Source organism: Glandiceps talaboti, chromosome 9 (assembly GCF_964340395.1).
Source record: "Glandiceps talaboti chromosome 9, keGlaTala1.1, whole genome shotgun sequence".
Lineage (NCBI taxonomy): Eukaryota > Metazoa > Hemichordata > Enteropneusta > Spengelidae > Glandiceps > Glandiceps talaboti.
The window spans coordinates 10923664-10995752 of record NC_135557.1 but is presented as its reverse complement, the minus strand read 5'-3'; positions in this window follow the sequence as shown (position 1 = coordinate 10995752).

Here is a 72089-nt window from a genome sequence, read left to right as displayed (position 1 = left end):
TAGTAATTTACAGGTTTGAAGGGGTTGAAAATAATTAAAGGAATATTAAATATGCGACCTTTAGTACGTAGGTATCATTACAAACAATTCACTTCTAAATATTTGTTTAAAAAATAATACTCAAAGGAAAAAAAAATACTCACTAATTGAAGGCTGGCTGTCTTCAGAAAAGTTTTCAGTCTGAGCCTTACCGGGTGCAGGTAGAGCTGCAAATTCGCCATGACTCCTTGTCACAGTTTCATCTATCCAACAATCTTCCTTTAAATTGTTAGCAAAGTCATAAGCCATGGCAAGGGAGACTAATATGTCAGTCATTGTTTTAGACCAAGACTCTGCCCTCTGCTGTTGTACAACACAATTTCTTGCATGCCCCCGAAAAAAATGTTCAATAAATTTCGCTATATGCGATTCCTCGCCAGTAACTAGGGGCACACCTATGGCAACAGCCTCCAATCCGTCAAAGCTGTAATCTTCATAACATGAAGTTACCAAATACAAATGAGATTGTAGAAGCTGTCTTGCTATTGTTTCCTGGGAACTATTGGCATTAAGACGTTTTCCCTTGACAATCTTCTTTAAAAAATTATCCAAGTCAGTTGCAACCATATCAATGGCATGGGTAATGTGACTATCATATTTTTCGAGTATTTCATTATTATATACCTTTCCATACGATATTTGTCTTTGTTTTGTACTCTCTTTAAAGAAAGGTTTCTTCTCAAAAAAATATTTCTCGGGTCGCGGTAAATATAAGATATGTGGCTTTTCATACAATTCATCTGCTCTGTACTCGTTCTCAAAATGATCAAACATGTAAGGACCAATTGAAAATATGACATCGGCATCTCCAGCTCGAAAAAACATTTCATCCTTTAATGTTTCAGTTTGTGTAGGAGACGAGTTACAAATCTCTTCTGGAATAATATGGTTGATAAGTACAAGTTTTGCGTCAGGAAATAATTCATCTCGAATATTAGCAGTTGCGATAGCTGTTTTTGGAATGTACCCAACTACATGTGTTATGTGCGATAGTTTTGACAAATGTGGATAGAATGTTCGATGATACTTCAACCACTCAATTCTCGGTTGTTCTTCCCTCTCTCCACGTCGCAACTTTTGCTTTGGTAAAATCAAATTTACTCCAAACATATTTGCATCCTTCTCGTCACTGAGTTTTGGGTCTATAATCGTTGTATAAACGTTAACTTCATTTCTCTTTCGTGTAATAAAGTCTTTGACTAGACTTCGGTGAAATTCCGGAAGGCCTCCCCTTTTGACAGTCCACGATTCAAATACAAATAGTATACCAGGCAAATTACCGGATTCCTGGGAATTTATGATCATCACACTGCTGCACAGTAATGCAACATGCATCAAAGTCCTGCCATCCATATTGTCTCTGAATTAATGTTCTACAGGTCACAACTCTATCTTCATTTTTAGAGCAGACGTCTTTCCTTTAAGTAAGTTTTGCAAGTAACTGTTTAACAAAACAAAAGTGGTTATGGTTAAATGACATGCGTTTTAACATGATCGCTGGAAATACATTACTTATAATACACATATAACGTAATCAGTAAAACAGATTTTTCTGACGAAACACGCCAGATAATTCATATTTTAAGGATATCAAAAAGAAATGAACGCATAAGTTTACCATTATTAATGATGATACCATTTCTTATCTTAAAACCACTTTCCATAGAAAATACATATACTTTGCTGAACATTCTTAATAGTATTAATTCATTACAACAGCGGCTTGATCTGACATATTCCATTGCCATCGATGAGCGTAATTTCGTCATGTGCACTAATATGTGCCATAGCCCATGACAACCAAACAATTTGTCTTATTAGCTCTTCACTGTGTATTGAATGCCAGGACCTTGACCTTACCATCGCTTCTCGTACTGTAACATAATATTTGGTTACAAACACTGAAAATATCATGAAATACTGGTCATGGGATAGGTAGAATATATGTGATTACTATCTCGAGGGATAGTGAGGTTGAATCTTATTATAAATCGACATATACCTACTTGATCAAGAAGTCTCTATTGCTACGTACTTTTATTGATTCAGTTCATATTTGTTCATTTTGCCCGCTTCACCTTTGTCATTGTGGGGTGCCTGTAAATGACGATTACTTGAAAATGCCTTCCAAGCTAAGAAATGTCCAGTCTTGGACAGTTACAACATATTTAGTGCCACAGTGTAAACATTGACCAGGCAAGTTTGAAATAAATATAAAAATAATAAAAAAATAAACGGATAGAATTAGGATGTATTTGTTGCTCCACTGGATTTCAAAGAAAATGATTTCCTTATTATCATAAGTTATTGTTGTGATTATTATTATCAGAAATTGACAGTCTGAGAGTTATTTACAGTAATAATCTGCAAAATAACTACTATTTGCGGTAAACTGAAACGAGTGTCTCTTTTTTCAAGTCTAATTTGTATTTCTTCTTTTCACTTTGCAATGTTCGAGATAGAAATATAATTTAGAAATGGTATGGTACGTTGCAGTAGAGTTACGTTGTCGTGCGAAGTGTATGATTAATTGATGGCTACTGTTATTTCAGAAAATGTTTGTTTTTTAGTTTTGTGGTTATAACGGTCATCAAGACGAAAACGTTTAATGCTGAGATGCTGAAACTGTTTTTGTTGTCTTCCCCAGTTTGCCTACATCTCTATACTACACATACATCAACGAATTACACACCGTGTAGGTCAGGATATGGCGTTAATGCCTGCCAATATTCGAAAATATAATACTGCAATGACTATATGCAATACTGCAATGACTATATGTAATACTGCAATGACTATATGCAATACTGCAATGACTATATGCAATACTGCAATGACTATATACGATATGACTACATGATCTGAGATGACTACATGCGATATGACTACATGAGGTGACTACATGCGAAATGATTACATGAGGTGACTACATGCGATATGACTACATGAGATGACTACATGCGATGTGACTACATGAGGTGACTACATGCGATATGACTACATGAGATGACTACATGCGATGTGACTACATGAGATGACTAAATGCGATATGACTACATGCGATGACTACATGCGATGTGACTACATGAGATGACTACATGCGATATGACTACATTAGATGACTACATGCGATATGACTACATTAGATGACTACATGCAATACTGCGATGCGAGATGATGACATGATATGCGGCGATTTTGTAATGACGTTATGCCATTCGTAGATTATTCAATATGCATAAGAGGTAGACCATTCGATATCCTGGGGGGCTTGGAAGATTGGTGGAGAGTCATTATTTTTTTTCCACCTGCTTGCCTGAGAATTTTTTTTTTCTCCTTCGCCTATGCTGGCAACTTTTTTTTTCTTTGCTTTTTTGAGATATCTTTTTTTTACGTGAATGTTGAACACCTACATTTGTTGCCACAATTTTCTGTTTGGTTTTGGCACACGGTAATAGAGAGAGTAAAAAGATTCTGTTCTATCACACACACATATTATATTTAAAAAAACTACATATTTCATACATGTTTGATTTTCAATTAAATAAACATCGTTGACAGTTTTTATGCCATGGTATGATGACACACTGAAAATACAAATCGGAAACTTGATTGGTGAGCTCAAACATTCAGATAGACCGGTCAGTTTCTCCAGCTTGGGGGATGGGGGGGGGGGGTCACTGACCCCCTGAATAAAGTTTCATAGCATCTGGCAGTAAGTTGTAGAGGGAAGAGCTTTGAGACTGGGATACGTCCACCTCTTGTGTGAGTGTGTGTGAATGGGGGGGGGGGTTCTAGGGGTCTCCCACTAGAAAACGGCCTGGAGGATTTTTAATCTAAAGGCAATGTTTAAGCTATTCACAGACACTTTCAGACAATAATTTGCAAGCTTTACAAGACAGCTCTAACATGTAAAAAGCAACTACATAAGGTTGAAACATGTTTGAAATAAAGTTCCATAGCATCTTGACAGTAAGAGGTGAAGGAAAGAACTTTGATTTCAAACCAGAACATGTCTACCTCTTATGGGGGAGGGGGGTTCTAGGGGTATCCCCCTAGAAGCCCTAGATGATTTTTACTCTTAAAGCCAATTTTCAGGCTATTAACAGACACTTTCAAACAATAATTTGCAAGCTTTACAAGACAGCTCTAACAATTGTAAAAAGCAACTACACATGGTTGAAACATTTTTGAAATAAAATTTCATAGCATCTTGACAGTAAGAGGTGGAGGGAAGAACTTTGATTTGAGGCTTGGACATGTCTACCTCTTATGGGGGGGGGGTCCTAGGGGATCTCCCCTAGAAGCTTTTCAATTTTTTTAAAACCAATTTTGGTGAATGTTATTGTTGGTTTAACGAATGAGTGGCCTCTGGGGTGATGGGGTCAAAGCCCCCCCCCCTGCCAGATCTGCAGTTTTTGTTTCTATTTAGGCAATTTTAAAGTTATTCATAGCCTCTGAGATATATAATGCCAAGCATCGAAAAGCTAAAGTAAATATAACTTTTTACATAAGTTTTCCATGTTATAAAAGTGGGCCTGTAACATTGGTATAGGGGCATTGATAGTGCATGTATAGTAAAGTTACTGATGTGTTAGAGCACTTTAGGAGGTCATACCTAGTGTACAATAGAAACTTGAATTTGAGTTGTGGTGTCGATACATGTAGTGTCTGAAATAGAAAGTATATCATCCCTTTTGACAAATTCATACTGAAGAGACTAGAACAATTTAGATTAAGTTCTTTTATAAACTATCCAATAGTATGAAGGTTACCATTACAAAACCTTCAAGTTCACTTTTGCCCCAAAGTGTAAGATAAGTGAAGCACTGATTGTGAAACAGCCAAACACTTACATGGCATGTTCTGTAACTAGTGTTGTAGCTAAGTAATACATGTATTATATGTATAATTTTATGTATAGTTATGTTTGAACCCTTACATGACGTAATATTTAAACCATTTATGAAAGAAGCAGAGACAAGAACAAATATATATATGTACCACAGGCTAACGGAACTGACTGGTCCCTGACATGTGTTTGAAACTGTTTGTCATGATTTGACAAGTGTCCTGGTTGGAGAGGTACGAGCAAGTTGAACAGTATACTTGAACCTGTGCATCATTTCCCTGCCAAGACATTTTTTTTCTAGCAGCAGTGGTCCATCTTTTTTTTCCATCACCCTCTCATATCCGGATTTTTTTTCAAGCAAATCCATTTGGCATCTTTTTTACCCCGAAATCTTCCAAGCCCCCCCCCCCCCAGGATATCAAATGGTCCACCTCTTACCACGTGCAACATGCTGAGGAGTACTCCCTAGCCTGTTTCATATTAATACTCGTATTATGCGTATTGAATAAAATACGAATGGCATAACGGCATTACAAAATCGCCGCATATCATGTCATCACCTTCAAGTTCACTTTTGCCCCAAAGTGTAAGATAAGTGAAGCACTGATTGTGAAACAGCCAAACACTTACATGGCATGTTCTGTAACTAGTGTTGTAGCTAAGTAATACATGTATTATATGTATAATTTTATGTATAGTTATGTTTGAACCCTTACATGACGTAATATTTAAACCATTTATGAAAGAAGCAGAGACAAGAACAAATATATATATGTACCACAGGCTAACGGAACTGACTGGTCCCTGACATGTGTTTGAAACTGTTTGTCATGATTTGACAAGTGTCCTGGTTGGAGAGGTACGAGCAAGTTGAACAGTATACTTGAACCTGTGCATCATTTCCCTGCCAAGACATTTTTTTTCTAGCAGCAGTGGTCCATCTTTTTTTTCCATCACCCTCTCATATCCGGATTTTTTTTCAAGCAAATCCATTTGGCATCTTTTTTACCCCGAAATCTTCCAAGCCCCCCCCCCCCCCAGGATATCAAATGGTCCACCTCTTACCACGTGCAACATGCTGAGGAGTACTCCCTAGCCTGTTTCATATTAATACTCGTATTATGCGTATTGAATAAAATACGAATGGCATAACGGCATTACAAAATCGCCGCATATCATGTCATCATCTCGCATCGCAGTATTGCATATAGTCATCTCATGTAGTCATGTCGCATGTAGTCATCTCATGTAGTCATATCGCATGTAGTCATCTCATGTACTCATCTCATGTAGTCACATCGCATGTAGTCATATCGCATGTAGTCACCTCATGTAGTCATATCGCATGTAGTCATCTCATGTAGTCATATCGCATGTAGTCATCTCATGTAGTCATATCGCATATAGTCATTGCAGTATTGCATATAGTCATTGCAGTCACTGCAGTATTGTATTTTCGAATATTGGCAGGCATTCTACGCTATAGTCAGGACGCTTTATTGTTTGATACATCGTATTCTATCGGTCAAACAAGTGACCTCTCATATCGTAAAATGATATAGATTGCTTCGTTGTACTGATATAAATAAGCGACGTGTGATTGTTATGTGATACCATTGAAGATACAATTTTTTTGTCAATATTAAACTCGTTATTCGTGAATTTTCTGTCATGGCGATGCAACGTTGAATCATAACGTACTTTAGATCTGATGGTTCATTTAGGACATATAGTGGAATTATGAATATTATATTTCAGTGATCGCCACATCTGACGCCGGAAAACCATGCAAAACGTGTGAGGTTGTCGTAGTATACGTAGCAATGGTAACTACGGTGGGCGTGGCGGCGATCGTGTCTGCCAGTAATGTAAATAATTATCAAACATGATACAACTGCCGACATCAGACCATGGACGAACGGAACCTGTTACAAACAGGGAAAGTAAATAACTGAATTGGATTAGTTACACTTGGCATAACATGTTGGAACTGCTAAGACTTGTGTTACACACCATTGTTTGATAAAAACTGGTTTATGGCCTCTTTAATACTAGGGGAATTTGTGAGCAGGAACTACTATGTAAATTGGCCATTAAACTTGTCTTATCAAATGATGAAATGTAAGGATTACATGATCGCATGTAGTCTGTACTTCGAACATGCTATGCCAAGTGTTATTAATCCTATTCAGTTATTTACTTTCCCTGTTTATAACAAGATCAGTTCGTCCATGGTCTGATGTCTGAAGTTGTAGTTGCCCCATTTGTTTTGTTGGTATAATGATCAGCTGTTAAAGTCCAGTCCTTATAATGTATGCACTACGATCAGTACCAGCCTATGTAATAAGATGTAGTAGTAGTATATGTAGTAGTAGTAGTATATGTAGTAGTAGTATATGTAGTAGTATATGTAATAGTAGTAGTAGTAGTAGTAGTAGTAGTAGTAGTGGTGGTGGTGGTGGTGGTGGTGGTGGTGGTGGTGGTGGTGTTGGTAGTAGTAGTAGTAGTAGTAGTAGTAGTAGTAGTAGTAGTAGTGGTGGTGGTGGTAGTAGTAGTAGTAGTAGTAGTAGTAGTAGTAGTAGTAGTATATGTAGTAGTAGTATATGTAGTAGTAGTATATGTGGTGGTGGTGGTAGTAGTAGTAGTAGTAGTAGTAGTAGTAGTAGTAGTAGTAGTAGTAGTAGTAGGGGTGGTGGTGGTAGTAGTAGTAGTAGTAGCAGTAGTAGTAGTAGTAGTAGTAGTAGTAGTAGTAGTAGTAGTAGTAGTAGTAGTAGTAGTAGTAGTAGTAAAATGTATTTAAGAACAGTAGCCAGGAACCAAGCTGATTTCCACCCGGACCCTGTTACCACTCACCAAAACATTACATACTACACAAAAGAAAGTACAAATAATGTAGAAGAAAAGTTTAACAAGATCAGAAAAACGGATTACATGATATTACATGACAACCGATTTAAAATCTCTAACATAGTAAACGATTGGGTCCTAGGCCCACACTGAAGGACTATCCTGACTGCTGTATTTTGGAGCCTCTGAAGTCTGCTCAGCAAAGTCGTACCACTGTTTGACCATACAACTGCAGTGTACTCGAACAGAGGCAGGACCATCGCATTATAAAGTAACTTTGTAGTATCAAATGTAAGATAAGGTCGATATTTTACTACATGTCTTAATTATGTGCATATCCCAATTGAAGTAGGAGTCAATCCAGACTCCAAGGTATTTGAAAGCCTGGACAAGTCAAGCATTTGCATATGCCTAGTAACACTTTTAGTTTTGCTTATAATTAAGGTACCGGTAAGTTTATTATCAGACAGCCATATATATACGCGTAGTACTTACTGTTGCAGTTGTATAAGGTTATCAGTTTCAGTCAAGTCTTAATGTTTTGGAGTGTTTCTCCAAAGACCCAGGACATGTGACGACCTTCAATTAATAGTTGTTAAGGCAGTGTGGTGACTTGTTTTCACATAAAAGCTGACGACATTGGTACAACTAACACTGATGACAACAAAGTATGAAGTCCGTAGATATGTCCAGTAGTAATGGCGGCAACTGTGAGAACAGTGACATACATATCGATCTTTATACCTCGACATTTGACCCCACTATGCCATACCTAGCCTGTTACGATCGTTAAAAAATAACACTATCTTATATTGTTGATGTAATGTGATGAACTGTAGCTATTTGACCAGGCCAAACTAATACGGTCTTTTTCCAACCTTAGTTTGAAAAAGAGGAAAGTGTGATTACATACGTATAAACGCCACGACGTAAACAACCTATTCTTCCAAGAACAAAGGTCAACTATCATTCGTTTTGATTTTTTTTGCCATAATATGGGGACACAGTATTGTTGTATTTATACCCACAGACACTGACAATTAATCAGATAGTGTGAGTAAATATCGGTAAATGTTGGTTAATAAGACATGTGGACTGTAGTTTTTGTTTACTGATGTCTATTACAACCACCAGCAATGTATTTTTTTCACAATGCTGTTGAGTTTTATTCACCTGTTGACTATGCTCGTCATAGCCTTAGTGCTAACGAGTATTCATTATGACGTCATAAAATCCCGTGGTCTAGGTGGACCAGAAATACTCGAAAACTCTCGAAGTAAATCCGAAGGGAACTGACTGAAAAAGGGTCATTTTAAGGTGTTTGCAGACACTTTTTTAAAGTTTTAAAACCAGCATACATTTCACAAACATGTTGTCTAGCAAAATACCAATAGTGAATGTGAACATTTTAAATCATCTTTAAACCCAAACCAAAATAACATTTTAGCTGAGGAGAACCGTTATATATTTGCCTTCACATGCAATGTAAACGGGTGGTAACATATTATCCATGCCTAGGTAGCCCCATCACTTGAATATCATCATGAATATTGCATGTGTTCATGTTTGCTTTTATTTGCAAAATGGCCGCCGTTGTCTTGATTCCGAAAACTAATAGTAATGGTGATGTGAGCACCACTTTTAAAATAGGTTTGCCGTAGAGGCTGTACTGAAAAAAGGATAAACATTCGACAAGTGAACACATGTGTGCCTAGCAACTAGCCCATGCCCATAGCATGTCTGTGGAATGTTTGTCAACAGCTAAATGACGAGTCAGTCACATAGACTACAGTCATGTTGTGCTCCGCTGACGCCATTTTTATCTTTAATTTACGTACACCACTGGGGGGGAGGGGTGGTATTGTAATTTACTGTTGGTTTGTGCGCCTTAATTATATAAGTAAATTACACGGAATACGGAGAACTAGTTTTTGGGCATGGTATGTAAACACGTCAATCGAAACATACCCTACGTTTTGACTAGACCAAATGTTAGATATTTGAATAGATAGTTTGTTAGCCTTGTATTGTGGACAGCGACAGCACAAAGCATGTGAGATAATAAGGGAAGCACAAAGAGACTTAACGTTATGAATGAATAACAAACAATGTTGAGAAATGAATATGGATTGTTCCTTTAAAACATGTTCAAAACTTTGTGTTATTTTCAAATTACATAGTTAAACGAAACGTGTGATCTTGGAAACAGTCCCAAGAACTTCAATGTATACATGTCATTGATTGGAAATACTTAATCCGCTGTTATAACTCTGTATAATTAGCCTGTGTGTGTCTACTATGTTTAGAGTATATATCCCTACCGTTACAAGCCTACGTACATACCATTCCATCACTGTCAGGCAAGCAAGAAAACATTCTAGTTGTAACAATTATATTATGTAGTGCCACCAACGACAGGTGTGTCCCTCTTCTTCCACAATGTCACTGCCCTACTAATGACTGTATCACCGTTCAACTGGGTTGTCTGATACCTGGAACTGGTGATATCATTTTAGTATGTTCTCAAGTGTTTTCATATCACATGTACCTGTCTGCGATCGGACAATATCGATTAGTTGACCTATTAGTTTTGGAACAATGCCAACTATTTGCTTTACCGTTTCGTTGTTATCTTTTGCAACCAGTACCTACGTGTTCATGTGCACGTAATACTGGTCTGCTAGTTTTGTACTTTGGTCAATTTCCAAAACTGTTTTGGATGACTAAGAATAACAATTACAAAGTGTACGTAATCAGGTCAACAAAAATCCATGGATTTTAATGAAAATACGATAGTCATGTGATAGAAAGACAGGCAGCGAGCCAGACTGACGGATGGACAGACAGACAGACAGACAAACATACATACATACATACATACATACATACATACATACATACATACATACATACATACATACATACATACATACAGTCAGACAGACAGACAGACAGACACACACACAGACAGACACACAGACAGACACACAGACAGACACACACACACATACATACATACATACATACATACATACATACATACATACATACATACATACATACATACATACATAAGTAGCTGAGATTTACATACATGTACGGAGATGGGAATGAGGAATACGAAACAGAAAGCAACAGCAGGCAGGGAGGTTGTGGTAGCAGACTAACAGTGGGAGCCAGAGCTCGCGTGGGGTGTAGGTAAAATAATACATATTGACTTGCAGGCAAGAAACTTAATTATGTCAGATTACTTAGAAATGAAGAATAAAATAAATAGAGAAATGGCTTCGACAACGAGTATCGCGTCGCCAAAATGCTATACTCCAATGAGTCTATTTTTGTGCAATCATTTTGTTTTTGGTTTAAATTTTGAGAATGGTCACATTAAAAGTGGTGAAATGTGAAATCCGGTGTCTTTTAAAGGTGGGTTTTTTTTTTCAATCATACCATTATTACTAAGTTTGATTTGGAATGTGATTGTATCTATTGTTTGATAACCATAGTGATTATCGATTACTTGTCTGATTTATTTGAAACACAGACTTTATCGACAGGGTAAAATAGTGAACCGTTTGATTACACTAAAATCATTTTGGACCTTTGCCAACAATTGTTTGAAAGATAGGGGTTACATACATGAAAACTCCACGAAGCAAACCAACAACTTTTTGGGAAACTTGGCATTTTAAACATTTTCAAACAACATAATCTACTGCTAGCAACTTTTGCACATGATGCTCTGCATTCTCGTCTACCGGATACTTTTCAAGATTTTTTCACGCCAATCACTCATTCCCACAGGACAAGACAGAGCGATCGGAAAGACTTGGTCATACCGATCGCCAGACACATCACAAGGCAGGACAGTTCATAGTTAAGTATGCTGCTACAAAAAGTATTGAATAGCATACCTTACAGCATAAGGATCATACAGTGTAGACACAATTATAAAAATATATACAAACACCACCTTCAGTCTATCGAATAAGTCATACGTCGTTATTTTCTGTTCCATGTGTTTTAATAGTTTTGTTTTCATAGGAGTTTAGTTGATGTGTATTTTTTTTGTTTTATTTGAGTTATTTCAGTTAATTTACATATGAACAGTTTGCCCAGAATGAGTTTAACGCAATATAATGTAAGAGTGAATGGAGTATGGACTCGACTAGTTGCTCGACAACTATTTTCCGTTTTCTCCTTTACCATATTGTTTTTGTCAATTCTTTACAATTCTGGAATAAATAAAAGTAAGGAAATAAATAAATAAACAATACTAAATAAATAAATAAATAAATAAATAAATAAATAAATAAATAAATAAATAAATAAATAAATAAATAAATAAATAAATAATACACAAATATATTATTTAATTTTCTCAAGAGATTGATATATCAATTTTCACTTGTAGCAACACAGTGGTGTGGCAAACACCTTCGAATTTGGGAATATGACATGTTTTAGCCATCATCGCTCTCACCTCCATAGCGTAAAATAACATTTCATCTTAGAAAATCTTATTAATCTAATAAATCTGTATGTTTGCCTGCATATGCAATGACCAGGGTATGTTAATAGGGGGTAACATGTTATCAGACCATGTGTGGGTAGCCCATCACTTGAATGCCATCATGGATATTGCAAATTTTCACGTTTGCTTTTTACTTCAACTGTGATCAGTAAGAGCATTTTTTGCTCGAACGAGTTCTACTTAAATATAATTGAACAGAAAAAAAAAATGTTTTATGTTGCGTAAGTAATTAGAAATCTAAAGCGTATTTGCAAAATGGCAGCCGCTGTCTTGATTTCGAAAAACTAATAGTAATACGTGATGTTATCACCACTTCTAAAATATGTTTGTCCTTAGGAGCTGATCTTAAAAATAGATACACACGCACACAAATGAACACATGTGTGTCTAGCAACTAGCCCATGTCCATAGCGTATCTGTGGAATATTTGCCAACATCCAATTTATGATTCAGTCACATAAACTACACAGTCATGTTGTACTACAATGCTGTTGACGCTATTTTAATCTTTAATTTACGTACATTTCTAGGGAGGGGGGGTGTTGTAATTAACTGTTGCTTGTCAGCCTTATTTTCAAGTAAATTACACGAAATACGGAGAACTAATTTTTGTCATATAAACTGCATTCAGCGAAACACACCATAGGCTTTAAAGGTTAGATATTTGCATAGATAGTTTATTAGCCTTGTATTGTGGACAGCGACAGCATAATGACAGTGAGACAAATAACAGGCGCACAAACAGACATATATAATTGGGAATAAAATTAACGAATAACAAACAACAATGTTGAGAAATGAATATGGATTGTTCCTTTAAAACATGCTAAAAACTTTGTGATATTTTCAAATTACATATTTAAACGAAATTTGTGATCTTGGAAACAGTATCAAGAACTTCAACGTATACATGCCATTGATTATAAATACTTGATCCTCTGTTATAACACTGTATAATTACCATAGGTGTATCTGTGTGTTTAGAGTATATATCCCTACGGTTACAAGCCTACGTATATACCATTCCATCACTGCCAGGCAAGCAAGAAAACATTCTAGTTGTAACAATTGTATTATTCAGTGCCACCAACGACAGGTGTGACCCTCTTTTTCCACAATGTCACTGCCCTACTGATGACTGTATCACCGTTCAACTGGGTTGTCTGATACCTGGAACTGGTGATATAATTTTAGTGTGTTCCCAAGTGTTTTCATATCGCATGTACCTGTCTGCGATCGGACAATATCGATTAGTTGACCTATTAGTTTTGGAACAATGACATCCATTTGTTTGTCCGAACAATACAGTACATCATACCATCTCGTTGTTAACTTTTGAAAACGGTACATACGTGCTCATGTGCACGTAATACTGGGCTGCTAATGTACTTTGGTCAATTTCCAACATTGTTATTAAATATATTTGGAGGATGGTCCCATCAAAAGTGGTGAAAATGTGATATCCGGTGTCTTTCAAGGTGAGGGATCAATCATACCATTGTTTATATTAAGTTTGATTTGGAATGTGATTTGATCTATTGTTTAATAACCATAGTGATTATCGATTACTTGTCTGATTTATTTTGAAACCATACTTTATTGACGGGCTAACTTGGTAAACTGTTTAGAATATCTAATTTGGTCCTTTGCCAACCATTGTTTGTACACGAGGGAAGTACGATAAATGGAAACTACACGAAGCAAACCACTAAGTGTCTTTACTAGAACAAAGGTAAAATATCACATGACGAGTAGGATTTACGTCATACCTATTTTAAAAAGAAATGTTCAGCTGAGCTATTCATGAAAGCTGTAACCAATATTCCCGGCATTTGAAAATGCAAACAACATCGCCATTTTATTTCCTTGAATCTAGTAGACGAAATCTCATTTTCGAGTCTGCGAAGACAGTACAGTGCATTCCACAATACCATGCAGCCTTTCTGTTTAATACTACCACGCAGAAACCATCTAGAAACTGCATAAGCCACACTTCAATTTCAAGATCGCATTTTTTGCTACATTTAGTGTAAACGAAATAAATAATTTGAAAGTAATGCAACTCTATACAGAAATTCTGGCAACAATATTTTGTTTTATCAAATACCCGATGAAGGGCTCGTGAGTGTCTTTTGCGGTGTTCGTTAAAAAACAGATGAAAAGAATTTGACAAACTGAATTTTGTCGGAATATTCCTGTTCATACAAAGCAGTCCGTAAAGTGAAATTTATGAATTTCTAATTACGGAAATTATTTCAATTAGTCGGTTGTCATGGTTGTAGCTCGTCCGCCAATTTATTAAGATTTATTTCTCGAAGTTTGCCTGTCAGATACGACCACTTTTTGTCAGTTATAATGTTTCTCTCCTGTAAAATATTAACAAGTTGGTAAGGCTCTTTAATCTTCTCCAAATCACCCTTACCGATCCTGTCACTGCAATGGTTCTTCAGTTAATCGAATTTAGCTGAATAAAAACAGAATGAAGAGAGTATTACATGTGTACACTCTAACAATGAATATTTGAATAATCAGAATACACGTGAATAAACTTAAGCCATTTGAATATTTTACTGCGTGGCCACTACTTAACTATCGTCGCATATATTTTAATGAACATCACAATTATATCAAAAGGGAAAAGAATGAATTTGGATAACAGGAGTCAGAAAATAGCAAGGCTAGTTGGGTATGACCCCTGGAAGGAATATATAATAGTAGATGTCTTGGATGCAAATTAGAGTCTAACAATTATAGTTCTCCCTTATTCTCCGATACCATCCCTCTCTCAGATACACTATCTTTGCAGAAACAAAGCAAAGCAATATATATATAGGTTTTGAAAATATGAACAAAATCACATGCTATTGACCCTACAGAACTGTTTTGTGAGGTGTGTATTCCTCACTCATCAGGGGTAGAATGGATTATAGTATCTGCGTTTCCTTACCGTTAAATTCTATTATTCTAATGTTCCTAACAGGGAATATCTACCTAGTAACATAGCGTATTTGCATAGTTAATTGTTCTGCAATAATGATTTATGTCTATGCCTACACGACGACAGAAGTTCACTCCGTTTGTTTAGAGTGCAGCGACGAGGTTGACAATTATAATGTACTTTTCAGTTATGCAGAGATTACATCTCTGACTGGAGCTGTTGTACGGTCGCCCGCGCGCGATAATTTTCCACGTGATGTCGTAATCAATTTCTTTATCCTTAAGAAACCATACATACTTACTTAGTTCTGTTGAGTTTCTTGACAAATTGTTGCGGAATGAAGCTGTGTGGTTCCTGTACCGTGTCTTGAACTCGTTTTCAGTAAATCCGACATACGTTTCGTGGATATTGGTGTCTTTGCGCTGAACTGTTACCTGGTATACCACGCTGTTTTGTGAACATTTCCTGTCCAGGTGACGTGTCCTTCACGAGACAGTTACATAATTTAGTATTCTCGTTTTTACAGCCGTTCTGGGTAGACAGTTGTGTTTTATTGTGCTTGATCTCTGACTTAGTGGGGTTAATCAATCTACAGGTTGGTTTGTTTGCAAAGTTTGGTTTGTGGTCTTTCAGGGTTATAAATGCTTCTTTCCTGGCCATTGTATTTACTCCATCAACGATATCTAATTGTGTTACAATTTTCTTTTCCTCTCGCTGTATATTTTGGACTGTAGACGCGGTTGCTTTCTTATAGCATTTTGTGATGTTTTTCTCCAATAACTTGTTGTATGCTTCTGGCTCAATCTTGTAAAAGTCCGTGGTTTTGTTAGCTGGAACGAGGAGCTTGTTATCGCCGTTAATACTTTTAATATCGTCTTTTAGAAAGTTGAGGAATTTATTACTAACCGGATTAAACTTCGTGGTTTGGATAATATATAACATTCCTTCTTCAAAATGCTTTAGTTCATCGATTGGTGGGGGGGTTCTTCGTAGAATTGAAACCGTGGGTCTGCTTACTCATTGACTTTTGTTCCGGATTGAGGTATAAATATGCCTTCCAGCACATACGCCGTAGGAAATGTTCAGTTTTCTCGATAAGTTTACGCAGATATTCCTTCTCTGGTGGTATAGAGATGTTCTTTGTTGAATAGCCAAGGTTTACTTTTTATGGAAGTTTTAACCATCCATAAACAAGGCTCTGGATTTCACTTCGGCGTACGATACAATTACTGTACAGAACTTTGTCGATTTACTTTCTTCTAACAATGTAGATACACTACAACGTCTCGCAGAATTCTTATTTCATGCCATGAAACTACATAAAGAAGTTAACAGTGTTATGTAAGGGTTTCATTGCCTTTTCAATACTGCTTTACTGTAATATTGGTATATTGTATCTTTGGGACGATGGCCTCTGAATACGGAATAAATAGACCACTTATATAGAAAAAAAAATTACTGATGAAGAAAGAAATAATGTTATACAATCGAAAAATTCCCCCTTACACATAATCAACATCAATGGCAAAATAAAAACCACCGTCTTTTCGACGTCGCTATAGGAAGCTACGACGGGGCAGAAACTTGCGAACTAGTCGGCTGCCTTTTACTATCCCAGCTTCAAACCGTGTACGGAATAAAGGTCGGACTATACAGAGACGACGGATTAGCCGTTATCGACACAACGCCTAAGGACACTGAGAGGATCAAGAAAGAGATTTGCTATATATTCAAGGAGTATGGGCTGAACATCACCATTGAAGCTAATAAGAACGTAGTCAACTTCCTCGACGTTACATTTAACCTCGCCGTGAAAACCTACAGCCCATATACAAATTAAACCGAACGCAACTTTGCATTATGTCCGTCGAGAGAGCAACCATCCCCCTAATATTATTAAAACATACCAGCGGGGGTAAATAGACGACTGTCATCTATATCATCAGACAAGTAGTCATTCGATCAAGCCACACCTCAGTACCAGAAAGCATTACACGAAAGCGGATATAAATACAAACTTGAATATAAGCCCCTCGCAACTATAGGTAGGAAGAATAGGCCACAGACTAATATTTAATGGTATAACCCACCCTTCAGCAAGAGTGTCTCCACTAATATTGGTAAAACATTCATCGCCCTGGTAAACAAGTGCTTTCCACAAGGGAACAACCTCTGGAAAATCTTCAATCGTAACACAATTAAAGTTAGTTACAGTTGTGTAACTAATACTAAACGTCTCATCGACAATCACATTAAAACACAACTGTCTACCCAGAACGGCTGTAAAAACGAGAATACTAAATTATGTAACTGTCGCGTGAAGGACACATGTCCCCTGGACAGGAAATGTTCACAAAACAGCGTGGTATACCAGGCAACAGTTCAGCGCAAAGACACCAATATCCGCGAAACGTATGTCGGACTTACTGAAAAAGAGTTCAAGACACGGTACAGGAACCACACAGCTTCATTCCGCAACAATTTGTCATGAAACTCAACAGAACTAAGTAAGTATGTATGGTTTCTTAAGGATAAAGAAATTGATTACGACATCACGTGGAAAATTATCGCGACCGTACAACAGCTCCAGTCAGAGATGTAATCTCTGCATAACTGAAAAGTACATTATAATTAAATTTAAATTGTCAACCTCATCGCTGGACTCTAAACAAACGGAGTGAACTTCTGTCGTCGTGTAGGCATAGACATAAATCATTATTGCAGAACAATTAACTATGCAAATACGTTATGTTACTAGGTAGATATTCCCTGTTAGGAACATTAGAATAATAGAATTTAACGGTAAGGAAACGCAGATACTATAATCCATTCTACCCCTGATGAGTGAGGAATACACACCTCACGAAACAGTTCTGTAGGGTCAATAGCATGTGGTTTTGTTCATATTTTCAAAACCTATATATATTGCTTTGCTTTGTTTCTGCAAAGATAGTGTATCTGAGAGAGGGATGGTATCGGAGAATAAGGGAGAACTATAATTGTTAGACTCTAATTTGCATCCAAGACATCTACTATTATATATTCCTTCCAGGGGTCATACCCAACTAGCCTTGCTATTTTCTGACTCCTGTTATCCAAATTCATTCTTTTCCCTTTTGATATAATTGTGATGTTCATTAATTTTTTTGAGATAGTAAATCAGTTTCAATTTCAATAGGCGTTATCAATTATGGTAGCATGGAATGGAGCAATTATATAACCTAAAGGCGGAAAGCGTCATTAGAAGTAAATGGTCCAAGTAGAAAATTAATAACACACACCAGGTTTCAATACCAAAGCAAATCATAGCAAAGCAAACCAAGTCAAACAAAACAAGACAAACCAAAATACAAACAAAACAAGAGAAAAAATAATGCTTCAAGCAGTATGATATAAGAGTTTTATATTTCAAATTGAAATGAATACAAACCATGGTAAAATATAATGAGTCGTGATAGAAAGAGAAAAGGGCAAATTGAGATTTTGCGGAAATAGTTTGGAACTAGTTAGTCTAGCCCGACCCACGACAAGAAACCTTTTGAATGGTAACAACAAAAAAGTTCGGTCAAAGTGAAGAAAAGACAAAATAGAGTAAGAGTTCAAGTAAAAGTATATTTAGTACATAAAGATGTTATGGGAGCACATGGAAAGTCAGAGTTCGTATTCAATCACTCACACTATAAAATGGTTTTCCTGCGATGATTTTTAAAAAAAAGTTGTGACAATGTTATCAATCAGCTATGGATATGTAATATGAATTCCGTATTATTCCACCACAAGTGAAATAAGAGACTGGCCATGATTCGTTCCCTTGTTTTGAATGAGGTTCCGGTGTCTTATTCATGACTCCCAACACCAACATAATATGTTTATCTCTCACAAAAACCCTGATGAACTTTCAAACTTTGACCCATACAACTTAATAGCTTGATGGTGCGAATACACTGCATCCCCGAATCATAACAGACAGACAGACAGACAGACACACACACACACACACACACACACACACACACACACATTTACACATAGTGTATACAGGAGCAGTTATCCCACCACTTTGTTGGGCGAGCAGAATCACCTAGAGACAAAATTGCTGATTAACAATTATGTAAACAACGATTGTGACATCATGCTATAAACAAAATACTTCGCGGTACATATCAAATTATAAATTTCAATAGTATAGAAGGGGGTAAGATCACTTAAGCGATTGCTTTCCCTTGAATGTAAAACGTTTAGGTTCACTCAATGTTTCTTATGGACAAACACCAAATAACTCCTTGCCCAAACTTTTAAATGTCTTGTGAAATCATTAACCATTTTAAATGACTTGCCAGAATACTTTGCTGTTCAATGTGATGGTGAATTCCTTTTTGAAATACCATTTGCTCTCATAAAAATCCATATTTCGTATTATTATTATTTGTTAATTTCATGAAGTAATGCGAATTTACTTCAAATTTGACCCATTATCTTGACTTTTTAAAGGCATTCGAATTTGAGAGAATTAGAAAAATAAATGTTTTTAGTCATCTCCTTAATATCGTTTTGAGCAATATGTATTCGATTTCCAGGGCACTAGAAACAAATCTAGCCAGATTCTTACTTTTTGGTAAGTAGTTCTGTCGTGAATTACATTTATTGATTGTTGTTTTGTGTTCTATGTTGTTTCCGTTACAAGTTTGAATGCGCGTGCATTCTTATGTGATGTAAGTTTTCCGTTACTAGTTGGAACACGCATTTATATAAAGTACAGAGTTCACAGAGTTCCCAGTGTATCCTACTACTTTCTTGTATCGTCATTACTATCACTGCTGTTTTCGAACCCCTTTCTATTGTGAGTCATTCTCAAGTTCAAACTCGCTTTAACCCCAGTTCAAACTGGTTCCAGATACCTTCATGACTTGTGTAGGTATTTAATCAAGACTGGTGTGACTCAGACTTAATTACCAAGCTCTGTTGAGAGGTATTTTAGGATCTGGGAACAGTTACACTCGAGGTTCAGTAAATCAAGTTAACATTGTTTATTTATGGAGAACAAAAGATGTACACATCAGCTGTCTGAAGTGGAGATATAAATCACTTTCTTTTCAGGGATCTCAATCTAATCTAACTAACATTAATTTCTCTTACTCCACACAGATGCATATATTAAAAAAGAAAAGCGTATGAACACCAGATTTAAACTGAATGCCTTCTGTAAGGGCAAACTTTTGAGATTGTCGTTCCTACAGACAATTGTTGGAATACAACGGAACATATGCAATAATTTATTTTTTCCCATTGATTGCTGTTTTTCCCTTGCTATAGCAAGCTCCTGGCCAACCCTAATATGTAATGTGAAGCTTTGCAGAATGATGCAGCATAGCACTTCCTATAGAAAGAGTCCCCCCCCAAAAAAAAATAAAATAAAATAAATAAATCAATAAGTAAAATAAAATAATAATAAAAAATCTGGTCAGCGCACATCACTTAAATACCCCAACATACATTTTGGTTTCATGCTTGTCCAGCCAGTTCAGTTTACAGATGAAAGGGAAAACACAAAACTAATTCTCCCTACATTAATTTATACTTCAGTGAAGACAACTGCAGAACTAATCATGAACAAGCCTATGACATCTGCCCCAAATACACACTTGGTGTAAAGTATTAAATGAACAGAACAGTAAAGTTCATTCATGTATGTTTACCAAAACCTAATCAGTTCTTGCCATCACCTTACAGAACACATCTACAAAATTTTGTTTGAATTGCGCCAGTTGCTTTTATAGAAAATTGTGACACACACACACATACACACATAGACAGGCACACAGACTTTTCAACCCCTAATACAAAACATTCCTTACAGAAGGTAAAACTGATACATTCCCAGATAATTATGTTGCTGCTTTAGGGGATACATTCCCATTGTCTATTGCAGTGCTCAGAACAACTCTCGTAATCTTTTTCACAGTAATTGACTTAGATACGGTTCCTAACCATAACATGCAATGAACTTATAATTTGAGATGACTCTGATCGATATGACCGTCTAATATAACAGGCACTATACGAAAAGTCATATTTGACCATGTCTTTCCACCGGGGTTAATATTGAGCAGAGGATATGTAAATGTTGCGAGAATGAGACAGCGTTTCAAATTTTACTTAATTTACCCCCTGTGATCTCTAACCCGGGGTTGTAGACAGTCAAAAGTGGTACTGCGTCTCTTACTACCCCTGGACAGAGATGGTGGTAAGATGGGTCACATGTAAAGGTTAGTAAATTGTACTTTTCGTGTTGTGAGGTGATTATAAACAATGGCAAAATAAACATTTCAATATATCCCCACTGATACTATATAACAGGTCACTCTTGCATGTCTATTACACGTATATACAATTTATCAAATATCAACGACATTCGTTTCTAACATTCCAGCTATCTATTATAAATGTCATCTACAAAGTTTATTCTTCGTCCACCATTATGTTACTAGCTATAACATGCCCACCCCTTATAAGAAATTTGTCCCACAGTGAGAATGGTATGTGTGAGATGTGAGAGACAACTTGAATTGTACATACTATGATGATGAAAGTGCTCGCTAACAGTTAACCAGATAAGCATTTGAACCCACTTAAACCTTTGTCACCCACCAGCGTAGTCATAAAACTTCAAATCATAAAAGTCAATTCACTATAAGAAGAAATCTAAATCAAAACAAAAAGTTGAGAACAAATAATGGATAGTCATTTGAACCCAGTTAAACCTTTATAACCCATCAGAGTATTGTTTTTTTAAATACATTTTGAATATATGGAAACAGTAATTTATGAAATCACCAAACAGTCAATTCATTAATAACAAGTAAACAGTTGAGGACAAATAATCATGATATCCAGGTAAACCTATGTGAACCTATAAAACCCATCGGAAAAATAGATGAACAGAGAATTGGTCAATTTCAAATTCATTTACCCAGAAAACAATTGTAAACCATAATGTTACAATTAAAAATTGAACTATGTAATAATACTACTACTAATAATAATGACTTTTATTATCAAAATGCTTTAAAATACACATCGACATACGATACTCATCCATACAGTTCATAGCTTTGAGTTGATATCTACGTTTACGAGCACCATGTGGTGTTAAAGAATACCAAGGAGGTTGATTTGTGTGACGAACTCATCTTTTTTTTACAGGTGCATGGTTGTTGATAATCTTGCAGTAAGTTTCATACCAATGCTTGAGGACATATTCAGGATCGTTTATATTTAAAATGGCATGCCAATTTGCTTGTTTTAGTTCTGTGATAAAGTTGTTTTCATTTGAATTGTGCATAAAATTAATTGATTACGGAAATGAAAAACAAATTGACAGAACTATATTTCATTAAGAACCATCATATTTCTGTATGATCAATATCTTTAGCAACTTTCATCAAATTTAGTGCATTCTTTCTTGGTATATTGCCAAAGTTCATTAATTGACAGTACTAAATTTCATTATTAACTATCATATCTCTGTATGATCAATATATGTGACAAGTTTCAAACATTCATTAATTATGCAAATTAGCCCATAATTAACTGTCACAAGTTAATGACTTTTAATGCTTTTAAATCTTTGTATTATCCATAGATGTAGCAAGTTTCATTGAATTGGTGCAGGCGATCTGCATGTATAGCCTCATTGATAAAATAATTATGTAAATTAGCGTTAATTATGTATGCCACTCTCAGCGCTAATCTAATCTAAAACTAATAAGCGCTACGCCCAAGCCTGACAATGCCACAACTTATTAAATTCAAACTGGAAACTTAACTCAAATGTATGTGTATACATACTTTGAAGATTTTGTGATAAAAGACTGAACCTAGCTGCATAGATGGAATTCTCAAGGACTGGTATTTACAATTTATTCAAACGAGTTTAGAGTTTTAGAATTGCTTGAGTTTGATACAGATAATTTCAAAAATCATGAAACTTTGTTACACCAGATATCATCACCTAGTACATGTCAACAGCAATGATGTTTTTTTTATCACAATTTGAATTTTTTTAAAGTTTTTTATGTGTAATGTTTTTCAAAAAATCACATAATATGGTTATTTTGGTTACCATGGCAACTAATGTTCATAAAATGACCACTTTTTGAACTCAGCATGACAAACTACCCTTGGTAGTGGGGTAAATGTGCAGATAAAAAGATATTTATCAGATTTATAATGTTATTTGTGAGATGTATGTGTATATAATGAAAACATAACTTTCACATCTACCATATGTTTCCATGGAAACAGCTATCCAATTTCAAACAATTTATCTTACACCAGGTAGCACTAACGCATGCATGTCTAACACAAGGACAATTTCTCACTGTATTATCTTTTTTTTCAATGTTTTATGTGCAGTTTTGGAAAAAAATGATTAACATATTATGGTGATTTTGGTTACAATGGCAACAGATGTTCATAAAGTGACCCCCTTTTTGGAACTTAGCATAACAAACTACCCCAGGTAGGGTGTTAATATTCAAATAAACATGATTATTATAACAAATATGATTTCTATATAATATTTGATTATTATATATTATTTAAATATCATTGTATGTTGTTTATAATTGTTACCTAAAATAAAAACAAAGTGAATGATTTTAACCAAAACATATATTTTAGCTCTTCATTTAATAAAGCTAATTGTATAATGATTTCAAATATGATATTTATTGAACCACTTGATATAAAGTCTGTTCGCTCAGTTTCATTTGCTAGCTAAGTTTTGCTATCACAGTGAGTGAAATAGTCATAGCCCACTCTGTCAGCCAATATTCTTCACTAGTGCAGCTAGCCATTCTCAGAGTAGTCCCTCATAAGTGTGCGTTGTTGGCAGTGTTTATTTACCAATATTGGAGTATTCGGAAGTCTTTCCAAGTCAATGTGTAGATAATATATGACAGATCTGACACGATATTAGCAGTTATATATTCAGTTATATTTTTCTTTGCACACATAAATGTATAATTCTATGAAAATCACAAATTTCTCTGACAAGTTTATACAATGCAATGCAATGAAGTACAAATGACAAAATGGCAGATTTTATAGTCTGCTGTAAATTTTAAAATAGCGCCAATGGTGCTGTAGCACAACTGTATTTGGCTGTTGCTATGGTAGTGGTCTTGTTGCTTGCTTAATTTTTTTAAAATGTTTCCTTGCTTGCCCATTTATCTTTACAATATACACCAACAAGTTTGTGTGGCTATGGTCATGACCTCGTTGCTAGGCATATTTGCATATATTTTTGGATTACCCATCCATGGAGTCATCTTTGTAATGAGCATCGTAATTTCAGTGTTGCTTAGGGCATTTCCATGTTTGCTATGTCCAATTTGGTCGAAATGGTTCGAACAATAACTGCAGAATAACCTTCAAGAAGCATCCCCACCAAGATTCAGCACTGTGCACCATGCATTTTTCATGATATATGGTTTTGACCAAAATTGAGATTTTAGCCCTAATTTGAATATCACCTATGGGATCACAATGTTGCGATTACACCTTCATATACACATCACCATACACATCCCCACTACATTTCAGCTCAATCTGCTCAGTAGTTTTGAAATTATAAATTTGTGACCAAAACACTAATTTTAAGCCATAATTTGCATATCACTGATGGGATCACCATGTCATGAATAGCTCCTATTCCAAACAACCCTAGCAACACACCCACCAAAGTTTAGCCCAATCTGCTCAGTAGTTTTGGAATTATATATTTTTGACTAAAAAGACACATTTTTTAGCCAATATTTGCATATAAGATTTGGGATCATCATGTCATTCTAACCAAATCTCAGACCGATCTGCCTATTAGTTTTAACCAGAAACAACATTTCTTGACCTAAATCACACAGTGTGGGAAGATCATTATAATTTGAACATTTTCCCAACTAGACACGGAAGGTAATATACCCACAAAATATTCCTAACTACCATCTCTGTAAAGGGGTAGTACGATACAAAAACCCCTTTGACTGCCTAAAACCCACAAGGGAGAGATCACTGGGGGTAAATTAAGTCAAAGTGTCACTTCATCTCATACTCATGACATTTACACATCCTCTGCTAAAGATTTACACCGGTGGAAAGACATGGTCAAATATGACTTTTCGTATATTGGTGGTTTTTTACCTAAGTAGTTTATACACACATAGACAGACAGACTGACAGGCAGGCAGGCAGGCAGGCAGGCAGGCAGACAGACACTTTGCCAGGCCTATAGCACTACTGAACCTTATCAGTTCAGTTGTGCTATACAATAATATCTTATGTTTGTCTACAAAAATGCAATGCAGCAGGGTCTACTCAGTTGGTTCATTCCAATATAACATCTGAATTCACCATTACATTTGAACTCAGTTACCCTATCACCACCACCACAATCACTGACGTATATAACATCACAGTGTGGGTGTAAAAAGATCCCTCCTGGCCTCTGTAGATGGTGCTCACCAAATGTGTACATGGTTGTGAGTTGTTTATCTAATACATGCACACATTTATTGTTACCGTCTATGACAAATATTTCATTCTTTGTATTAACAACTAGAGACTCCAGCCAACTATTTTTTGCCAATGACATGATATGATTGCCATTCACTCCATATTTCCTAACACAGTGTCCATTGTGGTCTGTTATGTACACAATTCCTTCACTAGTCAGGAATATACCAAATGCATTGATGTGTTGTTCTTTAACAAATATATTTATCAGTGGACTTTTCTTATTGTAGCCCATGACTTCATTGATATCATAACCTGTGATATAGTATAGATTTGAGTCACTGGACACTGCAACATTGCATGGTTTAAAATCCAATGTAATGATATATTTGCACTGATTATCCCAGCTGACTATTTGTAATCTATGGTTGAAAAGGTCACATGTTACAAGGTTATTGTCAGCACTGACAATAATTCCATGGGGGTAGTTATAGTTTGCTGGTTGGGAACCGTATTCAGCCATTGTTGTGGAAGTCACCTCCATAGGAATACCTGCCAACAAAACAAATGTCAAAGGTCAATCAGCAGACGACTCAATCACTTTTAATAATTTAAAAGAAAAGATTTCTGACAATTCAAAGAACTGTTGCCATAGAAAATTATGATATTCTAAGAGATCAATAAATGCGATGTGTGTAGCATATGAGACTATGATACCATGGCAATTGGTGTGAGAATTTAAAATAAGCATCAGATTACAGTGTAACAAGTATTTTTTCATAAATAATTAATTGCTAACAATGTAAACAACAAATCATTGTTATTTTGTATATGTTAAATTTCCCCATAGACAACAAACTAGAATATTTGTTGGTTTGCTGTATTCTTAGGCTTAACAAATAACTGTGTGGTTACATTTTATTGTATTCATTTTATATATAATTTTCATATGTGTGTCAAGTTCTGGTAGTTACAGCTATTCGCAAAATACTGTTAAGGTTTTTTAAACATGTCTGAAAACAGAGATATTCAAACAAATAACATCAACCAAAACAGAGATACTAGTAAGTATCATCCCTGATAGATGGTTGCAACCAGGCTCGTGTGTGTAAACATTGAGCGGGAAATTCAAACAACACAATTGTAATTTAGTCACAAAAAATCAGATTAAACTTTGATGCCTTAAATAATAATAATAATAATAATAATAATAATAATAATAATAATAATAATAATAATAATAATAATAATAATAATATATTTGATATTATCATAGAACTGTCCCAGAACTTTAAGTTTATACACATCATATGAAAAGATCGAAACTTGAGAAAATACAAAATGTTTACCATAAAAATCCTTTGGTAACTATACAACAAGAGAGCATTCCTTTAATGAAAACCATATGTGGAAAGTTGGACACATACAAATACTTTTTAAATTTATATTAAAGAATGGCTTGGAATCATCGCTGGGTTGCTACATGTTGTATTGACTATGGTCGATACAAAACATATGTACAGGTCAGGTACAGGCCATGCCAGGTCAGGTAAAGACAATATTTGTTTTGGGTTCACATTCACATTCAGACCCAAAGATTGGTTATATGCCTTTATTTGCAATATATTTTAGTTTTGATGTCAAAAATTAACATTCTTTTACAAAAATTCTACTTGAATATGTTCACATGCTGTTGAAATCATATATGATATATACTTCATACTGCTCAAACAATATCTCTCTTCACAACCATCAATTAGCAAATTTAATTACCTTTCACACGGAGATACACATCCACTGATGGAAATCCACAATTACAAAGCATATAATGTACCAATCACCTGACCTGATTGTTTGCTGCAATTTTCATTGACCTTTGGTGCACCATATATTTCAGTCTTGTACCTTGACTCAGCAGCAATAGTCTACGGGACTATGTTTATGTATCAATACATATTAAAGCGTAATTTTGAACATTCATATAAATTAGGAGGTACATTTTAACGATGTTTTCATCATTTTATGAAGGGGTAGTTTTTATTCAATGTGAGTAGTTTTTTTTAAACATGGGAGTAGTTTTATTACCCCAGGAGTAGTTTTTATTTCATGGTGGTAGGTTTTTTACCATGGGAGTAGTTTGTATTTCTTAGGAGTAATTTTTTACTATGGGATTAATTTTATTTTATGAGGTTAGTTTTTTTTTACCAAGGGAGTAGTTATTTTACCATGGGGTTAGTTTTTTTTACCAAGGGAGTAGTTATTTTACCATGGGATTATTTTTTTAGTTTTACCACGGGAGTAATTTTTTTTTACCATGGGAGTATGTTGTAAGCTTTTAATTGAAAAAAACAGCTCCAATGAAATAAAAACTACTTTCATGAATTGAATCCTACTCCCATGTAATAGAAACGACTCACATTGTAAAAAATACTCACATGGTTAAAAAAATACTCCTGTGTCCTTAGTAAACCAGATTTCCAGTCGTGAAACATAGTCACTTTCTAGAACATTATTTACATTTATCTTCAGGGATGACACATTAGACTAATGTCCCAAAACGTTTTGTTCTTGAACAAGCAATTGTCCCTTCATTATATTTAGATCCAAGCCATTTTCGTAAATTATTAGTCTAGTTCCTATACAGTATTGCTACCATTTAGACCTCCACTCACAGTATAGGTAAAGTCCTTACTCTGGAAGTCCTGAGATGCATGAGATGTAATTTAAAATTCACCCACACAGTCATTAACATCATGTCTTTGTTCATCAATCACAGCATTCTAACATCGTAACAATAGTGTTATTGGGGGCAGTTATGTAATTTCTCAATATGGTATACTTGTCAGATCAGGATGCTACTTATACACTTTTACAATATTATAACAGTTGGGGTTCATTGATTGGATGAATGACCTTTTCTGTTAATTGAAGGATTTTGACCATACATTGTTTAGTTAGAAACCACGTTGGCATCCAGAATAATACATTCTCAGTTTTCGCCATGATTTTGAAAAATAAAGGGGTCCCTAATTTGCATATTTATTTGCGTATCATTAGCACATTTCTATATTATAATATTAAGAAGTGATCAAAATCAAAAACTCCTATTTTATCCATTCAGCAAACTAAAATGCACTAAAGTATGTTGAGATCACCAATTTCCAAAATTTTAACATAATTCACAATGTAAAAATTTCAGAAAGGAAGTTGACAGTTACACAGGCACGTTTTACACACACAACACATTGTTGATGTATGTACCTCTAGGCTAGCTATCACTTAGTTTTGAGTTGTTGGTTTCACCTTGCCGTAAAGGTACATGTAATAATAATTGAAAACAATGCATTTCTCTTTATTTCTCTAAAATTTGATATCTTTTTAATTTTCATGAATGGAAAATGATTTTTCATCAAAATTTGCCGGAAATACATGCATTTTAATGTGACGAATTTGGGCTAAGAATAACCGAATACGTTCAGTGCAAATGTACGATAACAACCATGGATGCCACATTGGTGCTACCTCTCGGAACTACGATCGCGATTCACATCGAACATTTATATGCCTATGTTTGCTCTCATATCCTACCAGTACCCATTTATATACCTGGGTTTATAATCGCATCCTATCAGGTACCCATTTACATAAGTATGTTTACTATCAGATTTACATGAGAAAAAAATTGCAATGTCATCGTTCTAGGAAACTTCACAAAATTCAAACATCCAATCACAGACAAAATGCCCAATGGCGTTGCACTATTTGCCAAAGAAAGCAGTTTGGGGTGAATTAAGTGTAAATCAATAGCAAACTGCAAATGCTTCAATCTCAGGACTTTTAATAGTACCCCAAAATCTGAAAGATAGACTGTGTTATTAAATTACTCTTTACCTTTGATGTTATATTCATTAGACTCAATGTCTTCATCATACTTAAGTTTTGTATCCGTTCTAGTTCCTCCATCTCCTATACCAGGGTGTGAAAATAAAACATATCCCTTACTGGTATTTAGCAGGAATGGGATATAAACTCATAATTCAGCTATTTTCCCAATGTGTATTTAGTAGAAATGTTACAGCTGTTTTCCGTAGAAGGAGTCAGTTATATTGAATAAACTATGAAGATCAGTGAGCCTTAACACAACTAAGGTTTCATGTTGAGATAGACACCATAAAAATAGCACACGCATTACTTACAAGGTGATGTCCCTTTATTTTGTTAATGATATAAACAGTAACAGTGTGCACACTACTACACAAGGTATAATAAGTTGAAGCTCAAACAAAATCCATGGTCACCAGCCAGTGTTGGTAGAATATGTTAAAGTTTATACACGTACCCTTCCGATATTAAATACCTAAAAATGTAGTCAATATACTGAAACAGTTATCCTGTATGTACATTTTAAATGTATAGTTCTTTAGGGACTCTGCTGGAATGATGTCGAGACATTTATGTACTACATGGTTTATTAGATACACCAAAAGAAATATTCTGGGTTTCACTAGTGAGAATAGCTTTTTGTATATCTTATCTAACAAATTTCACCAACTTTCACTGGGAAGTTGCCTATGTAAAGCCCTGGAAATCGAAAATAAATATGCATAATAACTGTTTCAATATATAGACTGCATTTTAGGTGCACATGTAAATAGGGAATAGAGTATGCGTTTATGTCGATTCCACAAATAAAGAACGATAATGTTTACATTGTAGAAGTTGATAGATTACTAGTACTGGTTTCAAAGCTAGTCTCCAAGTTTGCTCCAGTTGTGTAAGTTTACAGTAAATTACTTGCAAATTTTAGGATGGTATCACAGTTGGATATTGACAAGCGGTCAATGGGTTTGCCTGAATGAATAGACAACTGTATACAACCAGTTGTCTGCTTTTCCTTGACTAAGTCTTGCTTTGTTTTCAGGGATATATACTCATCAATTTTGTGTTCATGTAGACACCGGCAAATTATAACTATCATTCAAAATGTATGAGACTAGTATTTCCAGACAAGGCGACTACTGTGAACCCTGGTGATATTACATTTAAGTTTTAGTGTAACTTCAACAATGCCTGTCACTGCTGTAGCAAATATTGAGACAAAGTTGGAAACCAATACTTTTAAACCTAACAATATGTATGTAATGGTTTTCATTCTCTATTTTGTCGAATCATCTGTAAACTTTAACAGCTTCTACCAACTTTCACTGACTGGTAACCATGGATTTTGTTTGAACTACAACTGTTTATACCTTATGTAGTTGAGTTCATGTCATTAACTGAATAAAGAGCCCACACGGTGTAAGCGATGCTTGTGTGTTATCATTTTGCTGTCTATCTCAACATGAAACGTTATTGTCAATCTCACTGATCTTGATTGATTATTTCAAAGTTTTGACTCGGTCTACGAAAAACAGCTGTAATGTTGACTTTTATTCGGCATATCGGAGTTAAAACCAGTTTTAGTTGACAACATTCAATGTGCTCAGCCATGATTTACACAGTGTCACACAAGCCGTTCAGACTTGTTTCCTTGAAAAGTTTGTGTGTCTGTGTGTGTCTGTATCACCATTTTATAACGCCTGGATCAATTCAAAGAGAAATTTGGTAGACCTGTTCCGTAGGGTAATGTCAAGAACTGTAGGTTTTCGTAAACATACCATGAATATGAATGAGCATGTTGTGTAATTAATGGTTTTTGGTGAATAAACTATATCTCAAGAATGCACACTTCAAATTCAACATAATTTGATACATGGATTTGCAATACCGACGCGCATCTGTTCTGAAAATATTATTGATGTAGCTTTTAGTTTTAATAAGATATTGGAATTTTTTGGTAATTAGACGTGTTGGCAACACAAAAGAAAGTTGTTGCTTCAGGTCAGGTAACATTGTCTAAAGTGGTGTGACAATGCAATTTTTTGTTAATTGTTCATGTTTAGCTCTGAAGTTGTCTTCCCTGAAGAAGGATTTAATGAAGGGAGAGTTATTTTGTTTTCCCTTGTATCTGCAGTCTGAATTAGCTGGTCAAATACAAGAAAAAAAATGAGGCTTGGTATTTAAGTGATGCAAACTCACCAGAAAGTGGTTCTTTTTTTTCTTATTGGCCTTAAACACGCCGACTGTGAGATCTATGCTACATCTTTCTATAAAAGCCCCACATTATTACATGTTGTTGGCCATAAGATCGCATCTGCAGGTAATCATGCTGAGATTTTGCCTATAACTTCATACGATCTTTTCACTATTTCAAAATTTAAAATCTTGTTTTTACTTTGTTTAATACACATGTGCGTTTGTTTCCACTACATACATAGATTGATATCACAAAATACTTTCAGATTTCTATAGTTTGGCACACCGTCTAGCCAAGTCAGGGGTATATCATGTACTAATAGCCTATTATAAGCAAGATTGTTGCATTCCAGCAATTATTATGTGTAGGAATCACAAACCTAATATTATCCTTACGGAAGGCATTCAGTCTACATCCGATTAGAATTGAGGTCTGTCTTGGTCGATGATACCATAGTTACAGCCCAGGGCCGTAGCTTGACCAAAATGACGGGGGGTGGGGGGCGCAGAAATTTGTCTTGGTGCAATCATGCATTTGAATTTTAGACAGGTAGCTAATTTACATAAATGTGCATGCAAGTTATATAATATCTATTTTAGCATACGCATAGTTTTGCCGGAAAAAATAACAAGCTGTTGAACGGGCATTCTAACCCATTACATTTGGTAGGTAGGTCGATTTCATTTTTTCACAATGCTTGACAGGGATGAAACTATATATAATGATAGCAAAATATTTCAAGTCGAGTTTGGATAGAACTTATTCAGTCATCTTGATACTATCTCTTGCAATTTGTCTACATCGCTACAGTTAATAATACACGGTTACACAAATTTTGTAGCTCCTCTCACCCTCTCCTCTCTAAAAATGTTAAGCCCCACCAAATGATACACAAGCATTATTTTAGCCACCCCTTCTGTGACCTACACTACAGTTGAGATTACTTTACACAGGATGTGGATTTCACATGGATAAGGAGATGTCTCTAATTAGCTCTAACCTCTACAGGGAGGTACTTAGCCAGCCACCTTCCATCTTGTTTTGGGAGATAGACAGTTATCATCTTAATTGCTACTGATTGGAAGGAGACAACTCCAAAGGTGAAAAAAAATTAAAATAAGACAGTGTAGGAGGCCATTTAGAGGCATAAAATATTAAACCATACACATAATTTAAAATATCAGATTTGAAAAAGTTATGCTATGCATTACATATTATCTGGAAGTGTATTTTGTTGTGGCAAAGCTGAAAGATATTTTGCGGATGTCCACTTGGTAAATGACTTCTCCTGAAGTTTAATTGGTTCCAAAATCCCAAATAAAGGGCAAAACATTTCAAGACTTTCAGACTTGTGATGACCCTATGACTGCTCAGCCCACTTCCATGGTCGTAAACTTTTGCTCAATTCTTTTTAATTAATTTTATCAATGCATGCTTGTATGCATCATCGGAGCCAAGTAAACCACTGTGTAAGATATCATATGATTTGGAATAGACTCAAATGCATATTGTTATATGTACTATTCAGAATATATAAAGAAATATCCTTAATTTTGAAACAAGGTGTGCTTTTTACTGATTTACCAAGGCCGCATGAGGATGTATTGCCCATCACCAAAAAATATGGGTAGGTTGTGCAGCTTTTTCATTTTTTCTGGCCTAATGTTGTATCTTTCAATGTAGTACTGAAAAGATTTAAAGTAAAACAAGAAACTGGGTGGTGTTTTCTCAAATAAGTAACACAACAAAATAATATGTTTCTTTACCTAACTCCCAAAACTTTTATGGCCCTTTAATGTCGGAACCCAAGGTAAACTCACTGAATTATCCTTGTCATTATCATTATAATGGGTACTGCAGTTTGTATTTTGATGTCGAAGGTACAGCTCTGTTTGCAAATTCAGGGCCATTCTTTCCATAGCAAATTGTTGCTTCAAAATGAATTGTGGAATAACTCTAGTGATAGTGCAATGAGATAAACGACATTTTAACCAAAGACAAGGTCGAAGACAACTGAAAGTGGATCTTCAAAGTGTGGATCCTAAATTGCCTACCTAGTTTAATAGTTTTTCAGGGCCATCAAATATTCCAAAAAGAGATCTACGTTTTATCAGTATGAAATGTTTTAAAATAAGGAACAAGATGTAAATGAGATTGAGCGCATATTCGGAGTCACTGCATGCAGCACGAGGCCTCATGTTGAACGACTTTTACCGTATTTTTTGGAGTTTCCCTCTCTGATACTATTGTGACTTGCTGTCTTTAAATAAAGGACACTTTCTAGACCCCCGCGGGAAATGCACAGTGCATGTGCGCACTTCTTTTGTACTTTCCCACACAAGAATTTGTAATTTGCTGCTCTGCAAAATGTTACAATTTTGAACTGGGCACATTTTTATTCAAAGTTAAACCAGTGTACAATAAAGATACATGATACATATTAGCAAGCAGTCAGTGTACAGTCATATTTGACTTTAGTGAGCCATCAATTTAAATCGCGCATGCTAGGAATGGTCAGGTAAAAAACGATTTTCACTTTCACAGAAGGAGGGCGCATTCTGCACCAACAGGCAGACTGTGGGAGGAACATAAACGCGCCAACATCGTAATCCGATCGTAATACGTTGGGTTAGTTGCTCATATCATATTTGTTAGTTGTTTCCTCAAGCCTATATTTACGGCTATGATAGAGGTCAAGCCTAACTGAGCATGCATGATCAATTTCTTGACAAACAACGCCATACTCGATAGTTTCACCGCTGTCATTTCAGTAGTTCCATATTCAATTTTGTTTCACCAAAAGGGAATTAACCATATTTAAAATGAATGCCTCCTGTAAGGATTTATACAAGAAATTCAGTTCTATATCTGTGATTCGTCAAGTCCCGATGAAAGTTAGTTGTCAAAATGTTGTTCAAATGCCCACCACGCCTCCTATTCTCAGCACAGGAAAGCTTGCCATCCTCGACTTCACTTGGCTTTTGTGATCCCCTACATACCTGGGATATGGCATGTGCGTGTTGAACTTCCTTCTGTCCCACCACGAGTTTACACATTCTCAAGCTTTTTGGAGTGGCACGCCCTCACTGTACACTAATTATATAGAGGTCAATGTATATGTCACCATTATTGATACATTGTCGCGAAATTTTCTCCGTATGCTAGGCGAGGCTTGGTCTATTTGCCATATTTTGACCACACACATTTGGGCATAAATTATAGATTATTACACTTGATAAATTTGTGAGAGTGTATTTATATCCTGAGATACAGAGCTAGATAAATGATTATGTACAATCCACACTCATTGTAAACCTATTTTAAGGCCAAGAAAAAAAATTGTTTTCTGGTGAGTTTGAATCATTTAAATACCCTGCCTCAGTCTTCTTTTTTTCTCGTGTTTGTGCAGCCAATGCAGAGTGCAGATCCAAGGCAAACACAAAATAAGATTGGCACAAAACCCCTGAAAACAGAGTCTTTCTCAATAGTGTAAAGCTGTACAAGTTGACATCAGATTCAGATTCGGATCTGAGACCATCTGACTGCCTCAGTCTTCTTTTTCTCGTGTTTGTGCAGCCAATGCAGAGTGCGGATCCAAGGGGAACACAAAATAAGGTTGGCATAGAACCCCTGAAAACAGAGTCTTTCTCAGTAGTGTAGAGCACGGATATAAAATTGGTGTCAGATTCAGATTCAGATCTGAGGCTATCTGACGCTCAATATAACGTTCATAAGATATCGCTACCTGAATCTGAATCTGAATCAGAATCTGATGCCAACTTTATACTTGTTCGTTCGATTAATTACTCAAATTGGTCATTAATATTCATTGGATCATTATCAAAACCTAATCAATTCTTGCCATTACCCTACGGAACATGTCTATACAATTTCGTTTGAATTGATGCAGCCGTTTTTTGGAAATGGTGATACAGACAGACAGACAGACAGACATGCACACACACACACACCCACACACACACACATGCACAGACTTCATCAGTATGTATAGCTATATATTTATAATTTATAATTAGTAGTAATAAATATACGGTTTTAAGACCACTTTTCGACAACCCCTATTTTTCACCTTATTAAAGTTAGATAAAGAGTTCAATTTATACTAAAATTTAAGGCAACAAAAAAAAGAGGTTCATTTTAAAGTTTAAAACGACAACCCCCATATTTCACCTTTTTATAGTTAAATAAAATGTTTAATAAGTACAATGAAATATTATACACGCAAGCTTAAATACTAATACAACTATATGCCCAATACTGTTGTCCAGTCGATTCAGACACTCCATTTGTCTTTCAATACGTGGAGGTAGATAATATTTAAATTTCTGGTTAACCTTATTTTCAATTTCACCTATATAACTTAAACCAAACCTACTATTTATTGGGTTTACACTAACTACTTTATATATTTCATTTGGTGGTAAATCTCTCTACTTTCTAATAGATTGTTCTTGTATGGCTTTGTTAAATTGTTCCTGAGCTGGAATACAACTTTGCTCATAACTTAGTTCCCTTTGTTCCTGTGGCATACTCTGTGAAACAGCCTGTGTTGGATAACTTTGGTATTTTGTTTGACTTTGCATTTTTTTATTCATTTGTGTATATACTATAGAAATATATATTTGTTTAAATAGACACACTCCAAGTATGACGTCAATATTAAAATACTTTAATATCTAAAAGAATCATACGTTTCAAAGTTATTGTTTTGATATCTAGAAACAATAACCCTTGTGTTATTGCATATAATACTTCATTTTCTTTTAACGCTTCTGCTAATTTAGATGACACTTTATTTTCTGTAAAAGTAACATTAATATTCTCATTATCAATATGAATTTTAATAGTTAATAATATACGTCGGTCACACTTTATTGAAAATCAATCCAAAAGAGTTCCATAATCACCCTCAGTATTTAATTTAATACATTTAATAATAATAATACCACTGGCTACTCTCTTGTACGTCATCGCATCACTAACAGCATCCAGTTTTAATTTAGCCTCATCAATAGGTTTCAAACCAAGTACATTAAACTGCGCATCATAAAATAACTGAATATTTAGTTCTTTAATGTCATAACTACAATACCATTCCCCTGAATTCATAATACTAAGAAAAGTATTGTTATCTTTTACTATTGTTTTTGAAGCATCCATTTTTAAATGCAGTTTTGGGTCTAGAAGATCTAACCTACGGTCTGGTACCGGTAAATAGTGTCTGATATCAGCTAAACTAAATATTTTAGTATTGCTATTATAAACCAACACATAAGGAACTCGGTCAGTTAAACCATGGTCAATAGTAGTTAATGGTTTTTCAATTAATTCAATGAAGTCTCGTGGTAAATCAAAAGTATAGAACTTGGCATCTCTGTTGCTATACGCAAAACCAAATGGTACATGATGTTTTGTTATTTTGTAATCTTTAATTGTCTCATCTATATCATTTAGGTCTACTAAATTATTGGTATGTTCATGTGATTGAACTGCCGCTTGTTCTAAATTAAATGATTTAGATTCATTTTTCCATCTAAAGACGAAATCTTTATTATTATGTCGTCCGGCTAAATTCGATATGTAAACATCTCTGAGATCATTAAGTGCATAGCCTTGTGGTCTTATCATACCTAATCTAAAATTTGATGGCATATTATGTATATAATATATATATATATAAATATATATAAACAAAAAACAATTAAGTTGTATATAAACAACAAATTTAATGATATTACTATCAGTTTTTTCAGAAACACTGACTTGTTACGAACAGATACAACTGTTGGAGTGTAAACTATATAATTCCTGGTATAATATTACAAAAGAAAACAATGAAATTGCTTTTACTGTTGATAAAAAAACATCAGTTAAAAATGTAGAACCAGGTAATTACAATGTAGAAACATTATCACAAGCAATTGGTAGAATGGAATTAATTAATTTTAAGAGAATTTTACCAACAGGAAAAACACAGATGGTACTTAATAATAATGTTAAAGTAGACTTTTCAAAACCCAAGAATTTAGCAAAGATACTTGGTTTTAAAGAGAAAGAATATGTTGCATCGAGTATTAGTCCAAACAAAGCAGATTTTCTTCCTGTGACTGAAGACGTAGTCTACTGCGATATTATAGATACACCTACTAATTACATCAATGGGAAAAGGTCTAATTATTTGCAAATTTTAACGATACAAGACCGGGGTGAAATAGGAGAAGCTGTCACGTATTCATTTCCTGTGAATGTTCCAGTACCAATAAAAAAATGAATATAACTAATCTTCGAATTTGGATAACTAATCAAAATAACGAAATAATAGATTTTAATGGTTGGCCAATTTCATTTCAACTCGAGCTTGCCTAAAGTTTACTTAAGGTAATGTGACCATATTCGGCCACACATTGAATATGCAGTGCAATTCTGGAACCCATATCTGAAAAAGGACATCGAACTCTTAGAAAAGGTGCAAAGGAGGGCTACCAAGCTGATACCTGAACTTCGACATCTCACTTACGTTGAAAGGCTAGAAGCACTCAGTTTAACAACATTAGAACAAAGACGGTTGCGAGGAGATTTGATACAAGTCTTTCGTTTTCTGAAAGGATTTGACAAAATTGATCAAAGCGTTTTATTCACCTACCATCCAACAAACAGGACAAGAGGACACTCACTCAAGATTTTTAAACCAACTGTCAGACTGAATATCCGGAAATACTTCTTTTCTCAACGTGTTGTACTCCACTGGAACAATTTGCCAGAACATGTTATTGGAGCAGAAACTGTTAAAGACTTTAAAATTGTCTTGGACCAGTACTGGAACACTACAGGGATTATATAGGCCTATAAGGCTTTTCTCCCTTACTTGCCATGGATGGATGTTACCATGGCAATCATATTAAATCATATTAAATCATATTAAATCAAATCATATGCTAACATGTTACGATGATCAAGAACATAACTTTTATCATTGAAGCAACTTAAAGAAGTTTTGTTGATTTTGTAACTACCAATCTGGTGATTTATAGTATAGTATTCATGGAATGTTTCATTTGTAAATTTTCAAAAAAGTACTTTCTTATATTCCTCGTGAGTAATATTCTTTTTTATAACTAACTTTTTTATACCTTTTGCTTTACGTGCGGAAGTGGAATCTGTTATGTAAGAGTACATTTTACTTCTCAACCCGATGAACTCGGTGATTGGTTTACCCGCACACTCGTCTTTGAATTTACCAATTACTTTTTTGTTATAATCAAAGAAATATGGACTTTCTGATGAATAATCACTATTATCAAAAAGGTCTTTATCTTTGTAGAAATCTTTATAAGAATCGTTAGCTTTAATGTCATACATTAATGAGTCTGTAACTGTGAATAATAATTTAGCTTGTGGTCCATATTTTTCTTTTATATAATTAAAATGAAAGTCATACATTTTTTTCAGTGTTAAATCAAATGTATTGTGACATCCATTTTGATTGATTAAATTCCATGGCTTTATGAATTTTAGTAACTTTTAAACCGAGTGATAAATGTACATAATTTTTTTTTTGGTCACAGAGTTTTAGTTAATTTCTTTATATTTCCACATTTAATATTAAAGTGGTCATGTATTATGTGGTGATAACATCTCTTCAGTAATACATAGTTTCTCAGGTGCTAAAGTATAATCATTGTGAAGATCATAAAGGTCATTAGGATATTCAAGATCAACTTCAATGATTAATCCATGTTCACTTTCATTGGTGTATTTACTTAAGTTAAGTGAATATATATCAATCCATTTAAATCCATGTGTTGGTAAAGATTGTGTCATGGCCCAACCATATAGATTATTAACATCTAAATACATCATGTACTTTGTTTCCTGGGTGGGGTCATAATTTTTCATATATGGATTGTTTGCAGATATATAAGAAATACCTCCACGAAGACCTTTTTCTATGAAGAGATGCATATCTATATCCGTTATATCAGTATTAAGATATAAGTCATGATAATCACCCATGGTTTGCATATTAAAATGCTTCCATATATCTTGCGCATGTTTATAATCTTCATCGGTAATACCAGTCTCATTTAGAATAGAATATAATTTTTCCTTTAGTGGAAGATTAACGTCCTGAATTTTTCGGTGGAATCCATATAGTCCTAGGGGTATACACCTTTCCGTGTTAATAATTTTAAGCTGCCAGGGAATTCTTGTTTTGTGTATTTGAAATCACTTGTGTTACCTACGAGTTTTTCTAATGAAGCATTTAAGAAATTTAAACTATCTATGAAGACTAAGTGTTTTCCCATCATTATAGCCATGAACTTTTCCATAGAATGTGGAATGTTAATTTTTTGTCTCTTAAAATTTTCAAGGGTTTGAACAATAAAATGAATGTCATATCCTTTTAAAATGTGGAATACGACAGGTATTTTTTTAGTAACTTAAAAATTGATATTACATTTTACATGTGCTGAACCACGGTATTTACCAGCAATATGACAATGATCATGAACTCGCATCTTATCTGTACCATATGATTTTTTACAAATGCGACATTGCGTTGCTTTTTGGAAACATATTTCATCGTTTTTAGTCATACACAAAGGTTTGTTAAAATGTTGTTCTTTTATATTATTACAATATTCGACTTCTGGTAACATCATTTCCATAAATATCTTAGATGCATTTGGTCCTCTGTAAATGGCACTTTTTTATTGAATGTGTCATTGTAACAACACACAAGTTTATATCCAAAACTACATACTTCATGCTTTTGATAATGATGTGTGAATATTGTGCTTTCATTAGGATGACATGTATTTACTTTTCGAGTTATAGATTCAAAATCTGAGTAAATAACAAATGGTGCATTTATTTGTTTTAAGTAATTTTTGAAATGATAACCACTTGTTCTCCTCAGTTGGTATTCGTATAGCTTGTTTACCATTTATTGCCCAAAAAAATGGGAATATGTTGCTCTAAAATCTCCGCAGTTGTAAAATATTGTAAACAATATTTACAAAAATGTTTTTGTTTTTGTTTTACCATGAATGAATCGATTAAAGTCTTTGATCCAAACATAATGTTTTTTATCACCATGAGTTATTAGTAGTAAATCAAGGTGATCTTCAACAGTTTGTTTACTAACATAAATTGGATATGCATTTTTTATTTTTGTAACCAAATACAGAAATAGATATATTTTTTTGTTTTTCAATTTTAGGTATTTGTTTTGTAGTAACCGGGAATGTTATTCCTTTATAATCTAAATCAACAATGTGTTGACTGTATCTGGATGGTCTTTTTTTATTAATTCCGACTGGAAACTTATATGCTAAATGACACCATCTAAAACATTGATTATCATTATTTTGTATGTCAATGAGACCTTTCATGTGTTGTTGTAATTCTTTTGGTAATTTAATATATGAGCTACCATGTAAAGGTTCATATCTTGCGATATTTACATAAAAATAAAGAATAGTTTTTATTCGCCAGCCATATCCTTCACGCAACCATTTGCCAATCGGATCCATAATTCTTTTGAAAGTTGCACTCATTTGTTCATCTATTTGGTCAGAATTTGTAATTACTAATGGTCTACTGTTAAAATAAGCATTACTTGTTGTTTCTTCCATATCTTTATTTAACTTTTCAAATTGTATTTTTAATGTTAATACCGCTTTTATTACGTGTTGATCTTCTAAATTTTGTTCTAAGATTTATTTTATTAAATATTTATTTACATTTAATTTCAATTGAGGTTCATTATATGTTACATCAATTTCATATGACTTCACATATCCTCTTAAAGTGCTCTGGAGTTCATGATATTTATGTAATATAACACCACCTACATGTCGATAACCTCTGTTAATAAGAGTTGGATATGTATCATTACCTATTTTAATCATACGTTTAGTAATATGATTCATTATATATTCTTCTGCTAATGGTCGAGGGAGACCACTAGGTACCGGCCAATCTAAAATATTATCTTCACTTTGTTCACTTCGTTCTATTATTGGTGTGGTATTAAGTTGTAGATCACAATTTTGTATAAGTTTATTGTATACACGACCACCAACTTTTATCAATCGGTTAGTGAGTGGGTTCCGAATCTTATTCATATTATATAAATAATATATATTTTTTTATTCATATTTTTTATATAAATTATTTATTCAATTTTTTTAGCAATTTTACAAGTTTACAAGTTTTCTGTTTATGTCTATACAATGAAAAATAACTACTTAATTCTAAACCACATTCACAGAAATATCTTTTGGGTTGTTTAATGCAAGGTGTACTACTGTTAAGATGTATCTTTAAATGACACTCATATTTATATGCAAATCCGCATTTATCACATGTTAACTCGGGAAAAACGCGATCACATGTTAGACAAGCATCAGAATATTCACGTTTATTATTCTCGCAAGAATGTTGTATGTTTTTATGTTTAATAAAATTATGTTTATGTCTAAAACGTTTATTGCATTTTTCACATTTGAATTCAGGTGCTGACTTACCGCAAGTATCACACTTGTTTCTCATATTTCTTATATTTCCTGTAGTATATATTAATAATAATATATTTTCAAATATTTATTTAAATGATTGTTTTATTTTTAAACAAAATTGTCGCCAACGTAAACACCTCCAACTATATATTATCTCTGGATATTCTACATTCCATTTATTCCAATACACTTCAAGAATTATATTCTGTTTAAGTGCCATTGTTTTCAACTCTGGTATTCTAACCGCTTCGTCATATTCTCCTAAGTAAAATCGAATTGCTTTTATGATCACACTAAAGTTAGGTAATCAAAATTGTATTGGCTCTGTATGAACTGTAGTAATTAATGAAAATATTCTAGTAACAGTTGATAAAAGATAAAAGTTGAGATCACACCTCTTAAAAACTATTTTATGTGATTTTTATGGTCGTATTTACTATTACTTATCATTTGGTAATACTCAAAGTTTTCATCTAAGGGTTTATTAAATGAAGTACAGCAGTTAAAACAGTGAAACCTTCCATAAATGTTACCACAAATGTTTTCACAAATATCCTCACGAGGTATATTGAATTTTCTACATATGTTACAATGAATAATATTATACCAGTTCATTTTGATCATCGAATCACAACAATCAGAGCAATGGTATTTTAGGCCAAACAGTGTACTGCAAATATTAGTACGATCACAGGTTACATCTGTTACACATTCCTGTTTACATAATTTACATACTTCCATTTATATATTTATTTCATTTCATTTTATTTCAAATATATTTTTTCGTTAAATAAACTAACAATATTCCACCACCAGCTACATAAATATATTGGTATGTCTTCATGTTGTTAGAAGGCTGATAATAGTCACTAAATTCAGGTTCATTTTTAAGACTATTGAGACATTCGAGACATTCAGTCTGAGGATGATATAAATTTAAGTTTTGATCAGTCAGAACCAGATTTTGTCTCGCATGGACATCTATTTTTTTTTCGCTATAAAATCCAATACTTTTTGTCTATGTTCCAACCATACTTCTCGATCTTTATTGAAATTCTCCAAAGCTAAATCATGTATCTTCAATTCTTTTCCATGCTCTTGTTTTGAATCACCTGAAAGTGTCTTACCTAAGTAGTCAGCTCCAACAAAGGCAGTTGCATTTAAAACTGCACCACCAACCATCATCGCAATTGCCGCACCCATTATATATATTTATTAGATATATAAATATAATAAAAATATTCTTTTTTAATATCCTTTATAAGGATCAACTGGTATCATATTTCTTTGTTCTAACATGTCTTTCTCTAATACTGCCCCACTCACAGCTATTGCAAGAGAAGCAAACTTCTTGAATGAAACACTTGTTTTAGGACTGTCTGGAGCCATCTTCATAGTCTTGTCAAAAATAAAACTATTAGCTATTGTTAAAGCAGATAAAACTGCACCATCATAAAGGCCATTCACGATCAGTTTAGTATAGTCTGTCATTGTGTATATATAATATAATATATAAAACAAATAATTATTCCATTTCAACCACATTATTTTTAATTGGTTGCGGTGTCATTAATTGTTTATTTTCAACTGGTTGTGAGTGGGGCAGTGTCGTTAATTGTTTAGTATCTTGTAAAAACCACTGTCTTTTAAAATATAAACCAGCTACCCCAATTGTGAACCAAGAGTTAATAAAATCATAGTATTATTAAATTGCGATATTCCATTATCTGACTGAGTTGATTCTTTCGGTTCTTATAACTCTGTCGATTCTTTTAACTTTTTAATTTTTTGACGTTTTTTGTTTCAGCTGAAATTACTGATAATTTTTTACCCCATGCAACTCTACCCGGACTTTTAGTTTTACTGTTTGTAGTCTCTACTTGAGTTTCTACTTGTGCTACTTGTGGCTGTGCTTGTGGATGTTCTGTATCACTCATTTTTACACTAATATATATAAATACAAAATATTTTAACTTTTTTGAAATTCTTTTTAATCAAGTCAATTTCAAATTCTTCTTCAAGAACTTGATCAAAAACTTGTTCATGTTGACTCAAGTTATTCTTTTCAACTTTATTAAAGTCATTCTTTTCAGTCATTCCTTTGGAGTCACCCTTTTCAATATTTTGCGTAGTAGGACAATAATGTGTTGCAACATTAATATTATTTAAAATAGTAAGACCACCACTTGTCAATGCTAAAAGAGGACCATAACTGTGTGTTAACTTTCCAGTAAGTTGTTTGAATTGATTCGTAACAAGAAAATTGTTCTTCAAATCATCACTTAATTTATTCACATTATGAACTCGAAGGACAAGTCCTACTATTTTACTAATTCAAAATAACACTCCATTTACAATATTGTCACGAGAGAACTGTAAGTGCTTTCATATATCTTATAATACTTTTCAATTTCTTTATCATTTGCTTTTTCAATATATTCGAGAGTGAATTTTTTTCCCATGAAAGCTTTTGATTGTCCAGCAGCAAAGATACATAGTAATCTGTTTCTGTGTTTAACTATTGGAGACACCTGTTCTGATGTCACCTGTTCTGGTGTTGGTGATACCGTTTCAGCTGGCTGTAAAATATCTGCCAATGTCTGTTCCATTTTGTTATATAATATAAATATACATTTTATTTTACATTTTATTTTACATTTTATTTTATAAAAAAGTAGATGATAACTAACGCAATAAATAGCCATAAGAGACAACAGACACAACAAATATCATTGATTAACATTATACAAGATCTATACTATAAGGTTGTCTTAAACGAAACACTAATTTACTATAAGGAGTATATTTTAATTTTTTTTATAAAATCATTAATTTCTATTTTATTTAATTCCATCCCATAGTTTTCAATTATCTCTTTCACATCATTTTTACGCGGTGTGTAATAAAGAACAAGCATGCCAATATTTTCTCGAAATGTTTTGGCGATACTCGTAAATTGTTGCGTAAGTACCCATATGCTAATATTATCATGACGAGCTGAAAATGCCAATTTTGTTAAAATATTGACACGAGATTTAACATCCTTCGTGAAAGCGCAGTCATCTAATATTATTAGACTTTTTGTATTTTTATAACACTCATACACGAGTTCAATACTTTCATTTATTTTTTCTATGTTGGGAATCAGTATAATAATGTCTGAGTCTTTGTAAATACATTTTTTATCGTAAGTTTTATTGTTTATGAACGTCAGACAGATTATGATTATGTAATCAATACATTCTTGTAATACGTTTGTAGGAGTTCCATTACAAACTCTGTTTTACCTGAACATGTCGGTGCACTAATAAGCATATTGAAAGGAGGGTCAAGCCAGATCATTTTAGAGTATTAATATATAATAGATTTTAATTTAGATCCTTCAATATTAAGCTTGGCATCACTTATAATAAAAATATTTGCAGTTATTCTTTCTTGTGCATCTGTTGCCCCTCGTTGAATTTCCAGTTGAACCCCATCTTTTGTATTCATGACTTTCAGACCACTACCATGATACGTATTATCTTTAAAACTTCTTAAATCAATAAACAAACAGTATTTATCCAACAGAAAATTGGCCTCATCTACTTCCTCTAGTTTATCAATTGCTTTACTAGCGTAGCAGGAGAACTCAGATGCCATGAAATAACGTCTGGTTTCTTCCCAAAATTTTCTAGGAGATAATCCCTGTGCATATACTTTATTTGCGATACCTTCTAACATTACTGCAACAGAATTAATACTAGGATTAAAGAATAATTCGGTATCTAGTAAATGTTGTAGCCGTGGTTTGCTGAATAATACAAAAATTCCTTTCAAACTTCTACATGGTATATTAATGTTCTCGTTAATAATTGTATTCGTACCAGAGAAGTTAATTGTTCTGAAATGTTGGATATGTTTGTAAAGAAAGCTCTTGCCACTGTTGTAATAACCTTTAATTTCCATAGCTAACTTTGGATCACTTATCGTTTCATATTCCAGTTGAATGTTGGTTAAAGTATAATCCCAAGCATCCGTGTCTTCACTTATCAGTATTTTATTACTAGGAGCAAGAGTAAGCTCCCATTCGATATGACTACCTAAGCTTGAAGGATATACAGCTCCATGACCATTCGTTATAGGATGTAATTTCGCAAGATCAATCGCATATTTGTATGCCTTATGAAGTGCGACCTCTCCTAAGTAATCCCCACCACCGACTCCATCAATATTATCGCTTCTCAATTTTCTAAGATTTTCTGACTGAATTCCATACAGAGTTTTATTTGTTCTATCCGAATACAGATCTTTATACGTTTGTACTAAGTTGTAGCCTGTTAAATCCATTAAGATTTCCCCCTCGAATTTTAAAACTAGTCGACTGATGATATTGACAGGTGCACTGATGAAAGGTTTTGAACAACAAAGTTTTTATTATGACCTTCTAGTTTAAGATCAAAGACGAGATTAAATTTATCTGTTAGAACAACAGTGTCCTCTAATTTTGGACATCTGATATATAAAAACTCACCTGGTTTTGCACGATTTGGATTATACGTTACAACATGATGAGTTCGCTCTCCTTTACTATCAAGTGCATTTATATTTTGTTTATATTTTCATTTAGGGGTCTGTTTAAAAATCCGTTCATAAAGGTACACCGCTACCGCAGTTGCCAACAACCATATATGCTCAGCTATAAATCCCACTACTTGTCCCTCTGTTTTTAAAACAAAAGATTCAATAGAACCTATAATACCAGGCAGTGCTAACGCTGCTTTATTACCGAGCCATTTCAGTGCATCCGCAACACGTTTAATAACTGCTTTGACTGTCCATTGCTACCGCTACCGCTACCACCAGACATACTGGGTACAGCCTTCGGTCCTCCTAGTGCAATGGCTATGGTAGTTATAACCAAACCGAGGGCTGTTGCCAATGAAACGATAGTAACTCCATTGTGTTTGAAAAGAATTATTAGCTTATCTTTAATACTAAGGTTTAGGTCTTTGAGTACTTCTTTCAAAGCAGATTTCTCAGCTAACTTATTACGTAAAGTATCAGTTTCTTTATTATATTTTAGGATATTAATCTGAATTCTGCCTAATTCTTTTTTTTCATCTTGTGATAATTCTTCGATTTTTTGTCTGTTTTCCAATTCTTTTTTTCTATCATACAATTTTTCTAAACTTTTATTTGCTGTATTAAGTTCTTTACGTATGACTGAGTATTCAGGATTAAGTTCATTCCATTCTTCAATTTTATTTTTAACCTTACCGATTTCATCTTTGTTACCTACAGTGTCTCTCTTCTGAGGTAGGCCAGATAGTCTCTTAATTGACCAATCATTGGTGGTGTGAGATATATAGCTTCATCTTCATCCATATTTAACGGCCCAGGTGGAAACAAAGTCGAAGCAGTGTCAACTGCAGTGTCACCAGTATCCGCGAAAAGTCTATTAGCAGCTTTAGTACCAATTTTACTTTTTATTGTACTTTTGACTAAAAGTTTACCATTTCTTGTAATCCATTGATTTTTTATGTTATAATACAACTCTCTATCCTTTCCTACATGTGTATTTAATCGCAATTCAATTCGATTAATTTTCTCGCCACTTTTTTTAATAACTGCATCAATAGTATCTTCCAATACTTTATTTTTTAATTCTGTAAGTTTATCTGCTGCACCCGTCATGTCTATTTCAACTGTGAGGCAAACAGTGCCTGCGAGTTCTACGAATGATGTTTCCTGTTCCGTTTCTGCCAGCAAATCCAGCGAATCTTGTTCATAATCTGTCATTTCAAATCTACTCCAGAGTCCCTAGGGTCACCAGGTTCTTCCCTTAAAGGATTACTAACAAAAGGATCAATATCAAAGTCAGCCATTCTACTACAAAGCTATATAAATATGTAACTTAAAAATATTGCCCCAATTATTATTCCCATCATTGAATATTCATGAACAACGTCAACAGTCGAAGCAGTGTCATGCTCATGATGCTCTGATGCCGAAGGTGCTGTCGCTGCTGTCGCTTCAACTGGATTTTCTGGGTTTACTGTCGCTGCTATGGTTTCAACTGGACTGCTTCGACTGTCAAGCCGTTTCACTGGATCATCATGACCTTCCATTTCTTTTAATGCTAATTTGTTTACGTCATTATTTATGTTGTTATAACCGAACTTCATATCTTCTGTCGCCTGTTGTAAGAAATTATTATAACCCGCCACATTCGTATTCAAATTTATAATCATTTTACTCGGGATTAACCATAAAGAAGGAGAAATGACTAGATCTAACTTTACCCTCGTTGCATTGATTACATTTTGATAACGGGGTATACTGTTATCTTCATTGATGCCTCTCGTCTCATCCTCGAATAATGAAATCATTTTTTGTCTAATTTCTTGACCGGCACCGCCAGAGTCTGCTATACTTACTCGTGTGTCTGCTTGGCTTCCTAACACACAATATACATACGCTTCGATTGATCAATTTAATCGTCCTAAACCCGCTTGTGTGAAGCCTGTGCTGTTTTCTAAGACAAAATAATTGTACGGTTTGTAGTCGGCATTTTGAAATTTATACCAATGCCAACTCCTTCGAGCCTCGTCTGGAGCATCAGGGTTTTCAACCATTGCAAATTGATATTTATACTGGGTATCTTTTATATATGCTTTTTTCCACCACTCATAACCGACGCCTATACCATTGTTTCCTGATGTGTCATACGTGAATCTGAAATCAGTATTATAATCTAGTCAGAATTCATCGCATATTCTATGAAAAGACGGTACATCTATTAAATTATCGGTTTTACTAAATGTACCGGCATTATCAGGTAGTGAGCAAGAAAGTTCATTCAATATTTTTCTGATAGTAAAATACACATGAAATCTAAAAAATGATTGAATTTGCTTAGGGATACCATCATTATACATATGGTCCTCCAGAGTAACACTGCATCCGGTCGTAGCTAACCAAACAGTAAAATTTAACTGTTGATCCCAGTAACCCATATTTGGTTCTTTCAACCATTTGTTAGCACTGTTTGCATTATAATGAATTATTATGTAGTTTTTGAATATATCTCCCAATTTTATATTGAATCGATCAGTTTCGCTTACATAAACATCCATATTGACTAATATGTTTTGTATATCAACGGTAATCCCTGTATTAAATGGTCGATGTAGTGCATAGTTAGTATTTTGTGCTAACGTAAATGATTTTGGAAAGTGAAACGGTTGCGATGACTTAGATGGTTCCGGTACGACTAAAGGTGTCGGCGGCTGTTTTGGTTTTGTTTTTGATCTTGTTAACTTCGTTGCTCGCGTATCTGGTAATCCTAATGACCACATCTTTTCAAGGCTTTATATAAAACATACTACTAAATTTCCATAATTATCTTGAAATATAGTCTGTTCATAGTATCTTGTATTAATTTAAGAACCCAGTATTCATTCAAAAATCCAGCCTCTTGATTGTCCTCCGAGTCAGGAAATAGACCTAAGAATTTGATACGTTTAAAAAAATTCTTTTTTTCGACTTCTTTACAAAAAGGCTAAAATAATTTGATATAAACTTGTATCTTTCAATTTTCCTCCTGGATTTATATTTAATACATGCATATTTTTTCTTCTGAAGTTGTCCCATTCCAATGGTACATTAAAACCAAGGACGTCTTTGTACTTGTTTAAAAATTTAGTTACATTATGTTCTCCAAACATGTTGTTAAACTGTTATCTTATATAATTATATTTTTTTTTTAATATTTTCAATCGGTTCCCAAGAATTAAATTTATCATCATATCCTAACCATTTTACCAATGCGTATTCATGGCCTTTGATTTTTTTGTTACATATTATTTTTTCAACTTTATATTCCTTCGGCTCCTTCGATTCTTTAGTCATATCAAGTGATAATTCTTGCTCATAAAACGTGCCTTCAATGTCGTCACCTGATAAGTCTTCCAGAGTGTAAACAATAACGGGACCAAAGATAATTTGTTTGATTTTGAAAAGTTCACATGTGTAATTTGGTAGATAACCCTTAACAAACACATTCTTGTATTTGGAAATTCTCACGGTATCGCCGATATTAAACTTCGGAGTTCCATATTCAACAGTGAGATAAGCACCGTACAAATTATACCAAACGATATTTTCATTCTTTGGTAATGATGCTTCCTCAGAGTCATGTGGATTGAATTATGATAAGTATTGTTATAACCATCCACTAAACGATCTAGTACTTCAACCCATTTTCACCCAGAATCCCCGACCTTCATCAAATTGAATTTTATTCGGTTCAAGGTCTTTGGAAATTAATTCAAAGGAGTCGGCCATTTCAATACCACGTTTTGATTTCAGTGGTATCGCCCAAGCATACTTTGAAAACCCTGGTTCCCCCTCTGGTCATTGGGCATATCTACAATATCAGCTTGCCACTGGTCATCAATTCCATTAACAATTACTTTTCGGTAAGGAAACTTTTTAATTGCTGGTTTGTGCATAGTGTAAACTTCTTGTTCTTCCAACCATTGTTTCAATTCCTTATATTTTATTTTTTTTCTGGTCTGCTTTGTTTTTACGCCATAATTTTGTGATGCCGCTGTATGCTAAATCAGAATTATAATACAAGTCTCGCAGATACTGGTCCAGTCCCATTGTTCCTATGTTCCTATATTAGTATATAAAGTAAACATTTTTTTTTACTCCATCGCTATTTATTCCGTATCTGGTTCCATTGTTTTCATATCTGACTTCGTATATTCCATATCTGGTTCTATCTCTGACTCCGTGTCTGAATAACCATTTAATTTATAATACTTCAAGTAACGCTCCAAAGGTGGAGTGTAATTTGCAGCTTTTTGCATTTCGAGAGATTTCATAAATACTTCTTGGATAAATTCTTTTGGTTTTTCAGGGTAAATATTTGCTTGCGTGTATGTTAATCATTCCTTGAAATTCTGATATTGTAACTTCAATAGTGCTACTTTGTCCGTTAGCTTTAAGTTTTGGTTGACAACTGTAACGACTATTGGAACAGCAGCTAATAAACTGACAAAAACTGGTATCACAGAAACTGCAGCTAAAGCGCCAACTCCTGATACAATCCCACTAGTAATGAGTATTGCTTTATTGACATGACTTAATTTGTAAGAACGTCTATACGCACTGCATACTTGTGTAAGATAGTCAATCAAATCTTCTATTGTTGTAATATTTTGGTCAATCATAATATGGTATCACCTATATATATATATATATATATATATATATATATATATATATATATATATATATATATATATATATATATATATATATATATATATATATAATATTGTTGATAATTAAATCAATCACGAATCATCATGACGGACAACCGGTGTATCAGCCTATAAGTATAGAAATATTATTTTTTAAAGGTTTGATAATCAAAGTGGAATGCCAGGTTACTTTTGAATAACTACGATCGTAAATTACAAAACCAACAGTGACTCTAAACCTTCTTTTAATATTAAATAACCGAGATATAGATGATGGTACAACTTCTTTAGTTACAATGTATGTTGAAAGAGATATTTTAACTTTACCATATAATTTTATAGTAAAGGTAATTATTGTGGAATTTTCAACATTCTTAAAAAAACTATCGGATTCTATAAAATGTTGAATGTGATAATTTCGTGGTTGAATAAAGTAACCAGTATTATCAAATATTACTTTCTCTGTATTTATTATATAAGAAAATTCATTTACAAATAATTTAACAATTTTTTTATGATCTAATTAAATTATCGCAATTTCTTCTGGTATTTTAGGCTTTGGAGGAGGAATCGGTTTTAGTTTAAACGTATTATTTTCATATTCTATCTGATATTTAACACTTGGGATTGTTTTCATAGCATTAAAATCCCTAAGATTGTTGAGAGATAACCATAATGATTTGTTCATTGTATATAAAATACTAAAAAAAATTTATCAAAAAAAAACAGTGCCTGTTGTACAGACTGTATTTCTTTCTATTTTCTACTATCTGTACGGGTTTATTACTTTGTTACTTGTCAAATTAAGTTATTTATTGAGATTTATATTATGTGTACACAACATTTTTGACTGTCTGTACAACAGCGGCCCAGCACTAGGTTTTTTCGCTATGATTCCTCGCTACGCCTGTCTTAGGTTGTTACTCACACTAGTACCCTTACCCATCGTCGGCTGACAAATTCTGGCAATCATAGCAGGCGCTGCGCTAAGCACCAATTTATATATATTTTTTTTCTTTATTTAAATGTTAATTTTCAAAGTAAAACTCTATCTACGGTTTGAGTGTTTCCAATAATGCATTTTTAATACTTTTATTAACAGTTAATGTTGATGAAAATAATATACAATTAATTATAGATTAATAATTATATAACTAAAACCATAAAATTTTCATTAAATTTTGTATTATTCTCATTATTTTATTTGTTTCTTGTTAAACAGTAACCGAACAGCATTCTGGGTCTATTCTTATGCAAATTAGGTTACACTGTTAGTCAGTGATTATGTCATCAGTGTGTGGGGGCTGGACTGTTCCAGTCAGTAATCACAGGTCGTTATAATACAAAGTAGCTACACTCGCTTTGGTTGACTGCTTACAGGCCTTATTTTTCGGCATTTTCAACTCGTCGTAACTTTCACTAGAGTCCACCATTTTAGATACTGTAAACGCCTAAACCTCAACTGACATGTCTTCTTTTATACCAGTAACATAAATTTTGGAATTACATTTAAAAATACCGATTTTCTGACAAATTCAGGACGCATACTTGAGGCCTTGAAATTTTGACCTTAAGGTATTGGGTGATTCCCCTTCTCAGTCCCTGCTTATAAATATTAATGAGTTTTTACACAACACAAAGTGTGAGGGCAGTAATCCCTTCAGAAGTTGCACTAAGTAATAGTGAAGACTCTGAACACATGTGACTGTATGAGTTTATTATACTTATTTAACCTTTTGTTGGCAGTTAAAAGGATGAAATATGGGGGTTGTCGTTTTAAAATTTAAAATGGACCTCTTTTTTTCGTTGCCATAAATTTTAGTATAAATTGAACTCTTTATTTAACTTTAAAAAGGTGAAAAATGGGGGTTGTCAAAAAGTGGTCTTAAACCGTACATTTATTACTACTATAATTAGCATTATAGAAAATTATGATAATCAATCAATGAATCAATCAATCAATCGATCAATCAATCAATCAAAACAAATTATACAGCGCCTGAATACATTATTCAGCATGTTCAAATGAATGATGAAAAGGGTGACTTACGTTTAATGAAGAAATTTTCGATGTCCTGAAAGTTACCTTTGTCGTAGGAAATGACTAGTCCAAGAGGAATATTGATTTTACTTGACAACATTTTCATTTCGCGAGTTATTAAAATGTTCTGCAGCGTTTTGGCAAATTTACCAGATCGACACTTTCCTCGAAATAGGTATAGATTCAGCAACTCTGTAAAGTGTAATCTGAGTATTAGCGATCCTTCTGTATGATCTTTTAAGATGGAAAAGTTATTCTTACAGATTTCATTAAGTTTTATGTAACTCTCCACATCGTTTTCCAGAGACCGGACTTTTTTCTTAAATGTATAATTGATTTTCAACCAGCAATTACAAATGCGTTTGATTTCCTCTTCATTGTTAGTTATTTGTTCGTTGGTTATACAGTAAACGTTTTCAGTGTCAGATTGAAGAGCTGTTTGTTCTTCAAGATTTAATTCTTTCAGATATTTATGAACGAGAGTCTCATTAAGTGCAACTTTAACAGTGAGGTCTGGAATATAAAAACAAAATAGTTTAGTATTAGTATAACATAGTAATAGACATTTCATAAAATTAAATATTAATTTACATGTTTGAAGGTGTTTGGAAATAATACTTAAAACGTGACATAGTTCGCCTACAAGTAGATATCGTTACAAACGATCCACTTACAAATTTATTGTTTTAAAGAATAACAATCTGATGAATTAACAAATCAATATATTCACCGTTTGAATGCTGACAGTCTCCAGAACAGTGTTCAGCCTGAGCCTCACAGGGTGCAAGTAAAGCAGCTAATTCACCATGACTCCTTGTCACATGTGCATCTACCCAAAAACCTTCTTTTAATTTGTTTGCAATGTCATAAGCCATATCAAGGGAGACTAATATATCAGTCATTTTTTGAGACCAAGACTTTGCCCTCTGCTGTCGTATGACATAATTTCTCGCATGACTCCAAAATAAATGTTCAATAAATTTTGCTATATGCGATTCCTCGGCAGTAACTAGAGGCACACCTATGGCAATAGTCTCTAACCCATCTAAGCTGTAATCTTCATAACATGAAGTTACCAAATACAAATGAGATTGTAGAAGCTGTCGTGCTATTGTTTCCTGGGAACTATTGGCATGAAGACGTTTTCCCTTGACAATGGTCTTGAAAACTTTCTCCAAGTCAGTTGCAACCCTATCAATGGCATGGGTAATGTGACTATCATATTTTTCGAGTATTTCATTATTATATACCTTTCCATACGATATTTGTCTTTGTTTTGTACTCTCTTTAAAGAAAGGTTTCTTCTCAAAAAAATATTTCTCGGGTCGCGGTAAATATAAGATATGTGGCTTTTCATACAAGTCATCTGCTCTGTACTCGTTCTCAAAATGATCAAACATGTAAGGACCAATTGAAAATATGACATCGGCATCTCCAGCTCGAAAAAACATTTCATCCTTTAATGTTTCAGTTTGTGTAGGAGACGAGTTACAAATCTCTTCTGGAATAATATGGTTGATAAGTACAAGTTTTGCGTCAGGAAATAATTCATCTCGAATATTAGCAGTTGCGATAGCTGTTTTTGGAATGTACCCAACTACATGTGTTATGTGCGATAGTTTTGACAAATGTGGATAGAATGTTCGATGATACTTCAACCACTCAATTCTCGGTTGTTCTTCCCTCTCTCCACGTCGCAACTTTTGCTTTGGTAAAATCAAATTTACTCCAAACATATTTGCATCTTTCTTGTCACCGAGTTCTGGGTCTATAATCGTTGTATAAACGTTAACGTCAGTTCTCTTTCTTATAATAAAGTCTTTGACTAGACTTCGGTGAAATTCCGGAAGACCTCCCCTTTTGACAGTCCACGATTCAAATACAAATAGTATCCCAGGCAAATTACCGGATTCATGGGAATTTATGATCATCACACTGCTGAACAGTAATGCAACATGCATCAAAGTCCTGCCATCCATATTATCTCTGAATTAATGTTCTACAGGTCACAACTCTATCTTCCTTTTTAGAGCAGATTTCTTTCCGTTGAATAAGTTTTGCAAGTAACTGTTTAACAAAACACAAGTGGTTATGGTTAAATGACATGCGTTTTAACATGACCGCTGGAAATACATTACTTAATACACATAGAACATATTCAGTAAAACAATTTTTTCTGACGAAACACGCCAGGTAATTCACATTTTAAGGATATCAAAAAAGAAATGAACATATAAATTTACCATTATTAATGCTGATACCATTTCTTATCTTAAAACCACTTTCCATAGAAAATACATATACTTTGCTGAACATTCTTAATAGTATTAATTCATTACAACAGCGGCTTGATCTGTGGGTAGTTTTACACCTGTAAGTGAAGGATTCAAGGCGTCTTTATTTATTTTAATTTTGTAACGAATTACTACTGTCAACTTTGATATTTAATGTGTACAGATAAATAGGCAGAATGTCGGACACACTCAACAATTTAGCATGTCACTTCCGTGCCCACTTGTGTCTTACTGATTCAGTTCATATTTGTTCATTTTGCCCGCTTCACCTTTGTCATTGTGGGGTGCCTGTAAATGACGATTACTTGAAAATGCCTTCCAAGCTTCGAGATTGATTGACATATTCCATTGCCATCAACGAGCGTAATTTCGTCATGTGCACTTATATGTGCCATAGCCTATGACAACCAAACAATTTGTCTTATTAGCTCATCAGTGTGTATTGAATGCCAGGACCTTGACCTTACCATCGCTTCTCGTACTGTAACATACTATATGGTTACAAACACTGAAATTATCATGAAATACTGGTCATGGGATAGGTAGAATATATGTGATTACTATCTCGAAGGATAGTGAGGTTGAATCTTATTATAAATCGACATATACCTACTTGATCAAGAAGTCTCTATTGCTACTTACTTTTTATTGATTCAGTTCATATTTGTTCATTTGGCCCGCTTCACCTTTGTCATTGTGGGGTGCCTGTAAATGACGATTACTTGTAAATGCCTTCCAAGCTAAGAAATGTCCAGTCTTTGACAGTTACAACATGTTTAGTGCCACAGTGTAAACATTGACTAGGAAAGTTTGAAATAAAGATAAAAATATTTAAAAAAAATAAACGGATAAAATTAGGATGTATTTGTTGCTCCACTGGATTTCAAAGAAAATGATTTCTTTGTTATCATAAGTTATTGTTGTGATTATTATTATCAGAAATTGACAGTCTTAGAGTTATTTACAGTAATAATCAAATAATAAGCAAAATAACTACTATTTGCGGTAAACTGAAACGAGTGTCTCTTTTTTCAAGTCTAATTTGTTTTTCTTCTTTTCACTGTGCAATGTTCGAGATAGAAATATAATTTAGAAATGGTATGGTACGTTGCAGTTGAGTTACGTTGTCGTGCGAAGTGTATGATTAATTGCTGGCGACTGTTATTTCAGAAAATGTTTGTTTTTTAGTTTTGTGGTTATAACGGTCATCAAGACGAAAACGTTTAACGCTGAGATGCTGAAACTGTTTTTGTAGTCTTCCCCAGTTTGCCTACACCTCTACACTACACATACATCAACGAATTACACACCGTGCAGGTCAGGGCGCTTTATTGTTTGATACATTGTATTCTATCAGTCAAACAAGTGACCTCTCATATCGTAAAATGATATAAATCACGTTGTTGTACTGATATGAGTAAACGTGTGGTATCTATGTAATACCGAAGATACCATTTTTTCGTCAATACCAAACTTGTTATTCGCGAATTGTCTATGTCGTGGCGATCCAACGGTGAATCATAACGTACTTCAGATATGATGCTTTATCTAGGTCACATAGTGGAATTTATTGTTAAACAAATAGTATTGCAACTGCTATGGAATGGGAGTGAAATAAATAAGCACATACCCATCTTTACGGAAACGGGACGTCTGTTATTTAAAATCTCACTACTCAACATGCATCTGCCATGTTATTTCTTCAGCCAACTTTGATAAAATGTAGTAAATTGACACTATCCGAACTAAAATAAATTGTTTCCATCGATGTGTATATCGTAGGAAAGCATTTTTGCCTCGGTAGCAATGGAACAGCAAAGAATCCTCAGATTATGAATACATTATGAATGTTTGGTAGTTTTTTGTCTCCAAGGGAAAAAATACTTTTAATTTCCCATCATAAAACGATCGTACAGTGATGACAGACAACAAAATGCTGGCCGGTGGCTCGGTAATGGCAGTTCTCTTTTTGGAGTATGTGGTGGCCCTGAAAAGGGCCGTTTGGTATGGGTTTCAACATGTTAAATCTGAGGGTACCACACTTACTCGGTAATAGTGTAGTCAAGTGCAGTATAACGGAGGATTTTTCGTACTGTGACTTCTTTACTCTCGGATAGGTAAAACCCAAGATTGCAAATCTGGGCAATACCTACTCTGCAAGAGTGGACGAATTCATTTTTTTTGGCTTGATTAAAACACTGCCAAATAATCGCCCTGGGCTTCTATTTAGTTCCTCTGTTGTGGTTCCGAATTTGCCAATTTTCCGAATAGTGGCCCAGGGCTAGTTTTCGGAAAACTCCGCACTGCGGGACGAACCGGTACCTATTTGTTTCATATTCCGCGAAGCGCCGACTGTGCCTGAAAGGTCAACAACGGGGTAAAATTTGACAAGCGTCTAATGAATATTCATAAGGCAATATATTACCGTCCGGTTTACAACGATTTTGTTCGTACTTGCCGCATGAGATATACATGTATGTCGACAGGCCCTATATTATTGTGCCAGTGTATTAATGTTTATGAATCAAGGAGATGCCTAAACTGGATAATTTTTTCGCAGTAGTCCTTTATTTATATCAGCGCTGCATTTTGGAATTTTGGCGCCGTCATTTTTAGAGACGACCAGCCAACATGTCGTAACATTGTATCAATTTCCAGTGAAAAGAATATCGATCGATACGTCCACTGTTGAGTTACAGTGGAAAGTTCGTTTGTATATTATTTACACTCCTTGATATTTTGTCGTGTTAGGACCTTATATCTTACATATATCAGCCAACATTTGGTAGTTTTGATTTTAGGATGAAGTGCCCTTGTAATTCGTACTTTTTATAACATTTACTGACCTATTTTCGTAATTTCAAGCCTACTTTAAAGATGCGTGTTGGCGTAAATATCGTTAGTTTTGTCAACGGCTAAGAATACTTGACGATAAAATCATACTCAAATACAGATTACAATAATATAAAGTATTAATTCAAAATTCTAAAACGATACGAATTTAGCCTATTATACTCCGAAAATGGATGCAAAATTTGAAAATCATAAGTCGAAATTTGAAAAAATTGAACCGACGAGAAGTTCGCACCCTGTTGAATTCAGTAAACGCCATTGTGGTCTATGGGAAATTACGAAAAATCATGGCATCGCCGTGGATACTCGTCACCTCATAAAACCCCTCGGTTTAACTTTTTTATTTTTCTGTTACTTCAACCAATATTTGAGATGACATGTCTCACTATGTCGCCCTAAAACTCTATCGTTTTACTTTTTCGAATTTCAATACCATTCAGGAAAAATGTTAAGTTTTCCGTCTTTCACTCGGCGGCCGCGTATTTTAGTACGCCAGGCATATGAATGTTTACGACTCTATGAAATTTTGAAATTATGTAACTATGGCTTTGATAATACCATATGTTATAGTACTGAACATCATGTACATGATACACTAAGTTTGACATTTGTATTCCGGTTTGCAGTGTAGTAAATATGACCGTACTCTTTGACTATGCTAAATTTAATTTACTGAGCCGTGAGCGCGTCAGAGACGTGATTGCCCTGTGAAGGTGTATACGCGTAAAAGAAACAAAATAGGGAGTGTTCGATCTGCAGTGCCGGTAGTATTTTTTACAGCGATCGCCACGTCGGACACCATGTTTTCCCTACAACAAACTATGCAAAACGTGTGAGGTTGTCATAATATCAACGGTAACTATGGCGGGCATGGCTACAGTCACTCACAGCTATCGTGTCTGCAAGTAATGTAAGTAATTGTCAAACATGATAGGTGCCCCATTTCTTTTTTGATCAGCTGTTATAGTCCAGTCCCTGTAATATATTCCCTATGACGTACCAGTACATGTGCTGTAGTAGTAGTAGTAGTAGTAGTAGTAGTAGTAGTAGTAGTAGTAGTAGCAGTAGTAGTAGTGGTAGTAGTAGTAGTGGTAGTAGTAGTAGTAGTAGTAGTAGTAGTAGTAGTAGTAGTAGTAGTAGTAGTAGTAGAAATTATTTAAGAACAGGGTAGCCAGGAAACAACAGAAGCAGATTTCCACCGGGGCCCTGTTACCACTCACCAAAACATTACATACCCCACAAAAGAAAGTAAAAAACAATGCAGAAGCAAAGTTTAAAAAGACAAGAAAAAGGGAATTAAAAAGGCAGTATCAATAGATAAAATCTACACCACCATCCAGTTAGACCATACTGGAAGTCATCCTCTCTGACTTAAGATGACTTATGTATGTACATGAATTCCTAAAAATAGGAATTATTTTGCATTGCTTAATATGTGTTGGTAGACTGTTCCACAGAACAGCTCCAAAGTATTTGAAGGATCTCGCGCCGGAATTACTGCTAATTCTCGATAAATGCTTACTGAGATTGGATCTCTGTCTGGTGGAATAGTTGTGTACTTCATCCAACCTTTTAACATATTTAGTAAGATACATATTTGAAAATTTATGAATAACTTTAAAATAAATGCACATCTTCTGAAAAGCAAAATACTCATTACATGACAACCAATTTAAACTCTCTAAAAGATTGGGTCGTAGGCCCACACTTAAGGATTATCCAGGCAGCTCTATTTTGGAGCCTGACGTCTGGTCAGCAAAGTCGCACCACTGTCTGACGATACTACTGCAGAGTAGTCAGTCAAACAGTGGCAGTACCATCGCATTATAAAGCATCTTTGTAATATCTTAGTTATGGACATAACTAAGATTAAATTTAAGTAGGGATCAATCCAGACTCCAAGGTATTTGAAAGCCAGGACATGTTCCACCATGTGGCCTGCTATCTGTATGTTAAGGACTTTATGTGCACTTTGAGTCAGACGTTTGGACATGTCTAGTAACATACCTTTAGTTTTGCTTACATTAAAGCTACCGGTAAGTTTATTATCAGACAGCCATATAAATAGGCGTAGTACTTACTGTTAAAGTTGTATAGGGTTATCCGTTTAAGTCAAGTCCTAATGTTTTGGAGTGTTTCTCAAAGGACCCAGAACATGTGACGACCTTCAATGAATAGTTTGGCGATTGGTTTTCACATAAAAGCTGACGATATTGGTACAACTGATACTGATGACAACAAAGTATGAAGTCCGTAGATATGTCCAGTAGTAATGGCGGCAACTGTGAGAACAATGGCATGAGTCGGTATACATATCGATCTGTAGACCTCGACATTTGACCCCCACTATGCCCTACCTAGCCTGTTACGATCGTTAACAAATAACACTGTCTTATATTTTTCTTTGTTATCTATCTTCTTCAGTAGATAATCTAGATGTTTCAAGTGTACCAATCACGTCACTGGGTATGTAATTGCCGTGACTATTTAAGACAGACACAAACACAACAAAAGTACATGTACATATAAAACTGTACATAGAACTGGGAAAATGCGAGCGTGAATCGTTTCGCACGATTTTTTTTATTTGTATAATTGTATCTTTTTTGGCGTTGTTGTTGTTTTTGTTTGTTTGTTTGTTTGTCTGGTTGGTTGTTGTTGTGTTTGTTTTTTTTTGGGGGGGGAACACACTTTGTGATATTACAATAGTGGCATTGTACACAACTGATGCTTTGAATAGATCACACTATTTCGAACGACGTCAATTATATATTAATCTCCGTTTGTTATTAAGAGTCACACTTAATTAGCAATAGCATAACATTGAAATCAAGCCCTCGATCTATTAGTACTACCTGTATAACGTATAAATCCCTTATTTATTACAATGGACACTGCGATCAGTGGAATCAAAGTTCATTTTTTCATATACTTAACATTTCATTTGAATTTATGCAAACATATTCATGTACATTAATTCAAAACAACACTTGAAAATAGCAATTACTGTATGGAAAGTTTTAAAACATGTCTTGTGTGACCTCCGCAACAAGTAAGGTCAAGTAAAGGGCCATTTACAGTTATTAGACAAGCACGTAAACCGCTATCGTCACTGTTCTGACAACCTTAACACGGCAACGATAATACATAAATCGTACTGCACAACAAGCCTTAAAGTTATAGGTATATACGTTTTTTTAAAAACAAAAAAATACACCTCGCAACGCCAGTGTATCCATTAAAATCTGACTTCAGTCTTTGTCCCTTGGCTTGAGTGTCCCCGGGGACACACTCCCAGTGGCCAAATAGTGACGAGTGTCCCAATCACTTACTGCACCTTTCCTCTCTAGGTTCTGAATATCTGTAAAAGCCGGACGAAAAGCGAACTTCAATATCGATTCATTTATGTTTGCGTGTATGCATGTATGCATGTACGTATGCATTTGTGCATATGCATGCATGCATGTATGTATGTATGTATGTATGTATGTATGTATGTATGTATGTATTGTGATGATAGAGAGTATTTATTGGTTGGTTCTTAAACCACCTGTCTTATTTCATATGCATTATTTTAATGAACAGGTGTATTCACTAACTCTTAATTAACATAGTCTTTAAATAATGAAGAATACATTGCCACATCGGCTGTTCTACAATTGGTGGGAGTTGAGGCAGTCCATGGCTCGCTCCTGAAGTTTTCTCAGTGGTTTCGTCAAGGGAGGCCCGTCTTCACTGTAGCTGTTCTGAGAAGTGTCGTTCTCGTGTAAAGTTGGACATTGCTGAGAGTAAGCAGACCCTGAGGTATGGTATAAATGGTGCGGACATTGACGTCAAAGTATGGAGAAATACGTCGAAGACCGTTCGGTACAATGGATTTTGTTTCATTACAACTAAATTAAATAAGATAATTGTTAAGTGTAATGCTGTGTAGTGTCCTATGTTTGACCGTATGTTGTTTCGACTGGAAGTTGTGGGGAAAGTATTTAATTGTGCGCTATTTGGCTTCTCTAAATTTTCGGCTAGTAACAGGATGTATGTATGTATGTATGTATGTATGTATGTATGTATGTATGAATGCATGAGCCTGCCTGCCTGCCTGTCCGCATGCTTGCATGCACGCATGCATGAATGAGTTTGTCTGTCTGTCTGTCAGTATGTATATAAGTATGTATGTATGTATGTATGTATGTATGTATGTATGTGTGTATGTATGTATGTTACACCCGATTCGCGAAACTGCCCAATTCATGAAATGTGCAATGTAATTTTGCCCAGTTCATGGAATGGTCAACCTTATGCAAATGAGATTATAGATTACGATCTAAAAGGGCAAAATTAAAATTTTTGGGCAAGAATTTGGAATTGGGGTGTTGATTATCGAACTCTATTAAAAACACAAGCTACTCTGAATTATAATAAAATAAGAACTGTGAAATGATGAGTTTGGAAATACATGATAATAAAGTTGTTTGATTGATATTTATTTTATGTGTGTGTCGTATAAAAGATGCTCATTTCATGTACTGGGCATATCTTACCATACCCACTTCATAACCTGGGCAACACGATTAACTATTTCATGAACTGGTCAAAATTACCTACCCATTTCATGCATTGGGCAATTTCATAGATTGGGTGTAACATACACGTATGTATGTATGTATGTATGTATGTATGTATGTAGGTAGGTAGGTAGGTAGGTGGGTGGGTAGGTAGGTAGGTAGGTAGGTATTAGTGTGATTGGGTGATAACCAGCCAATGAGACGTTTTGTTGTTATTGTTACTTTACAGTTGTTGTTTTCTTAAAGGCAACCGAACACGTTCTAACTTTCGCAAAATGGACATACTTGGAGGCTTGACATACAGTTTACACCTTGTATTGCATATATTTGTAAATCTTTGTCCTATTCCGTAAAAGTTGTTAAAATACAGTGAATATTGTGATATTTAATTTCAGTGATGTTGTTTCTGACTTCATGTTTCTGTTATATCATGTTATTGTTCTCATTATATTAATTAATTAACACATATCCATGCCATATCATTGCCACTGTCTTCGTCACCAGTGACTATCTCAAAAAAAGGCCGTTAAATATTTAATCTAGTATGTAGTACTACCATTGCAGGAGTTATTTAAAAACATGCTGTGATCAGAACAACATTTTATCAGTGGTGGACAATGAAAAATGCCTTTGAAAGTGCCGAAAATTGTCTACTTGTTATCACTGTCAAACTGGCAAACATCGATACAGACCAGGAGCAGCCCCTTCTCATGTAGGTTCACTCGACTCTCGTATTAGTGTGTTTATGTCTATGGAAGTCAGTCGCTCGCAAAAGTCTGTGGTTTGTCTGGTCCTAAAGTTACGACGTTTCATTTTGTTGGTGGGGGGGGGGGGGGGGGCGCCAACAACAACGACCCCACAACAGGACAATACAACAAAAGACATATATACAAGTTCATCACATATAGAAGGCTTTTCTTTCCCTTTTCAATCCTTCTACAAAATGTATGTCTGGCTGCTTTAAAATCTCTTGAGGCGGACCACCACGACGACAATTGCTCAGTTCACCAATTTCACAAAATATTTTGTCCCCACATGCTTTACTGTGGTCGGGGACAGACATTTTCTCCGCTGCTTTTGAAAAACTAAGTAGTGGACACACTCCAGATGTTTTATCGCTCCGCAAACTTCCATTTCTGTAACCAGTTGTTGACGATAGTCTTCACTTAGGCATTTTCCGTAGAACTGTGTAGAAGTGGGCAAGTACGTGACAATCGGATTTGACGGCGTGAAGTACAGTGATGTTATTCGAGGTCCAGGTAAGACTAATGAATATCTAATAATATTTTGTAGGGGCCGCTGAAGTTTATACTGTTGACGGACAACCAGCCCTAGCACCTGGCGACACAGTTGTAGTTGACAATGCACCTATACACGTTACGAAGGTGAACTACTTTTGGCCAATTTGAATTGGCTTAAGGACACAGGGCAACCATCACTGCTCATGATACGATTGAATTTTACAGAAATTACCTTGTAATATAAGATGTGTACATGAACACACTAGTTCATGAAAGACGTTGACGTATTTATTTATTTATTTAGTGTTGAAAACACATTTTAAGCTTTATTCAAAGTAATTAATAAATATTTGTCTGGAAGCCCCATGTTCTCTGATGTTACTCAGTGCAGAATGGATATTGCTAGTGCACCGTGTGGGTAATAACGTGTTGCGTGTTGTGGCGATGCATAGCTGAAACAAACTGCTTGCTCGTTGCAATCAGAAGAATGAGACAAGTTTCATGTACTAACATGATCTCCAATACACTTATTGTACCAGTATAACTTGTCAAAGAATACATGTACTAGATTAAAATATTGCATAAGCCTACTAATGGTTGAATTCGACTTTTAGCGCCAAATTAAAAAATAATCTATAAGCGTTCACTTGAATTTTATGTTGCATCATTACTTACTTTCACAGACATAAACAAACTGACCAGGAGGGAGTCGCGTCAACGTACATCAGACATATCCGGTGTTGTTTTTGTATCGATGTTTGTCAGTTCGTAGTGATAAGAAGTATACTCTTTTTTCTCGGCACCTTCAAAGCAAATTTTCATTGTCCACCACTGATAAAACGATGTTCTTATAACAGGCTTATCAAAATAACTCCTGCAATTGTAGTATTTCAATTGTTGTTTAGACATGTACTGCATAATGGTGACATCCATTGACAAATGGAAACATGTATACCTAGCAACAAACCCAGTAATTTACTGTTGTTCGTCAGCCTTGTTTACAAGTAAATTATACGGAATACGGAGAATTAGTGTTTGGCACGTTGTGGTAACATGTCAACCGAAATGTACCCCCTAGATTGTGAGTAGTCCAAATCATTTGATATTTGCATATATAGTTTGTTAGCCTTGTATTATGGTCAGTGCCAGCATAATTAGGGTGAGGCACATAACGGGAGGACAAACAGACATGCATAATTATTGGAAGACAATTAGTGAATAACAAACAACAAACTTGAAAAATAAATATGGGATTTTTTGTTTCAAACTACATATTAAACGAAATTTAAGATCTGGAAACAGTCACAAGAACTTCAACATAATTATAGATACTTGATCCTGATATAACTTAGTATAATTTATCTGGGTATAAATACATTTATAAAGTTTGTATGTCCACATGATTTTAAGCCTGCGTGCACTCCAGTTCAAGTGCTGTCAGGCAAACAAACACAATCTTGTGGTTATAAAACTTATATTATGTAGTACCGCCAACGACAGGTGTGTTCCTCTTTTCCCACAATGTCACTGCATGTGATATAAAGACAGACATACAGCCGGCCAGCCAACCAGTCAGTCAGACAGACAGACAGACAGACAGACAGACAGACAGACAGGCTGACAGACAGGCAGGCAGGCAGGCAGACATATTATGTAGTACCGCCAACGACAGGTGTGTTCATCTTTTTCCACAAAGTCACTATCGTGTGATATAAAGACAGCCAGACAGCCGGCCAGCTTCTGTCACCTACACTACAGTGGAGATATAAAATCATATGGTACAATGGTACATATAAATATCAGTGATAGCCAACTCCAATAATACTCCGAATGAGATTACTTTACACAGGATGTGGATTTCACATCCATAAGGAGATGTCCCTATTTAGTTCTAACCTATACAGGGAGGTACTTAGCCAGACACCTTCCATCTTGTTTTGGGAGAAAGACAATTATAACTTTGATTGCTACAGATTGGAAGGAGACAACTCCAAAGGTGAAAAAAAAAATGAAATTAAAACAGTGTATGACGCCATTTAGAGGCATAGAATATCAAACCATAGACATAATTTAAAGCCTTACAATGCTTGAAAATGGTAATAAAATACCAGACTTGAAACAATTATGCTATGCACTACATATTATTTGGAAGTGTATTTTGTTGTGGCAAAGCTGAAATATATTTTGCGGATGTGCACTTGGTAAATAACTTCTCGTTTAGTTTGGTTCCAAAAGATCCCGAATAAAAAGAAAAAACATTTCAAGACTTTCAGACTTTTGATGGCCCAATGACTGCTCAGCCCACTCCAATGGTCGTAAACTTGTGTTCAATTCTTTTTAGTGCACATTGGATATGCGACAGCTTAGTTTAATATCAATTCATGCTTGTATGCGTCGTCAGAGCCAAGTAAACCACTGTATAAGATATTATATAGTTTGGAATAGACTCAAATGTATATTGTTAAATGTACTATTCAGAAAATATACAGAAATATCCTTAATTTTGAAAAAAAAATGTGAAGCCCGCACGAGGATATATTGCCCTCCACCAGAAAAAAAAATTGGTTAGGTTGAATAAACAGTTGTTTTCATTTTTTCTGGCCTATTGTCGTATTTTTCAAAGTAGTTGCCGAAAAGATGTCACATTCAAAGTAAAATAAAATGGATGGTGATTTCTCAAATAAGTAACACACAACAAAATAATCATTTTCCTTCCCCAACTCCCAAAACTTTTATGGTCTCGTTTATGTTGGAACCCAAGATGAACTCAGTGAATTTTCCTTGTCATTATCATTATAATGGAAATTGAAGTTCGGATTTTGATGACGAAGGTACAGCTCTGTTTAGAAATTCAGGGCCATTCTTTCCATAGCAAATTGTCGCTTTAAAACGAATTGCGGAATAACGCTAGTGTCAGTGCAATGAGATAACAATACCAAACAACATTTTAACCAAAGACAACGTCGAACACAATTATGAAAGTGGATCTTAAACTGCGTACCTAGTTTAACAGTTTTTCAGGGCCACCAAATATTCCAAAAAGAGATCTGCCGTTTTATCAATATGAAATGTTTTAATATAAGGAACAAGATGTAAATAAGACCGAGCGCGTCTTCGGGGTCACTGCATGCAGCATAGCAGGCGACCTCAACTTGAACGACTTTTTCCGTCTTTTCTTTGTAGTTTCACTCGCTGACATTATAATTGTGACTTGCTATTTTCAAATGAAGGAGATTTTCAAGACTACTGTTACTCGCGGAAAATGTCGGTAACCCATATGTTACGTTTTAAGAAGGCATCCTTGGCAAAGTCCATTATTTGTTTGATTCTAAAGGTAAAATAGATTGTGAATCAGATGTGTACGGACACGAGATACTATACCAACATTACCTGACTACAATGCCGTCTTTCTTAATCAGAGCGATGTCACATAGTAACAAATCAGTTATACGTTATAATGAAACAACCACAGTTCTTATGAAACGATGTATCACAATTGACCTGTCTGTCTGTCTGTCTGTCTGTCTGTCTGTCTGTCTGTCTCTGTCTCTGTCTCTGTCTCTCTCTCTCTCTCTCTCTCTCTCTCTCTCTCTCTCTCTCTCTCTCTCTCTCTCTCTCTCTCTCTCTCTCTCTCTCTCTCTCTCAACGAAATCGCAATTCCAAATAAGCCAATGATACACTCGACAGGTTTGTACAAAATACCACAGTCTGTGAAAATACTGAACAAAGCTTAAATACTCTGAAGATTACGATGGACTATGGGTGACCCTGGCAAAAATTGGGGATTTTTTATCGATTTTGTAAGCAAAATATTCAATAGAAGTATACAACTTTTATTTCATAAGGTAATACATTTTGCTGATCCAAAATATAAATACCAAAAGAAAAAAGTTAAAATTAAAGTTTAAAATAAAAAGAGTATAGTTGATATTTGTATGGTGGAATGTGTATAACCCATTTCTCTAAGACACAATGTAGCAAGCAAATGTACCCATTCAATATTGCTATCTTAAAGTGTGGCTTGTCCAGTTTCTTACTGACTTGGATAATGACAAGACAATTAGTCATATGATATAAAGACTGGCAGCCAGAAAGATGGACGGTCGGACAGACGAACGGATGGATAGATACAAATAGGTGACATATACAGGTATGTACCGAAGGGGAGAAAGGAATGAGACAAATTGCAGAGCTAGAGGTCGTGGGGGAGGGGGGGGGGCTAAAAGGGAGGGACAGAGCTCGCGAGCGATGGCAGACATGCAGGACAGACACACAGACATACCGGACAGACAAATGGACGGACAGACGGACAGACGGATATAAGTTGCTGAAAATGACATGTACAGAGAAGGAAAAGAGAATACAAACGAGACATAAAATGGCCGATAGAGAGGTCGCTGAGGTTGCGAGAGGGGGGGGGGGCAGACTAACTGGGAGAGACCGAGATCGCGAGCGGTGTAGATAGGTAAGATGATATATATTGACAGATTGACTGGCAGGCAAGAGATAAAAGGACAGAGTAGACAGAAATGAAAAATAAAGCAAATCGAGAGATGTCTTCGACAAAGATTATTATGTCTCCATACAACTATACTCGATTGTGTTACCGAGTTTTATTTGGTATGTGATTTGATCTATTATTTGATAACCATAGTGGTTATTAATTATCAGTCTGATTTATCTTAAACCCAGACTGTATAGACAGAGTAAAGTGTTGACCTGTTTGATGAGGCCAAGCTCATTTAGTTCCTCGTCAACATTTGTTGAAAGAGTTGGATTACATACATGGATACGCGATGCAAACCACCAATTTTCTTCATAGGTCACTGGGACAAAGGTAAGCTACCAAATGGCGAGTAAAAAAAACACAAGAAGGTGATAACTTTTAATTGATAAAATGTTGGATTTATCCATATATAATGTCGTGTTATTTATCTGTGTAACTATTTATGTATGTCGATAACGACAGAGTAAACTGTGGATACGTTTGATTAGGCCAATCTCATTTGGTCCTTTGCCAACCATTGTTTGAAAGAGAGCGATTTCATACATGGAAACTCCACGAAGCAAACCACTAACTGGTTTTACTAGAACAAAGGTAAACTATCACGTGACGAGTAGGATTCACGTCATACATATTTCAAAAAAATGTTAAGCTTAGCTATTGAAAGAGCAAACAGCAGAATCATTCAATATCCTTAATCTAGCATACGAGCTCTCACTTTCGGGTCTGCGAAGATAGTATGGTGAATTTCACAAATCCATGCAGCATTTTTGTTTGATTCAACCAAACAGAAACCAACAAAAAACTGCATACGCTACACTTAGGAATAATATGATCACATTTTTTATACATGTAGTCTAAAATAAATAAATAATTACAATGTTATCAGTCCATTCCTTGGTAGCTCACCAATTGAATCTCATCATGAATCGCATGGATTTATGTTTGCCCTTTATTTCAACTGTGATCAGTAAGATCATGTGTTCTTATTCGCATTTGTTTGTACATGTAGTCTAAAAGAAGTAAATTATTACAATGTATTGCATCTCCATGTAGAAATTTGGGTGTGAAAAATGTCCTTTACGGTGTTCATTTGATGTTAGCTGTCTTAAAGTGTAGCATGTCCAGTTTCGTATTGGATTCTGCATAGTTGTATCAAACAGAAAAGCTGTATGGTTTTGAGAAGCTCGCTGTATATTTAATCAACAAAGAGCCGCCGTTATCTCCCATAAACCTTTCCGGAGCATTGGAGCAGAATTTTGCACAATTGGGTAAACATACATCAATAGCAACGGATGGTTTTTTTTTAAGGTGTCATCATTTCAACCACAAATACCCAACAACAAACATAACTCAGAATTTACTTTGTATCGATGAATAATGAATAATAACAGTTTTAAAAACCCATCCATATGCCGATATGATCATTAAATGTATAAATATGTACTTTATATTTGAGGACGATTACATTCTGAGTTTGTGTTTGAATATTTTCTTTTCAACTGTTAAACCAGTTAGGTTGTACGGACAGTTATAAAACATGCTATCATAAGAAGTTTACTCTTATTTATGTGAACAAACTCGCATTGATCATTTTCATCCAAACTCCCCTGTATCAAACCTGTCCGTGTTATTTTGTGCCTTGCACATAATGATGGCAACAAGGTATTAACTGTTTTGTTGTTATGAACAAGGGACATTATTTCAATATTGGGTGAACTTCTACCCTATATATGAAATTAAGCACAGATGTTTGATTTTTTTTAATGCAAATAACCACATTTTAATAATCGACTTGCTACAAAAGCTACTGACACTAGACACTCGCTTTATACACAATTTGTATTATTTATCTGGTTATAAAATAAAACAACGTTAATAGCAAATGCGTAAACGTGATTAAGCACGTCCTTTTAAGTGCTAAAATATCGAAAGCGATGCATTTTTTTCTGTCGGCACATTTCAGTTCATACATAGTAGTACGTAGAGTAAGCTGAGTCACGACTTTCGAATCACATGTATTATATTAGTTGAATTTGTCCGTTGTTATGGTTGTAGCTCGCCCGCAAATTTATTACGATCTATTTTTCGAAGTTTGAATGTCAGATACGACAGGTCGTTTTCAGTTATGAATTTTCCTTCCTGTAAAGTATTAACAAGTTGGTAAGCCTCTGTAATCTTCTCCAAATCGCCCTTACCGATCCTGTCGATGCATATGTGCTTCAGTTTATCAAATCCATCTTTAAAAAAACAAAACGAGAGAAAATTGGGTAACAAAGAATAGTTGAATATTCAAAGTTATTTATAAATGATAGCATAGATACCTACATATTTACCTACCTACATACAAACCTACCCACCCCCAAGCGCGCGGACACACACACACACACACACACACACACACACACAAACACACACACACAGGAGTATATGAGGTTGAAGGAGGAGGAACTCGGTTTCCATCTCGAAACATGGAACCCAATGGAATTAATTATTGGCATTATTCCCTACTCGGGTTTTATAGGTACATTCGACATCAGTGTTAGACACAAATATATTGTTACCAATTTCAGAAATTGGTTGTTATCCATACTAACAATTTAATTAGTAAGATTGTAAATGGGCACAAAACACGGCCTAAATTTCATCAATTATAAGGTGTTCATATTACATTTAAAACCACATTTAGTGCCTCATCTTCATCTTTTGCAGTTAATGAAATGAAATGCAATTTTCCTTTGCTCATTATATGGCAATATTATAATTGTTCTTCTTCTTCTAATAAAGATGGCAATATTTCAACGCTTTTATCATCTACGGTTATAAATGTTCTTACGTAATTTGTATTTTAAGTATTAGTTTTTTGTGTGTTACAAATGTATACTAAAGGTTCGCTTGGGTCAAATTGCTTAGTATTGTATTTCTTGATTTTAAGTGTATCATTATAGCGTGTTTAGTTGAGCTTCACTGACATTGGGATTACATGTTTGTTAACGAC